This window comes from Zeus faber (assembly GCF_960531495.2).
Source record: "Zeus faber genome assembly, chromosome: 10".
NCBI classification, from domain to species: Eukaryota; Metazoa; Chordata; class Actinopteri; order Zeiformes; family Zeidae; genus Zeus; species Zeus faber.
This window is the reverse complement of record NC_137199.1, coordinates 1,040,129-1,112,217: the sequence shown is the minus strand read 5'-3', so window position 1 is coordinate 1,112,217 and position 72,089 is coordinate 1,040,129. Positions and strand designations below refer to the sequence as shown.

The window sequence follows — 72,089 nt, the reverse complement described above, 5'->3', positions numbered from 1 at the left end:
TAGACATGAGATTAAGGTTCTAGGTAATTTATGAGGATGGCACAATTAAATCTTTTGATAAGACATTCAACCTGCTTCAACACCAGTTTTTGAGGTATTTAAAACTCAGAACATCTAATGGTAAATAATTTTGGTGAAGGGCGTCACGCCTTTCACCAAAAGTTTGTTGTAAAATGCCAATAAAAATGAAAAACTATTAATGATTTTCAAATAATGCAGGCTACGGTAGGTTTTCAGCAGTGTTGAGGTACTTACTCAAAATTGTAACGCATTAGACATTACCCGTTCCTTCAAAAAAAGTAACTTAGTAATTTAGTAAAAAAGTAAGCCCTACTTTACTTAATTACTCCCTGTAGAAAGTAATTTGTTACACTACTCATTGCATTTTTTTGGCCTTACTCCACAACATCGCCTGAGATGCCACCCCAAGTAATTGGCAGTTAATAGAATATTAAACCTTACATATGCCCATATATCAGCACAAATCCCTACCATAATGAGGAGGACATACACAAGATCTTTCTTATATGCTCTTTAAAAATCAAAGTCAACAGCAAAGTTGGTGAAAACCAGCCCAAAGAGCGCTTCACAGAAAAATGTTGTGGCGAGAACAAGGCTCATTTGCATGCCTAGGAGAATCAAGACAGCACTGGCAGTAGGCTATAACTGCCTCAAAATAAACCGATGTCAATATATGAAACAATATAATAGACGTTGGTGTTCCTAACATCGCCTAGTACAAATATTAATCGCCTCAAAATAATATCAATGAGTAAAATAATATGAGACTGGCCTTCCTAACACCCATAGATGATAACAGATTTAATTAAAATGAAAAAAAAAATGGCATATGATAAGTAAGTTTAAATGGCATATAAACTGCATTTAACCAGCCAAACACACTTAAACAAACTCACTCAAGTTGCTCGCTTACCAAACCATGGCTTTATTTAGTTTATCACACGAGAGGGGAAAACGAAAAGCCAATCAATTTGGACGATCTAAACTAAAGCTGACCTTTCAACTCTAACCAGTGCCCCCCGACACCTCCCTCCTGGGTAGTTTGCAGTTGCAAACAAACTGCTGCGATGACAGAGTGACAGTGTCCAGAGTGAACAAATCGTCGGATGCACATGTAGAACTTATTTAGGCTAACGCAAGTAACGAGTAACGACATAATTGTTTGATTAATACTGTAACTGTAATGTGATTACTGCATTTAGGAACAGAAACTCGTTACATTATTGCATTACATACAGATGTGATGTGATTACCCCCAACACTGGTTGTCAGTAGGTAGCAGCACAATGTCCTGTCTCAAGTCTTTTACGCAGATATAGCCAAAATGACAGATTTTCAGAAGTGGAAAAGGTTAAATACAACCCTGAAAAACCTCATGCAATTCCACAGATTGTGAATTTCCCTTTTTCAAAATGGGATTCAACTGCATTTGAGAACATTGAGAAGTTTCAGCGTGGTGGTAAGGTTCTCAACACTACACTGCTCAGTAAGGCTGTGCTATGAACATTTTAAAATCATGAGAACCAACATTTTAATAATGCCAGGGTTGGAAAATGGTAAAGATAGGTTACATGTATTTGCATCAGATAGGTTAAAGGATCAATTTCTACCACTGAAGATAACCCTGTCTTTTGAAAAACATTTTTCTTTAATCGCTCTAAGATATTTTATTTTTCTGGCAAAAATGTTGTTTTACCTTCTGACGTCAATGAAGTGTAAATTATCCTTATTACTTATTTGAAACCCAATTTTCAGGAGCTGCACAAATCCATTACTGCTAAGCTTTAGGAATACCGATTCTTGTCTTGCATTAATGAAACTGAAGTTCTTATACTTGGAATTCAAAAAAAAAAAAAACAGAAAAATGGAGAGCTGAAATAATTTATACAAATTGTATTTTCTTTAATGGCAGGGAGCAACAGTGAAGCGGTTTGTTGTTCTGATCAGAACTCTGGGTACCTATAACTCGTTACTGCTGGTCTCCTGGCTTCCTGTTTTGGTAGGTTATTATCTACACCACAAATCCTATATAAATTATTTTGTCAATTATCACACCCACAAGTCCTGTCTCCTCTCCACTCAGGCACTACTGCAATTGCCCTACTTGGAAACCTTATCTGCATACAGTCTCAAGCTGCTGCGTTACACTGACACAACATCATTGGCTAGCCTTATTCGAGCTGACTGGACTTTCTACTCCTCTCATCCCACCCTCTTTCTCTCAACATACCTTGCACATGGCCTGCTAGTAGATTACTTTGAGAAAAAGCGCCGCTGTGCTGCAAGGAGCGAAGAGGAGTACAGTACAAATCTAGAGTTTCTTACTAGTCTGTGGGACTGGTACACTTCTTACCTGCTTCATCCAATTGCATCACTGCAGCAGGTGCCAACTGATCAGTCGGATTGGGATGATCCCAACATCCTCTTTGAGCATTTGCCTTTTCCTGATCTTTGGCTACGCCCCCTGGTAAATCCAGAATACATCAAAAACCTCCCAACATGGAAGTTCAGAACTGTCAATCAAAGCGGGAGCGAGACATGCAGAGAGGTGGACCAAGACGTGGATAAAACTGATTCAGACACGGACAGTGAAACTCAGAGCACTTTTCCATGGACGGATCAAACCAGGCGAACACATATGGTCTTAGCGGAAGATGCCTTCAGTAAAAAAGACAATTATTCGCCATTGAAGGAAAATGGAAACTCAGTTCAAGCCCAGTTTGGTACAGAGACAGACTTTGCAAGAGAAGATATAAATAAAGAATACGTTGGCAGTGGTGCCTGTGATACTATTTCAAGAGCCCCCCGCTGTTGCCAAGGATCATTAGGATCACAGAGTCTTTGCAAGGAAGATGGGCTCCAACGTACCCATGACACTCAACTTTATCAGCAATGTGATTGGTCTGTGTGGCCGTGGGGAATGATCCACTCTTTAGAGTGTGTGGTTTGTTTAGAGACCTTTGCATGTGAGGAGTTGTTAATTGGTCTGCCTTGTGGACACACCTTCCACCAGCAGTGCATTGTGGTCTGGCTGGAGGGCAGCAAACACTGCTGCCCAGTCTGTCGTTGGCCTAGCTACAAGAAGAAACTTCAGAACCAAACAGAGATGGGCTGCAGTCAAACTGGGGATGCTGAAAATGGACAAGACTGACAGAGTTGGTCTTTCTCAGGCATCACTTGCCTAATTCTTACTTATTCCTCTTTGCTTGTCTTAATTTCCTCTCGCCTTCATAATGCTCAGCATCGCTGTTGTACTGATTACTGAAAATTCTTATTTGTAAATGGTTCATGAATTGTTATTTATAATATCAGATCCCTGTTTTTAATACTTGTCACATATTTTGTTTTAGCATTTGTCAATAAGTTGTCAGTTAATTGTTGAGCTCAAAGGAGAATGTGTCATTAGCTTGCAACATCAATGTTCATATTGTGCATATTTATTAGTATTGATGAATATTAGTCTGTTGGGGGGGGGATACTTAAACTGAGAATGTCACATGAGTATTAGAAGTATTTTTTTAGAAAAGCACAAAGGACATTTAAATCCATTGCTCTTACTGAAAATCGCATTAAAAAAAAAAAAAAAAGTAATTCAAAAAAACAAAGTTCATGTCAAGGAGGTAATTAAAAAGGAGCTAAATGAAATATCTGTTGAAGGAGCAGATAACTGATTTATCTTATCCGAATGTTGTAACATGTTTGAATTATCTTTTGCTAAAAATGTAGCTCCAGATCCAAAATTATATCAGAAAGACCTGAATCCTTATCAACTGTAACAATCATGCATGTGCTCTTTTTGTAAACATCCCCTTAACCATAAGCCTGTTTAGGGGTGCAATTAAAGTTCATCATGGGTGAAAATTAAATAAAAATGGAAAACCTTCCCAGCAGCAGAAAAAAAAAATATGCATGAGTGACACGTTTGCGTTTAATTTTGTCTCACAGCAAATTGTCATTTTAAGTGTCTATGTTCAGGGCCCATATTTATTAAGTGTCTCAGAGTAGGGCTTTGTGATTAATCATATGCACATTATTGATTTATGCCTCTATGCAATCTCATTCCTATCAGATATCATAAGACAAACTTTAATCCGGGGGGGGGGGGGGGGGTTAACAGTGGATAGAAACAAATGTATAGGGGTTCCATGGCTTGTTGTAAAAGATATGAAACTGTTCAGCTGACACTTCAGGGCACGAATTTTGAGTTTTAGATTTGTTGAGTTCAGTAAACAAATTAAAATGCAAGTTAATCATGTGGATACGTGTTTTTAGACCTGCTTACTTCAATGCATGAAGCGTCATTTTACAGCTGTAGCAAACGCATCACGCTGGCAACTTTTTTTTTTTTTTTTTTTTTTTAACTAAGTTGACCCCAGAGTGCTGTGTGTCTTAAAAAAAAAAAAAAGTGAAAGAATTCTCATATCATATTGAGAAAATCATGATTATCATTTTATCCACAATCGTGTAGCCATCTCATAGTAGGAAATACATCTTAACTGCCAACAAATTCTCAGTGATGCTAATTTGGTCCTTCTTTTAGACATGGGCATAAAAGGATTTTTATCAGTGTGGCAGATTCGCCACCACACCCCACCCAAGTTGCGTGCTCAAGGACCTCCGGCACAGAGACAGACGCCGGGGGGTTGTGATGACCAGTTTATTGTAGCGATGAGGCTAGATGAAATTAGCCAGGACCAGCTGGAATAGGTCATGACAGAGGGCTCCCCTCTTGAATGAGTGTGTGGACAGGGTTTTTAAACCTGATGCTTGTTAGCCCAACCAACGAGCATCGGGTGTGGCTACTCAAGCCACCCCATACCCCCAACACCAAGCAGAGAACAAAAATGAAAATAAGTGCTTTAAACAGACTGACCCAGGGCTCCTATACCTTCAATTAATAAAACACTGGACTCTAAACCAGAGTTCCCATACCTCATACAAACAGCCTAAGCAGCACAGTCGACCGGCCTCCTTCCACCATGCCGCCGACAGACTGCCCCCTCCTCCCTTCCGGCGCATGGGGCCTCGGGCTGCCGTGCTGCTGGTGACGGCGTGGCCGGACTTGGCTGCTGCAGGGGCTGCTTGGAGGAGTGGCCTGGCTGCTGGGCTGCTGGATGGTCCCGGCAATGCTTGCTGGGCGGAGAAGCTAGCTGCCAGCGGTTACCTGTGGTGGTTGCTGCGCTGCCTCTCCGCCGAATCCCCAGGTGCTGCTGCCAGTCGGAAGAGGGTTGGTGCATGGCCGCCCGTTAGACACCAGGGCGTCTTCGGACGGCCCTTCTGTATCCCTTCCCTGTGCCTGAGACCTGCATCCTCCACCACTGTGGCAATTACGCCACCCAAGTTGCGTGCTCAGGGACACAGACAACGGGCCATTGTGATGACCAGTTTATTGTAGAGATGACGCCAGATGGAATTAGCCAGGACCAGCTGGAACATGTCATGACAGAGTGCTCCCCTCTTGACTGAGGGGGTGGACGGGGTTTTTAAACCTGATGCTCATTAGCCCATCCAACGAGCATTTGGTGTGGCTACTCAAGCCACCCCATCCACCACACTCAGCTTTCTTAATCTGGGAACTAGTAGTGTTGTGTCGTTCACAAATGATTTGTGAACAAACTGTTCATCAGTCAGTTCAGTTGAGCTCTCAGTCGAGGGGCCCAGCCCTTGTTAATGAAAAACTGACGTCAGTTTCGGAAGGCTTTCAATATAAGAGCTTCATCCAATCTGTTTTTTTTGCTCTTTGGTGTCGCATTAACAGACAGCGTGGGTTCCGCCAGGTTGCCCGACTGCGCATTGAGATGGAGCTCTCCAATACGGTCTGCACGCTCCACCCCTGGCATAGGCTGCAAGAGGGAATGAGAGAAGTCCCAACACACACTGGGGATCCGGCAAAATAATGTTTTAATTTATCTATCGTTTATATCTAGGCTTTAACCTCCGTGCGTAAGCGTAAAACGCCAAGTCCAATCCTGTTTTTCAGCATTGGGTCTTTGTTTACTCCCTAAATATGATTATGATTCATATGTTGTCCAGAATTATTTAGAGGCTCTGTATTCTTGTTTTCAGTCAGATTCAATAACATAATTGAGATGTACATGATTCCTAAAAATCATCCCAAAGCACAGATGTGTGATATGACTTGAATGTGCTGAAAGTTTAGAACATGAGCAGAAATCTTGCTGAAACACATTTGAGCTATTTAAGTCCAGGGGTTTATAAATGAATTAGAACAAATTAATTTATCATTGATGTGAATAGGTTCCACATGCACATTTAAAAAGGTTAAATCATGTGTGTTGCCTCAGCTGGGATAATATTAAATGAGCAAAGTTCATCGACAAGAAAATAAATATTTGAAAGCAATACACAATATCTGAGAGCCTGACTGCATTCAATTCCTGTTACGATCAAGGCTAGGAGGGATACAAATGCACGACACAGAGACGGTAGGCAGACAGGGGTAAACGAAGGAGGTTTATTTGGTGACAGTGGAGAAAACGAGGGGTCCCGTTGGGTTGGAACGGGTTTGAGCCGGTGGGACTATGGGACCAGGTAATGATAATGGTAAGAGGAAGATCAGGAAACTGAGGAATTAACTTCAAAAATACTTTTATTAGAACTTTAAACAAGTAATACAAAAGCCTGAAAAAAACTAACCTGTGGTGGTTGCTGCGGCTGCTTCTCCCCCGGTCCTCCGCTGGACACCCTGGATGCTGCTGCTGCCAGGACTGCTGCTGTGTCCCTTCCCTGTGCCGAAGAGTCCCTGTTCAGGCGCCAGTGTGGCTGTTTCGCCTACCACGCGTAATCCAAGTGGCATTTTCGGGAACCTCTGGCACAGAGATGCCGACAACGTGGTAGACACACCAGTTTATTGTAGACAGTGGGCTAGTTGGAATAAGCCCAAGAGCAGATGAACATGTATCGTGACAAGGGCTCCTCTCCTGTGTGTGTGTGGGGATGGGGGTTTTACCTGTTGCTCGGTAGAACAACCAATGAGCAACAGCCACTTTGATCCTGGGTCCCAATTACCTAGACCCAGGACAGATGTGGCTGCTCAAACCACACCATCCCCACACCACAGTGATTTCTTTTGGTCACCCTATTTTTCACTTATAAATTGCATAACCTCATAAAAATGTCAAATTTTCTTACTAGTTAGGTGTAAAATAAATAAAAAAACAACACTTGTGGTCTGTGAGAAACAATACGAATCATTTTAGCAAATTGTGTTATCCACTGTATACATCCACAGTAATTTAAAATGGCCTTTCTTTCTGTAGACTTGAAAATTTGCAAGCGCCACCAAGGCTGCATGACAAGACAATCATTTCCACTGCCCTGGCTGTCATGTCACAATAGTATGGAAGGATGATATGTGCAGGCATTTGCAATCCTGCAATGGGGCAGCACCTATCCCTGTGGTACCATCAAGCCACACTGCTGCAGCCCTGCCTGTATTAACGTCCAGCCACCAACTCATGTTGGGATACAGACAACAAAAGAAAGTAGAAGAACAACCGCTTTAAGCACACGATGAAGAACATCCGGAGTTGATATAGAATTTTTTGTTTGAGTTTGAATGTCAAGATGATGGTGATTTGTTCATGTTGGAAGTCAGAGATTAAGCTTTAAAAGATTAAAAGGCCATAAAATAATATTGTTGTGAATGTTTTATCTTTGGACCCCTACAATCACTGCTTGCAGCTGCACTGGAATTTGTAATGTTTTTACTCTGATGGTTTTTACATAACTGGGTGACACTTATCAATGTTATGGAAGTTTGTGGAGCTTCAGAGCTCATACTGTTGTGGAAAAATGACTTTAACGAACTTAGAGGAGGATCAGGGAACTGAGGAATTAACTTCAAAAAGACTTTTATTAGAGCAGAAGAGCTATTATTCTTGGCTCAGGCATCATCTACACATTGTCATATCATCCCATGCATTCTTTACCTTGTTTGGGCACATTTTTATCTTTTGCCTCTGTGAAATGTACACATACTGTATGTTCTGTACATGGCTGTAGTTTATCTTTCGCCTCTGTGAAATGTACACATATGTTCTGTACATGGCTGTATTTTATCTTTCACCTCTGTGAAATGTACGCACACATTCCTCTGTTTAAGGTTGGTCCCGGGAGTCCAACTACACTGGCGGCACAAAACGTCTAAGGTTTATATATATAGGTAAGAGTCACCCTTTGGTGACTCAGTACTTTTTCCACATGTATTTCATTCATATAGCATACTTGCAAAATAGTGATTATACTTTCTTTATATGTATAGTAGATAATAATTATATTTCCCTTGAACGTATAGTCAATTTCTCCCATATTAGTTGGCGCAGTGCATTCCACTGCTGCCTCACAGCAAGAAGGTCCTGGGTTCGATTCCCGCTTGGGGCACTGTTGGCACTGTGCTCCGGCGGGTTATCTCCCAAATAGGAGCCTTTATGTGTAGAGTTTGCATGTTCTCCCCGTGCTCACATGGTGTTTCCTCCACCTAACGTCCTTATGTCAGTAAGGACCACCCCCCCCCAAAAAAACTGCTGCTCCTGGCTGTGCCCCCGAAGGAAGGACAAGCCAGGATGGGTTAAACGCAGAGGCCTCATTTCACCGGCTACCATCCAAAGCGTGTGTACGTGCATGTGTTGTAGTGTGGTGGGCTGTGTGACGATTAAAGATTCTTCTTCATACCCCCCCTTTGATGCTTACTAAGTCCCAAAAATCAATTAGGGTAAGGTTGACAATCTAGAATCATCAAGGGCAACTTGCTGGACTGCTAGATAAATGATCAGTATTCACATTTGGTTATCAGAAAAACTAACTCCTATTCCTATATCAGGACTTTCAACCTGAATGTTTTCAGGGCTTTCAACCTGTGTCTCGCATGAAGCAAGAAAAGATTACGAAATGTGTATCAATTTTAAATGAAAAACAATATTTTTCAATAATGGTGATTATCACAGTTAACATAGTAACACACCTTAATGAATAAACATAGTTATAAGTGTGATGTAAGTAGTAGCCTGTTATTTAAGTAGAGCCTTGCATGTTTTGTTTCCTCTATAAGTTGTGGCATATACGTGAATTAATATTTGTTATAAAAGGTGATTATTCAAAACATCATATAATCACTAAAATAAATATGTGACATGAAAATAAAAACCTTAACCATTCAATTTCTTTCAACAAGCATTGACATGGATGTTCAAGGTGATCTTCATGTATTTGTGTGCTGTATGTTTGTGGGGGTTTTTGGCCATTATTGTAGTTGTTGCTTCTACTCCCGTTATCTTCTTCAGATTGTGTAATTTTATGAGTCCAATGTTCATTCTATTTCCTAGTGGTATCTTCCGCTCTGGTAAATTGTATACACCAAAGAGGGTGTGGCTCACATGGAGAGGTTACTAGCATGATCACATGTGAGCCTCCTCTGGGCCGTCCAATCATTATACGCACTCCTCAGAGGTCAAACTCTTACCAGCTCATATTCTTCCCTATCATCCTCACTGCTGTCGCGTCCAATACATACCTATTCTAGGGTGGGATAGGAATCAAATTCCTGCGACTTGTGGGCAGTTTTTTTGCAACGGTTGAGGTGGTACAAGGTTGTACTCCCTTCCAGTGCCAGTGGCAGTGGTAGTCATCTACCCAATTCAATTCAGCTTTTGCACAAATATAGTTTATTTTTGCCTTGAGTGTTTCATTCCATAACCCTAACCCTAACCCTAACCGTTGTTTGCAGCTGCTGTATGCATGCAGCTGCTGTATATGGATAAATATTATTTATTTCTGGATTAACGCTGAGCCATTGTCTGAGCTAATCTCTGTTGGAATTCTGAACCTCGGCATGACTTCTCTCATCAAAAATTTGATCACAGTAGACGCACTCTGATCTTGTGATGGGACTGCTTCTACCTTTTCCCATTTACCTTCTGTACATGGCTGTAGTGTATCTTTCCCCTCTGTGAAATGGACACACATGTTTCTCTGTTTTTGGTTGTTTCTGATAGTCCAACTTCACTGGCGGTACAAAACGTCAAAAGTTTATTTACGGTGGGGCAAAAAAGTATTTAGTCAGCCACCAATTGTGTAAGTTCTCCCACTAAAAAAGATGAGAGAGGCCTGTAATTTTCATCATAGGTACACTTTGACTATGAGAGACAGAATGGGGGGAAATAATCCAGGAAATCACATTGTAGGATTTTTAATGAATTAATTGGTAAATTCCTCGGTAAAATAAGTATTTGGTCACCTACAAACAAGCAAGATTTCTGGCTTTCACAGACCTGTAACTTTTTCTTTAAGAGGCTCCTCTGTCCTCCACTCGTTACCTGTATTAATGGCACCTGTTTGAACTCGTTATCAGTGTAAAAGACACTTGTCCACAACCTCAAACAGTCACACTCCAAACTCCACTATGGCCAAGACCAAAGAGCTGTCAAAGGACACCAGAAACAAAATTGTAGACCTGCACCAGGCTGGGAAGACTGAATCTGCAATAGGTAAGCAGCTTGTTGTGAAAAAATCAACTGTGGGAGCAATTATTAGAAAATGGAAGACATACAAGACCACTGATAATCTCCCTCGATCTGGGGCTCCACGCAAGATCTCACCCCGTGGGGTCAAAATGATAAAAAGAACGGTGAGCAAACATCCCAGAACCACACGGGAGGACCTAGTGAATGACCTGCAGAGAGCTGGGACCAAAGTAACAAAGGCTACCATCAGTAACACACTACGCCGCCAGGGACTCAAATCCTGCAGTCCCAGACGTGTCCCCCTGCTTAAGCCAGTACATGTCCAGGCCCGTCTGAAGTTTGCTAGAGAGCATTTGGATGATCCAGAAGAGGATTGGGAGAATGTCATATGGTCAGATGAAACCAAAATAGAACTTTTTGGTAAAAACTCAACTTGTCGTGTTTGGAGGAGAAGGAAAGCTGAGTTGCATCCAAAGAACACCATACCTACTGTGAAGCATGGGGGTGGAAACATCATGCTTTGGGGCTGTTTTTCTGCAAAGGGACCAGGACGACTGATCCGTGTAAAGGAAAGAATGAATGGGGCCATGTATCGTGAGATTTTGAGTGAAAACCTCCTTCCATCAGCAAGGGCATTGAAGATGAAACATGGCCGGGTCTTTCAGCATGACAATGATCCCAAACACACCGCCCAGGCAACGAAGGAGTGGCTTAGTAAGAAGCATTTCAAGGTCCTGGAGTGGCCTAGCCAGTCTCCAGATCTCAACCCCATAGACAATCTTTGGAGGGAGTTGAAAGTCCGTGTTGCCCAGCAACAGCCCCAAAACATAACTGCTCTAGAGGAGATCTGCATGGAGGAATGGGCCAAAATACCAGCAACAGTGTGTGAAAACCTTGTGAAGACTTACAGAAAACATTTGACCTCTGTCATTGCAAACAAAGGGTATCTAACAAAGTATTGAGATGAACTTTTGTTATTGAGCAAATACTTATTTTCCACCATAATTTGCAAATAAATTCTTTAAAAATCAGACAATGTGATTTTCCGGATTTTTTTTTCTCATTTTGTCTCTCATAGTTGGGGTATACCTATGATGCAAATAACAGGCCTCTCTCATCTTTTTTAAGTGGGAGAACTTGCACAATTGGTGGCTGACTAAATACTTTTTTGCCCCACTGTATATAGGTGAGAGTTTTCCACAATCATTTCATTCATATGGCATATACGCAAGATAGTGATTATACGTTCTATACATGTATACAAATATATATATATATGTGTATAATATGTATATATATAATGATAGTATATGTATATAAATATAATATACATGTATACATGATAATTATATTTCCTTTAAATGTATAGTCAATTTCTCCCATAATACTTATCCCCCGTAGTTTGGAATGATTGAAAAGGCACTCATACATATTGCACTCATTTTCTTTTGCGCACCCAACTGCTTCCTTTTCGCTGTGGTTGTCTCCTGGTGCTGGATAGACTTTAGCGTCCATGTTAAAAGCCACATATAACTCTAAAACGAGGAAGCTGTGACGCTATACACCCCTAAACTCCTCTCTCTTTCTCTTTCACAGTACTATAGCGACGAGTTTGTCCCTTTAACAAGAAGGCGTCACAGTCCAACCTTTCCGGTCACGTGACCCCCAGTGCCGTTCGAAACTGCGGGTTTTTTTTTTTTTACCATTGTTGCAGACTGTTGCGCCATCACGCACACACTGTTATAGAATAGCAAATAGACTTGCAGAAAATGTCTTGTCGGCACAGAAATGGACGCCTCAATGCTAAAAGCAGCGGAGACGAAAACAGGCGAGTTGGCAAATATTCTGGTAGATCCGTACGATTGGATGCAGAATTACCTCGAGATGAAGACTTCTGGTAATAATGTGTGTTCCGAGATTTTTTCCCGATTTTAGATTTTACCGGGTACTCGTAAACATATTTTATTCGGATACAACTTGCACTTTCATATTGGGGGCCACTGGACCAACATGATAGTTTTGAAAACGGTCTTAACTCGCGCCGGTGTAATCCCGCGAAAATTCGATTTACCCAGCTAGCTGAATCACTCTTTGGCGCCACTTTAAGTTCAGTTAAACTCAACGCGCTGATGAGGCATAACGTCACGAGACGACACCCTAACTCAGTTCTAAGCGATATCCCTTTTTAAATGGAACGAACCAGCGCCATGTTGGGTGGTTTGGGGAGGTTATTTGCCCGCCCGTCGCTCGCAAAACAATGCATCTGAGAGGAAGAGAAGATCCACAAAGCCATGTCGCTTGTAGCAGTATCGAGCGAGATAGCTAATTTCCTTAGACCAAGTTATATTAAGTTTAGTAGTAAATTGTTTGACGCGTGCTCGGCGGCAAGGATAGGTTACTAAACATTATACTTCGACCCCACTGTGTGTACTGTTAATAGCTTTTGTGCGGTAGTATATAGATTTTTTATTTAAAGCGATGGCTGTAGCACATTAGCGTGCTAGCCGGGCGTTATTACATTTATCCAAATAGGCAATGTAGCATACATTAGCTGTCGTTTTCGAAAGTCAAAGATAACCTGTCAAGAAAATCCCGGTGATTACAAGTTTTGTCCATATATATGTGTAAATGTTCTTTTAAACTGTTTCAGATGCGGAATACAAAGAAGACACATGGCCCTCACTAAGGGCATACCACAAAGGATTCATTTCTGTTTAGCACTGTTGCCTCACAGAAAGAAGGTCCTGGGTTCGAATCCCGGCCGGCAGTCCTTTCTGTGTGGAGATTGCATGTTCTCCCCGTGTTTTGTGTGGGTTTCCTCCTACCATCCTGACATGTATGTCAGGGGTTAATACTCCTGTTGGTGCCCCTGACCAAGGCTCTAGAAAAATAGCTGGAGTTGGGCGCTGTACTACAACTTCCCACTGCCCCTAGATATAGAATGGGTCAAATGCAGAGGACACCTAATTTTCCCCAGAGGGTTTATTAAAGTATACAAAAAAAAAAAAAAAAAAAATGGAACTCAGCCCAGTCACGTAAAGATTCACAACATGTGAATTGCTCTTGAGTTCTCTGCTATAGTTTCTAAGTTGATGCCTGACATTGGTCTAACCATCTTTAAGAGATTGGGGCCCTTTGACTTTGAAAGTACATTGTGTGTGTGTGTGTGTGTGTGTGTGTGTGTGTGTGTGTGTGTGTGTGTGTGTGTGTGTGTGTGTGTGTGTGTTTTTGAGCGTGTCTAATGTTTTGGTAATCTGTCTTGTGTAGGAACCATGTCCCGTCTCCATGGTCCCAGTGCAGGAAGAGGGGAGCAGATGGCCACCTGAGGGCAAAAAGAGAGACTGGCAGTTGCAATGAGAAACAACACAGACGCAATGAGAGCGCCGACAGACATTCTGACATCAGACATGCCAAGTAAGGCACAACTAATTCTCACAGACACCAGCCTACTAGTTTGTCTGTTATGGAGAGCGAAAGTGGATGTCAGAACCACTAAAATAAGACTGATGAAATTGCTGAATTACCCAATAGATTTGTCATTAATGAAATGCATTTGCTCAGTTGCAAAGATAAAGTGAGTGGCTATACTAGACTGGATAATCCAATCCAATATCGAGTTCTACTAAGTGCCATTTTAACAATAGATTAGGCACATAAGACAGTTAAATATGGGGATTTTTTGTTTCATTAAATTCTGAAACAGTAAAATTAATACATCTACAATAAAACACTGTTTTTATTGTTTTGTTTGGAAAAAAGTTTGCTCTGAGCTGTGGCTCACGATGCTCAGTGCAATTCTATGGGTCACTTTAGGAGAGCTTGAAATTGTATTAAAAGATTCTTCGGGGTATGAACGTTTCGACACCGCCCCCCCCCACCGACCTTGATGTTCAAAACGACTTGCTACTTTGTGCTGCTCGTAATCTCAATCTGTTTTTTTATATCCATAACTACTCTACTTATATTTGAACTTATGGAAAAATGTATTTGGAAATAGCCTTGGACAAAAGTGCCAGCTAAATGACGTAATGTAGCTGAAATGTTGTATATTTCAAAGTTAATAAAAACACGTTATGGAAGGAATTGTCACAATTCAAATACATACAGTGGGGAGAACAAGTATTTGATACACTACCGATTTTGCAGGTTTTCCCACTTACACAGCATGTAGAGGTCTGTCATTTTTATCATAGGTACACTTCAACTGTGAGAGACTGAATCTAAAAACAATAATAATCCAGAAAATCTCATTGTATGATTTTTAAGTAATGTGAAGGAAATTCTTCCGCAATGATCGGTGAGGTTAACCCGCTACAAGAAGACAAAACTGAGAATATCCAAGATTATTTATTCTGCAGAATAAAGAGAAAGATTCAGTACTGCTCCAAAGCAGCGCTCGGATCAATCTAATATCACAGAGAAAGACAGGAGGCTTTATACAGAAGAAACAGGGTGTGGTTTGGGTTAGAGGTCTCAGACGAGTCTGCCTCCCCCCTAACTGTCTTCCTGGGTGCCCCCCCCTTCCTAGAATGTAAATAACAGGTACTTGCAACCATGACCTGGCAGAATGGGGGTTGCATGACAATGCAGTTCCCCAGGAGTGTCCCTCATCTCTATAGAAGGTAAACAGGCCAAGTGTGATCGGTTTCTTTCATATTAGAATTGACATTGTAGGAGCAAAAACATTTCTCTTTACATAACTCTGGGGGGGTTCCTGGGGGGACAGACACAAATGTTTTCAAACCCCCTTTTCGAGGTAGAGGCCTTTGTCCTCATTCAAAATAGTTGATCGTAATCATTTTTCCCTCACAGTAATTAATTTGCATTTTATCGCATGAAATAAGTATTTGATACATCAGAAAAACAGAACCTAGTATTTGGTACAGAAACCTTTGTTTGCAATTACAGAGATCAGACGTTTCCTGTAGTTCTTAAGCAGTTTGTACACACTACAGCAGGGATTTTGGCCCACTCCTCCATACAGATCTTCTCCAGATCCTTCAGGTTTCGGGGCTGTCGCTTGGCAACACAGACTTTCAGCTCTCTCCAAAGATTTTCTATTGGGTTCAGGTCTGGAGACTGGCTAGGCCACTCCAGTACCTTGAGATGCTTCACTCCTTCGTTGCCCTGGCTGTGTGTTTCGGGTCATTGTCATGCTGGGAACCAGCCACGCCCCATCTTCAATGCTCTTATTGAGGGAAGGGGGTTGTTGGCCAAGATCTCGTGATACATGGCCCCATCTATTCTCCCCTCAATACGGTGCAGTCGTCCTGTCCCCTTTGCAGAAAAGCGTCCCCAAGGAATGTTTCCACCTCCATGCTTCACGGTTGGGATGGTGTTCTTGGGGTTGTACTCGTCTTCTTCTTCCTCCAAACATGGCGAGTGGAGTTTAAACCAAAAAGCTCTATTTTGGTCTCATCAGACCACATGACCTTCTCCCATTCCTCTTCTGGATCATCCAGATGGTCATGGGCAAACTTCAGACGGGCCTGGACATGCGCTGGCTTGAGCAGAGGGACCCTGCGTGCGCTGCAGGATTTTAATCCATGACGGCATTAGTGTGTTACTTAAGGTTTTCTTTGATACTGTGGTCCCAGCTCTCCCCAGGTCATTGTCCAGGTCCTGCCGTGTAGTTCTGGGCTGATCCCTCACCTTTCTTATGATCATTGAGGCTCCACGAGGTGAGATCTTGCATGGAGCCCCAGACCGAGGAAGATTGACTGTCATCTTGAACTTCTTCCATTTTCTAATAATTGCACCAACAGTTGTTGCCTTTTCACCAAGCTGCTTGCCTATTGTCCTTAGCCCATCCCAGCCTTGTGCAGGTCTACAATTTTGTCCCTGATGTCATTAGACAGCTATCTGGTCTTGCCCATTGTGTAGAAGTTGCAGTCTGATTGATTGAGTGTGGACAGATGTCTTTTATACAGGTAACAAGTTCAAAGAGGTACAATTAATACAGGTTATGAGTGGAGAATGGGAGGGCTTCTTAAAGAAAAACGAACAGGTCTGTGAGAGCCGGAATTATTACTGGTTGGTAGGTGATCAAATACATATTTCATGCGATAAAATGCAAATTAATTAAAAAAAAAATCATACAATGTGATTTTCTGGATTTTTGTTTTTTTACATTCCGTCTTTCACAGTGAAGTGTACATATGATAAAAATGACAGACTCTACATGCTTTGTAAGTAGGAAAACCTGCAAAATCGGCAGTGTATCAAATATTTGTTCTCCCCACTGTATACAGGTACTCCTTACTTAACAACCGACCTGTTTAACGGCCGTTCAAACATTCGACCAGCTCTCCGACCAGTCGGTATTGTACGTATGTATTGTATTATACAATTGTTGCGTACAAACAGTTGCCTGTGAGCTTCAATGCGCACGTGAGTAAACGCATGTGCAGTGTTCTGTTTCCACCGTCACAGCAATATTTAAATATCACTAATTCAGCAAATATATTTATTTTTGGTTGTGTGTTTTGCTATTTGTTGTCCCTATTTTATTAGGTTAAAGTGGTTGCCGAAGGGGGCAACCGGAGGCCACAAAATGCTTGCCAATTTACTCAATCTAGTTGCAATCGTATAATTGATGTGCAAATATAATCGTAAATGAGGCCGGCACTGCCACCGGGCTTCTGGCGGCGTCTGTAGTTAGCCCCCAGAACTACTGCAGAAGCATGAATAGCTCACCACCGCAGTGGAGACCGCAGAGGAAATACAGGTGTAGTTTATGCAGAACCTTGTCTCGGCCTTTACTTTCACTTTCTATGTTTGAAAGGCTGAGAAACAGAAGGGCAGCTGCTGCCATCTCTCCATCCTTCACAAGACTGCTGTTTTCAAAGCCATCTACTGTTGTGTCGCTGTTTTTAGTAATGTCTCCTGGTAAACTCGAGTTCTACAGATATTCTCCTTTTTGTAACTCGCAAGCGAGCACAGTTGCTGTATGGTTAGCGGCAGCTAGGCTTGGGCGATATCCGAAATTTTATATTGTGATTCAGTCCCACCCAAAATACGGGGGGGGTTCTCAAATGTTACAATACATCTTGAGGAATATAACATGGGATTGAGGAATGTAAGATGCATTTTGTATTCTGTATTTCATATCATATTTAGCTTTTATGTTATCAATTAATTGACAATTGTTAAGGTTAACAACAGTCAATTAAGGAAATTCCTTAAAATTTGCGTCTCTTCTCATCCCTCTCCCCATTATGTCAAAATACTGGAATTGCAGTGAAATTTGATCCCACTATCCACGCATTTAGGAACAGCTGAAATTTTATGTAATTCGCTTACTCCCTCTGATATTAGTAGATTATACATTTGGACACAGTGAAGGAGATCTTCGAAACTGTGATATTCGATACTGTGAAAATATTGCATATGGTGGCAAATACTGCCATATTCGATATTATCAAGTATCGGCCCAAGGCTAGTGCCAGCACAATGCAGATTATTTTCATCCTTTGACAGCCCCACTAAAAAATGTATACCGATGATTGCGGAGTCCAGCTCCACTGCCAGCTCTGAACTATGTACTGAAGTTTTGCCAATGCAGTATTGTGTTTACCAGTACCTAACTTTTAGTTTCCGCCTCTTGTGTTGTTTCCCAACTTTCTAGTTTTACCACACCAGAGAGTGAGGGTCCAGTCTCTCGATGTGGCAGACAGGTGGACTGGGGCAGCCAGGTGGAGAATGATGAACTGACGAGAGACGTACATAGAGACATGCATCGGTCAGAAAACACACACATACTTTATCCGTTTCAATTGTTTTTCTGTTCCACAGAAATCACTTGCTTTGTGATCTCTTCCCACTGTGAATAAAGTGTTATGGTAGGTTGTAAAGTAGAACCTAATTTATCTGAAACTAAGTCGTTCGGGAGACTGAAATGTCCTGTTATCAAAAATGAATACAAATGCATGAAAGCGATTAGTAAATAAATTTGAATGGTTAATTTAAATTCCAGCAGCAATAAATTGAAATTATGTATTATCTACATGTATATACGTATGTTATCGACTCATGGTGGGCCGGATCCCCTTTTGTAATTGCTCAGGAACAATTCTCTTTAAGTTTTCAGGCTTAAACTTTTTGAAACAGAACCACAGGAAAAATTACGATCATGGTTTCTGTCTTGTTTGAACTGGTATGCCACAAACATCTCGTGGTTAAATTTCCATCCAAATCGATCCACATAAGGAGCAGAAATTAGTGAAAAACCAACTAAATTTGACCCACAGTAGCCGGACATCATTCATGCCAACAAAATCAAAAACTAATGAAACAAGATGAGATTTAGAGTAAGACGCATGTGTGACATCATGATACTGTGTACTATAAATGTGCAGGCTGATTCAGAATGTACATTGGCACCAGTGTCCAGTGTGCGGTGTAGACTCTCTCGTTCTGTAGTGGTTAGAGATTACGAACGAAGCGTATGTGTATTTATGTACCTTCTTATATGGTAGATGTCTAGGGATTTGTTCCATTGATTTTTTTATTATTTTTTATCTCTTTGGTCCCTCATTCGACAGTAAAAGAGTCCACTGTGTGTCTTGGAATGTGCTAGAGCTAAATAGATTGAGCAAAATGATAGCAAGCTGCATTGTGTTGCACATCTAACTATATAATTGGTGCAAATAAGACAGATTCCGCTGTAGTTCGTTTTCTGCCTTTCGCACAGATTGATTAATAAATCTCCACAGCCATTGGTTACTTCCAGTGATGTGGACGAAAGTCATTGTGACTTGGACTCGAGTCACTGTTTTGATGACTTGCATCTTGACATGGCAGAAAATAAATTACTTGAGATTGGACTTGGAATTTAAAGACTCATGACTTGAATTAAGACATGACTGAATGACTTGTTTGTGTTCACTTTAATTCACTGAACCTTGAACTAAAACGCGATCGGCATCCAAAAAGCTACTTTGTTTGGGCTCTGTCCCCCTCACTTCATGTTGTGGTGGCTCAGTAGCAGACGGACAGATGTTGTAGTAATCCATGAATGGTGCCACCGTGCAAGATTTCCTTATCAAACACAAGTTGATGTTTAGAAGGTTGAAAGTTGTAAACAAGGGACAGTGTTTTTTTTTTTTCTCTTCCGTGTTTAGCGCCGTGATTGTTCTGCGAATCGCCACGCTCCTCCATGTTCGTTTACATTTGCTCCCACGTGCAGATAAAGTAAAGCACGGAGACTCCAAGTGATTCAGTTCTGCTGCTGATTTGCGACATCGTGATAGAAACTATGAGCCAGACGAAATCGGTCAGTGTTTGACTTTTTTGACCACATCTGGATCGGCAGTTATGCAGCCGATGTGTTCCGATTTTTAAATAAGTATGATAAATAAAAAACATTATTTATCCTGTGCTCATATGTTTTACACTACTTTGAAGATACTCACCAAAATAAGCGCACAAATCCAACTCGGCATTATAAATCCATCCATGTTTGTTTACACTCGCGTTTAGACAGGACACAGCTCTCCGAGCAGTAAGGTAAGGTTCATGGGGAAAGTCGGAGAATTAATTAGTTTTGGAAGTGATCAGTTCCAGTGTCACTGGAACCTGGCAATCTTTGTATCTTTTCCATTTTTTATTCTATAAAAGTTCTTTGTGTGTTTTATTTTTATGTATTTGTTTGGTTATAAGTTAAATGTTCTCAAATATAGCTTGAGGTGTTTTGTCTTTTTTTGTTTTTTTTCCCCCAACAACAAGCACTTGTTCCCTTCCAGCTGGTTACACACACACGCACACCATATGATCAGATCAAATCATTATGGTGGCCGTGACTGTGCCAAGACTCATCACGTTCAGATTCAAAAATTAAATCAAATCAATTAGTGTGAATGTGTTCATAACTTTTTGAGATATTCTGCAAACAGGCAGACAGATGGACCGTGACGCAATGTAACAAAGTTTGATGTTTAGTTTCGCTGTCAGTATTTCACAATGTAAAAGTGAATATGTAAAAATGGGAATATTATTTTTGATCGAGAAGAAATTAAGAAATATAAGCTTTTATAAAGTCATGATTTCTTTTTTTACATCATTAATTTCACTTATTCAATGACACTTCAATTATAATACAAATTCATTGTCATACTTAACATAACAGGTTAGATAGGCCAATAATATCATTGTTAGACAGGTAATAATACCTTGTCTTTCTCTTTATAAAGACCGAATACTGCAGGTAAGACTGCAGTATCTTTGGGAGAAAAAATGACTTGACTTAACTAAAGACTCTTGACTTTAAAACCTCGAGACTTGAAATCAGCTGTGACTTGACTTGCCCAAGAAAAAGACTTCGGACTTGCTTGAGACTTGGACAAAATGACTTGAGAGTTACTTGTGACTTGGATAAGAGGGACTTGGTCACATGTCTGCTTATTTTCAATGCAAAGCTCTTTTCACTGAACCATGATCACAATTCTATTCAAGAAATAAAGTGTGATTCTCTTTTTATCTACAATCGTGCAGCCCCTTGTTCACGGGTGGTACATTCAATTAATCAATTTTTTTGGAAGTTAAAGGGCTGGAGAGCCATGTACCACCGGGTGATCTGGGCATTTGTGTCCTTTATGTGGTGGAGCCACTGCAGCGGGGCGTGGTCTGAACAGAGGGTGAAGCTCGTCCCAGGAGGTAGTAGCGGAGCGAACCGACTGCCCATTTGATAGCGAGACACTTTCTCCACTGTGTTGTACCTCGATTCTTGCTCTGAGAGCTTGCGGCTGAGGTACAGCACCGAATTAATCTAGTGTCGTGAAAAAACGAGCTGTACCTAACCGGTCGAGAAGTTCATCGACCCGGGGCATCGGGTATGCCGTGTTCACCCTTCGGAAGTCCACGCAGAACCGGACTGACCCATCAGGCTTACTCACCACCACGATGGGACTAGACCACTCGTGGACTCCTCTATTACGCCCATGTCCAGCATGGCCTCTAATTCTGCCTGCACAATCTTGCGTTTGTGTTCGGGCAGGCGATACGGCCAAGAACACACCTTCACGCCCCTTCCCTCCATTCTTTTAAAAGGTTTAGGTGATAAGTCCTTGTTGCCCCCTTGCCTGTCAGACCGTTCGACCTCGCTACCCGCTGTGTGACCACAAAAGGCCCTTGCCACTTGGCAGGCAATTTAGAGCTGGACGTAGGGAGCAATGCTAGCACCTTGTCTCCCGGTGCAAATTGACTGCGTCGAGCTGCCCAGTCGTATAAGAGGCGCTGACCTTCCTGAGCCTGGAGCAAATTATTCCATGATAAGGGCCGAATCAGCACGTGTAACTTTGCTCTCGGGTCCATAACATACTGTATTTCATTCTTACTGGTGTTAGGACCTTCCTCCCAGTTTTCTTTAATTAGGTCTAGCACCCCCCGGGGTCTCCTGCAGAAGAGGAGTTCAAAGGGAGAAAATCCCGTGGAGGCCTGGGGAACCTCCCACACTGCAAACAACAGGGGGTCCAGCCACTTGTCCCAATTACGGCTATCGTTGTTAACAAACTTTTCAATGTTTTTCAGCGTTTTAGTAAACCACTCCACCAGGCCGTCAGTCTGGGGATGGTAAACACTGATCCGAATTGAGCGGAAGCCCAGTAACTCGTAAAGTTCCCGGAGTGTATGTGACATAAAGGTAGTACCCTGGTGGGTCAGGATTTCCTTTGTCATCCGCAGCTGGTGCTTTACCACACCCCTTTGTCCGCCACAAGCTATAACTAACTTTAATTGAGCATACATTCGTAAGAATCTTGTCAAGTGTAATAGGGAGCCAGAAATGTTCAATTCCAATATGATAGCCGATATATTCTTTTGCGCTATGTAGTCGCCATTGTTTTGTAACTGACCTGACATAGGTGATGGTCAAAGGAAACCATCTTCTACTCTATGCTTACTTGCAAAAAAAAAGGCGGAAAATGCTTCACAATAAAAAAGATTACATATCAAAGGAGTATTGTGCTGTATAACACTGAAATACAATATCATGTTTAGTTACAGGAGGAGGATACTGGCTGCAGAGTTCACTCAGAGAGAGAGAATGACCTCTTCTGAAAGGTAAAATATGCAGTCAGCCTCCGCAATTTCTCCTTTTTTTTTCTTTTTTGTTAAAGTATTTTAAATTCAGGTGAAGCGTGAACCTCATAAATATTGTATTTTGACTACTGTTTCCCTGTTTAAATGGTTACTAGTTTGCTCCGAAAGCATCCAGGTTGTTCCGCATTGATGTATTGACAGTATGAGCAGTATGGGGAAAGGACAATGGAAGAGACGGTCCAATTTTATTTGTTATAGATATTAATACAAAGAAATTGGAAAAATTGTGGATTAAAAAAATAAATAACAAAGCTGTTTCTCCTGATTATCAAATATTTACAGGAATTCAATTTGGTTTCTAATATTACTTTTGTTTGGTGGTTGTCTGCCCGGATTTCAGAATTCTAGAACTAACATGTTCCCTGTTCTGTTCCAGTTCCAGAGAGTCGCCAATTCCTACAGGTGGAGAGATGGAGACGGACGAGGCTGTTTTGCTACGGAGGCAGAAACAGATAAACTATGGCAAGAACACTCTGGCCTACGATAGATACATGAAAGAAGTCCCAAAGTGAGTCCGTACCTCCTAAATATATACATTTACAATAAGCTACTGCTTAAAACCATTTACCTGGGAGGTTCCAAAAATGCATTGGCATGAATATATATATATTTATTTATTTATGGGGTGATTTTGTAGAGTGTGTTGGAGAAATTCTCCGTGTGGTCGGTGAAGTTAATCTGCCCGTCACAAGGAAACAAAACTGAGACTATTAAAGATTTTTATTCTGCAGAATAAAGAGAGAGATTCAGTACTGCTCCAAAGCAGTGTTCTGACCAGTTCTGACTTGAATAGGCCTTTATAGTCTATGAGAGGTTGTGTCCCATTCTGAGGCTAGACATGTGATTTGCTGGTGTCTTCAGTAACAGCTGAGAACATGTTTTAACAAGGAAAAGCATTGAACACTTTCGGTGCAGAGAAGGCATACATTGAGTCTTTACACGAATGGTCCTTTTACGAGAAAACGACTAAAACACAGTGGTATACCGGAATGTAAGATCTGCTGAGAAAGAGTCAGGCGTCACCAAACGAACATATGCCCCAGCATTTAGACATCACATGGTAGTAGAATTACATCATTCATTAACATTGATCATTATTTTTCCCTCACAAGTGCATCTGCATAGAAAATAATATCTTTATTCTTGGCACATTTAGGCTATATTCAGTAAACTGACAGGAAGGTTTATTTTTCCGCTCATTGATAAAAATAGATATTACTCTTTCTTATATGGAAAGATCAACAATTACAAAGGGAAACTATTTAAATAAATAATGGAAACATATTATTAAAAATAATAATTTTGAAACTAAGCCAAACTTTCGAGCTTTTGCTGCGTGTTGGGAGGACTGAAATATGCAAAAGTTAGGAACCGATAAACAGAATGGAAATGCATGTCTCCCATCAAATACACGGTTCTTGTATATTTAGAACCGGTTCCAACTTGGAACTGAGTTCCATACCCAGTCAACCCTTCCATACCCACCCAACCCTACCTTTACTGTCCTTGAGCAAGACACTTAACCTCCTAACTGCTCTCGCTGAGCTGGCGTGCGCCTTAAACGGCTGCCGCAGCCATCAGTATTTGTATGTGTGTATATGAATGGGTTAATGTGAGGTATGCACTCTAAAGCGCTTTGAGTCGTATGGCTAGAAAAGCTCGATATTAATGCACCCCTTTTACCAAGAACCCTTAAATCTGAGTAAAATACATTACATCAGACAGACTTCTATTGTAGATTAGTCATGGAAAATGACAGCTGTGTGAGTTTTCGTTTTGTATCATGCAGCAAACAAGTTGTAGCATGATGTGTTTGAGTTAATTTGCCTTACTTGACATCGCACATCCTGCGATGTCCCTATTAGGCATGCATACATTGCGATGACTATGTTGAAACGATATATCGCGCAGCGCTGCTTGGAACCCCCCTGGAAATACTATTTAAAAAAAAAAAAATAGAAAATAAAAACAACGGTGGGGGCGGTGGGCAAGTAATGTAATCGGTGTATGCCTGAACACCGTGTAATGCTGATAATAGCGGCAATCCTAATTCAGACCCTTTAGTCAGTACTTTGTTGAAGCACCTTTTGCAATGATGACAGCTTAGAGTCTTCTTGGGAATGATGCTACAAGCTTGGAACCCCTGTATTTAGGGAGTTTCTTCCATTCTTCTCTGCAGATCCTCTTAAGCTTTGTCAATTTGGATGGGGAGTATCGGTGCTCCGCCATTTTCAGGTCTCTCCACAGATGTGCAATTGGGTTCGAGTCCGGGCTCTAACTTGGGGACATTCACATTCCACTCCTGTGTTTTCTTGGCGGTTTGCTTACGGTCTTAGGGTTGTTGTCCTGTTGGAAGGTGAACCTTCACCCAAGTCTGAGATTATCAGCTCTTGTCAGCAGGTTTTTTTTCAAGGAGCTCTCAGTACTTTGCTGTGTCCATCGATCCTGACTAGTCTCCCCGTCCCTGCTGCAGAAAAACATCCTCACAGCATGATGCTGCCTCCACCATGCTACACTGAAGGGATGGTATCCGAAAGGTCATTAGCCAGGCTTAAGTTGACCCCCCACTGGGCCAAAAATCTGCATTCTTATTTATTTATTTATTTATTTATGTATTTTTAAAGTTGTTTTGTTTAAATCAACATTGACAGCCAGATTCATTTTCTATTTATACATTTTTTTACTATTTAAAATGGGTGAAATTGTATTTCATTGTAGCACGCAGCGCATTGATTCCCTCGCTCGCTCCCTGACCCGTCTATATGATCAGTATCTACTGGACCTGAGAGTGAGACCTTGAAATCCTCTGTATGACATACTCCACGATTCTTTTCGTCGAGAGCCAAACAGCAGGGGTGCTCGTCAATGACACATTATGGTCGCTAAGCCAATCAGATAAAATTTTCACTACAGATAACATCTGGTTCATACAAACTGTCAGTTACTTAGTAATATGTGAAAAGTATATGAAAAGTAATGAAGGGCAAATGGGGTTAGTTCATAAAGAACCTAAAAGAAAATTTGATCAGGCGTTTTTTTTTTTTTAAACAAAAATAAGAATAATATAAAAAAAAATCGCCCCGAATCTCTTCACCTGTCATTCCAATCATGCATTAAAACCTTTGAAAATAATATATCATTGATCAAAACCGCAAGTGTGTTTTGGGTCCTCTGTTATTTTACTTAGTTTCCTTATATAAAAAAGAAAGCACAGTGGGTAACAGGGACACGCTTAGCACCACCCCCCCCCCCTTGGCCCGTACTTGAGAGCTGCCTGGTTTCCTCCGTACTGTACATACTGCTTGGCATTCAGGCCAAACAGTCCATACTTGTTTTCATCGAACCAGAGAATCTTGTTCCTCGTGGTCTCAGAATCGTTTTTACATGCCTTTGGCAAACTTCAAGCGGGCTGTCATTTTCCTTTTAGTGAGGAGTGACTTCCATCTGGACACTCTACCATAAAGGCCTGATAGCTGAGTGTTGTACAGATGGTTGTTCTTCTCCACAAAAGAACCGTCTTTCCATCAGTCATAATCAGGTTCTTGGTCACCTCCCTGACCAAGACCCTTCGTGCCTGATTGTTCAGTTTGGCCAGATCTGCGAAGACTGTTGGTGGTCCCAAACTTCTTCCATTTAGGAATGATGCATGACACTGTGTTCTTGGGGACCTTCAATGTTGCAGAATTATTTTTATATATCTGACCCCACCGCATACTCAAGGGTCACATTTTGAATCAAGCAAATATTTTGGAAGCTATGGCTTATTAAAGATTAAGGTGTGGCAAACAGAAGTTCAGAGAAATCAGTTTTAGAAAGCTTTTACAGCAGAAAATACACACGTAGAAACACAATTACTGCTTTAAATGGCTACATTTGGATAGTGCTCTACTCCTTCAATGAGATAACGTTGAATGTGTTTAACTGAAATAATGTTTGAATAAGTCATTTATAAAGTTCAAGTTAATCCTTTGATTTAGAGGTCAATTCAGGTTTTTGTTTTTTTCACGCCAAGTTCATGCTCACTTTACCAGCATGACCGCTCTATTATGTAACTTCTTAATTGGGGCAGTAACTCAGGAGGTAGAGCGGGTTGCCAATAATCCGAAGGTTGCTGATACGATCCCCGGCTCCTTCTGGTAGCATGCTGAAGTGTTCTTGAGTAAGACGTAACCCCTAATTACTCCTGATGGCTAGGTCTATTGGTGTATGAATAGTTGTAATTTGTTTTGGACAAAAGCGTCTGCTAAATAATGATGTAAAGATGAACATTCACATTTCCTGCCTTTATTGTTTTATAACAATGATCGTTTTTAAAAAGTGGCCCATTTCAGATTGCTCACATGACCACCCACTGTTCTGAACCCTCATCTGGGCAAGGGAAAAATTCCTAGAACACCATTTGGGGGGGGGAGCCTTGAGAAGGGACCACCAAAATCCCCCTCACAGGTTGACCAGGCTCCAATGGATGCAGAGTGGGCAACAATAACAATATAATATGACAAATCATAGGATATTGTACGTCTATACAATTTAATGTCTAAGATAAACAGTAAGAGTCTTATTTGCTAGTGCAGAGGGCTGCAGGTAGACACCTCCATGGATGTGGTCCTCATCAGGCCCGATCCAGGTAGCTTGCAGCAGCCTGATCTATCTAGCGATCTTGCAGTAGGTTATCATCAACAGTATCAAAAGCAATGCTCAGGTGAGTAATAGTACTAATGATGAGCTGTGTGTATCCATTGCTAATAAAAGATCATTAACCACTTTTGTAAGGGCTGTCTCTGAATCCGGACTGAAATTATCGAAATGGACCACTGGAGGATGTGATCAGTAATCTGTTGGATTAATTTTTTTTTAATTTTATTTTTTTTTTAAGAATTTTTGAGATGTTTATGGATGTGGTGAGGGAGTTCATACAGGCGGTTGGTGTAAGGGAAGAAGATGCACAGAACACAAGGTATTGGAGGCAGATGATCCGCTGTGGCGACCCCTAACGGGACCAGCCGAAAGGAGCGGAAGAAGAATTTTGGAGATGAATTGGAGATTTGAAACTTTTTAAGTAAGGGTCTTATCATGGCTGTCTTAAAAGCCAAAGGTACGGTGCCAGAGGAGAGAGATGAGTTAATAATGTTAAGAATAGAGGGTCCAGGAATTGGAAGCAGTTCTTTAACAAGTTTTCCAGGGAGTGGGTCTAGTAAGTATTTTTTTGCTGCACTTACCAACTGTGATAAGTATCAAGAGATACTGCATCAAGGTGTGAGAGGTAAAATACACCATCTGCCCAAGTGCCTGTTCCACTCGCACTAATTCAATTGTGGTTGAGACAGAGTGCTTCTAATCTCGTCTCTAATAAGGTCAATTTCCGGAGTAAAGAATTGCATGAAGTCATTAGCTGTAAAGGGGGAGCTGTTGAGAATAGGCTGTTTTGGGGTTAGCATAGCTATCGTATCAAATGAAGTTTGAGGATTATTTTTATTAAGACCGATTAATCTGGAGAAATACTTTGTGTTGGCTAACAAAATAGACCGTTTGCTCTTCAAACTATCCGCCCATGCCTGACGGAACACTTCCAGCTTAGTTGCACGCCATTTACGCTCAAGTTTACTGCAGGATTTTTTTAAGTGCTCGGGTCTCATCTGTAAACCAAGGTGTTGGTTTCTTCACACATAGTTTTATTTTTGTGTGTTGCCACTGTATCTAAAGCATTGCGGAGGGCCACATTAAATGTATTGGCTGCATGAAGACAAACGTATCAATTGTCTGAAACAACCTGCTAAGGGGTTCGCATGGGAAGTTCACATGGATATTAGTCTATAGTCTATAACAAAGTTAGAGAATTCATCTAAGAAGCACGAGTAGGGGCCAGGAGGGCAGTAGATCACTGCTAGGTAGATAGGCAGTGGTATTGAGGACAAGAGCCTAAAATGTTTTTAAGTCAATGTTCAATTTCGGATTGAGGCTAAGATTAGATTTAGAGAAAAGGGCAACGCCACCACCTTTCTTAGATGAACACGCAACATGGCAGCTGACATTGTGTGGTGGAGAAGCTTTGTTTAGTGGTAAGAAATTGTTTGGTTTTAACCAAGTCTCACATAGATCCATCACATCTGAGAGTTTTGTCTCTGATCAAATCATTAACTAACAATGACTAACAATGACTAACAACAACTAACTTTAGAGGGTAGTGATCTGGTATCCATTAGACCAATTATCATTAAAGTAGGCTGATCGATTCCCTTCACCCCGTTTTCTGCCTGGTATTTAGTAAGTTTCATTGTTTAGAGTCTGATTTGTAATTTGAGGAACTATAGGCGTGGAAGGGAATTTATACTGTGGGTATCTGGTAAGAACTGACGAATAATCTACAAACACTGTGATGAGCAGAGAAAACTGCTTGAAGTATAACCAACAGAGTTTATACAGAGATGAGAGGAAGGATGATTAAATGAGTCATACAGTACTCCACCTGCCAGATCTGTCCTCTCTAGTACACTAGGCAGGTTACTACTGTCCTGCATAATACTAGCTAAACTGGCAGACTATATACCCTCTGAGGGTGTAGCATATGCAGACTTACAATTAGCCTGCCCTACCTCGGCTCGAGTCCATACCCTTAAAAGTGGTACTACCAGGCTCTCTACTTACCTGTGTCCCACCCTGCTCTAGAGTGAGGTCATGCTTGACTCAAAACATTATCTGTATGACCCACTCCAGACATTTAGTACATTTGGTGGCTTTTGACTTTTTTTACACATCAAAGTGAAGAATCTGAGATTCCAAACAAGGTATCACTTGTTCAAATCAAGAAAATATTTTAAAGCTATGACTTGTTAATGACAAGGGTGTGGCAAACTGTGTTTCTGAGATAATCACAGCCAAAGTTTTCCCCCACACTTCATTCATCCGGCTCCCAGAATGCAAATGGTTGGCAAAAGTGGAATTATTTAGGAGTTAAGTGTAAACAACACAACAAAATGTAGAGTCTATCAATAATATGAGTCTCTGTATATCAGACTTGGTGTGTCATTTAATATATAAATGTGCGTATGCCAAATTGCTTCAAAGTTGTTGGAGTTATTATGTGGGCTAACCCCAACCCTACCCCAGTTTCACTCTTGAGAGCATGTTTGGAGCATCTTTTCCTTTTCTTTTCACCCCTGAATGCATTTGCAGGTAAACTTGAGAATCTTGTCCATTGCTACTTGTTCATAATCTGCATCACCAACCTCAACGGACTTCATCATGTCATCAACTTCTTCCGGATGTGTCATCGGTCCTCTCCGGTGGTTCTTGAAAATATTCTGTTTCATCGTCACATTCAGGTTAAAATCCGCTGTACGAAATGTTCTCCAAGTCCTGGATAGCACCGTTATCAGATTTATCACTGTCGCTCGACACTGCATCAGTGTCGGAGAACTGACTATCAAGATTCAAGATTCAAGATTTTTATTTGTCACATACATATACATACTTCCATACATATATGCAGTGAAATGTAATGCAACGCACCCGGTGATTGCACACAATAAGTCCTAGGAAAAAGTACAAAAATAAAATAAAATAAAAAGTAGAAAATTCCTTTCTAATAGACCGACTAACTGACTCCTAAAACGTAATACAGTAAGTGGAATACTTATAGAATAAGATAAAAAATATATAGAATAAAATACAATAAAAAATAAATTGAAATAAAATAAATTGAAATAAAATGGAATAGGTTTCCATAATATCCAATAATATCATTGCGGAAAATAAAGTCCAGTACGCGCTTCTTATACTGACTTGGATCTATCCCACTGGTCTGATTGAGGTCTGTGATATGATTTAGATCCGCCACCTGCTTCTCGTAATCCATAATAACATGGAGATGAAAGTTTTCACGGACAAGCTGAAGGATCCTCATCTTGTTTACAGAAGTGGCGTCAGCTTGACTTTTTTGTTGGTATACGTTGGTATACGACCCCTCCACAATAATGTCTCTGTGGGTGTGGTAAAGTACAGTCAAATCAAAACGGTTTCACATTGTGAGTTCACATGGAATATGGAGGAATGGTCTTCACCTGGACGTTTGCGTAAAGGGAAACGATCGATTGGCGTTATTCAGCGTCTCAGTAAGTGAACTGTGTTTCCCCATGTAATCTCACGGGAGTATTTAACTCCCCGGTTTAACATTTTTCTACTATTTATAAATCAAACTCTGTTTTGAAAACACATTGAGATTTAAAAAAACAAAACACAAAAGGAACACTAATCAGGAAAAAGCGAATTTTCCTTCTAGAAAGGTTTTTTCCATTTATTTGGCTGTTCCTGGCTATTTTAGAAATGCGCGACAATGCGGGTTTTGCTGCGGTAGGTCACATATTCCTAGAAAGAGTGTCCCCAACCTGTTGAGGACAGACGGCCTTCACCCTAATAGGGTGAAGGCCATCCTCACGGAACATGTATTCTAGTACAAGTTTCTTACTCACCTAAATCTACTGCACTAGACGAATTAAGTTCTGCAATATGATCGAGAGCTTCTGCTACCCTCTTCTCGTAATCCATAACAACATGGTGATATGTTTTTCACAGAGAAGTGAAACCTCTTGCTTCTGGTGTTCCATTTTATCCATTTGTTTATGGAAGTGAAGTCAGCACTTCTTCAGCTTCTGTGAGGTGATGTCAGCGCAACATTATTATTATAATTTCTTTTTTTTTTATTGCCACTGAAGTCCACCAAAAAAATATTGAAGAATCCCTGATGTAGTCATGATCCGAGTGGGCTAGAAACAATTTATAGCGTTATTTTATCAAAACTTTTACATTCTGGCTTGACATCACATGTAATATGGACGGATGATCTTGATCGGCATGTTTGTATCAAAGGGAACCTTAAGATCGCCGTTTACGCTTATTTGTTGAGTGACTTTTTCCCTGTCAAGTGCTGGTGGATCAAGTAGCCTCACCCTTTGAATATTTAGAAATCAAACTCAGTTTTGAAAATAAGTTGACAGATAGAAAACAACTTCAGGAACATAAATCTACTAAATCTGCTATAATCTAATTTTTGACCGAGAAAGGAATTTTCAATGTTTTTCACGTGTATCCAAAAGTAGGCGACCCCCGAAATGTGCAAGGTCAGCATGTGATGGGACACATATCCTTTCCCAGGTCTGTCCCTCGACACAATCTTGTGTCATAGGTCTATAAACAATTCTCAAGACCTCATGGCTTAGTTTTTGCTCTGGCACGCACTGTCAATGGTTATATAAGAGGGGTGCAGTAGCTCAGGAGGTAGATCGGGTCGTTTAGTAAGTAGAAGGTTGCTCGTTCGATCTCAGGCTCCTCTTGGTAGCATGCTGATGTGTCCGTGAGCAAGACACTTAACCCCATAACTGCTCCCCGGGCACCTCTACATGGCAGCCCACTGCTCCAAGATACGTAAATACTAGGATGGGTAAATGCAGAGAAATTGCAAATTTCCCCGTTGTGGGACTGATAAAGGTTTATAAATAAAATAAATAAAAAATCAGCAGGTATGTACCTTCCAAATCATGTCCAATCAATTGGACTCAATCAAGTTGTAGGAACATCTCAAGCATAATCTTTAGAACCAGGATGCTCCTGACCTCTATTGCGGGTGTCATAGAACACGGTCAGTTTTTTTTGTTTTTAATAAATTTACTAAAAATTCTAAATCTTTTTTTGCTTTTTCAGTGTAGGGTATTTGTGTGTAGGGTTGAGGGGGGAAGAGGGGAAAAGTATTTAATCTATTTGAGAATAAGGCTGTAATATAACAATGTGGGAAAAAGTGATGGGGTCTGAAAACTTTCTGAATGCACTCTAACTGTAGTTGTCTCACCTGAATGTGGGCAGAAAATGTCATGCTGTACCAAAACTCTTGGCCAGTTAGCTTACAGAGTAACTACATTACAACCTCATTTTATTACTTGTTTCTCTACTTGCACTTGTATGTTTATTCTTAACTACAATTTCCATTTCTGTACTCATGATCTTCTCAGACACCTGCGTCAGTCTGGCCTTCATCCCAAGACTCCTAATAAATTCAAGAAATACAGTCGTCGCTCCTGGGACCAGCAGATTAAACTCTGGAAAGTCAAGCTGCATGCTTGGGACCCCCCCACACTGGAGGGGCAAGAGAAAGATCTCAATGACATGTAAGAAAATACTATTGACAAGATTCACATACTGACTATTATTAATCATAAAATAATGCACCAACATGTGTGCATGCAGAAATGCTAGGGATGCATCTAGACTGGTATTTCATATTTGGCCAATGCTAGGCTAAATATAATTTGGAGAAAAATCCTGATTACAAAAATCTCAGGTAAAGCAAAAGGTAAGAAATGAAACAGGGCATCATGCAATCAATCAGTGAAATTTACCGGAATACCTTCTGCGATCCCTTTGTCCTGCCGCCGCTGTGTTTACTAATACGCTGACTATAAAAGTCTGTCCCTTCTACCTCCTGCGGGAATTCAGCTCCGCTATAATCACGGCAGTCTACATACCCCGACAGGCGGATAAAACGTACGCTTTAGAGGACCTTTATGGAGTAATTAATGGACTGGAGAACGCTCACCCTGAGGCAGCTTCTATTGTTGTTGGCACTTCAATAGGGCTAATATAAGGAAAGTCTTGGCTAAATATCACCAGCATATAAACTTTCCTACCCGGGGTTGATCAGACTCTCGACCATTGTTATTCACAACTACAGGACAGCTGTAAACCCCTAACCCGCCCCGCCTTTGGCAAGGCGGGTCACACCTCCATTCTTTTCCTACCAACCTACAGACAACAATTAAAGCAAGGAAAACCGGTTTGTCGGACAGTCCCACGCTGGAGTGAGGAAACTAAACCACTAAAGGGCAGATGTTCTGTGTTGCAGTTGATGGGGACTTCCATGCATACACAGACTCGGTCTCAGCCTACATCTCCAAGTGTATTGATGACGTTGTCTCGAGAGTCAAGGTCAGGACTTTCCCCAACCAGAAGCCCTGGGTTAATGGTGAAGCTCAGAGCACGGTCCTCCGCCTATAGCTCTGGGGACCTGGAGGCCTTGAGGAAGTCCAGATATAACCTTCGGAAAGCCATCAGAGATGCCAAAAGAGCCTACAGGGACAAGCTGGAGTCGGACTACCACAGTTCCGACCCCAGACGTATGTGGTGTGGACTGCACACCATCACAGACTACAAAGGGAGAAACAGGAGTGATGCCCAGCCAGTCCCCTCTCTTTCCGACGAGCTCAACACCTTCTACGCACGGTTTGAGGTGAGCAACACCATCCCAGCTGATTGGCTAGCTGAGGACCAGGATGACTGCACTCTGTTCCTCTCTACGGCTGACATGAGGAGAGCTCTTAAAAGAGTAAACCCTCAGAAGTCTCCAGGGCTTGACGGCATTCTAGACCGTGTCCTCAGAGTGTGCGTCGACCAGCTGGCGGGGGTATTCACCTCCATATTCAACCTCTCCCTGATCCAGTTTACAGTCCCCACCTGCTTCAAACAGACAAGCATTGTCCCGGTACCGAAAAAAAACAACCCATCACCTGCCTGAATGACTATCGCCCCGTTGCACTGACCTCTACCATCATGAAGTGCTTTGAGCGGCTTGTCAGAACCCACATCTGCTCCTCCCTTCCTGACAGCCTGGACCCCCTTCAATTTGCATATCGCCCGAACTACGGATGACGCCATCGCCCACCACCCTCTCCCAAGGGCAACAGATACGTGAGGATGCTGTCGATAACAGCTCAGCATTCGACACAATTGTACCCGCTAAGCTTGTTCCCAAGCTCAGGATCCTGGGTCTGGGTCTTAACACTTCCTCTGTAACTGGATTCTGGACTTCCTGACGGGCAGACCCCAGGTAGTGAGAATGGGAAACTTCTCCTCTGCACCAGAGCCCTGCAGGGCTGTGTACTCAGTCCCGTCCTGTACGCCCTGTTCACACATGAATGTGTGGCCATGCGCAGCACCAGCACCATCCTTAAGTTTGCGGACGACACCACCATCCTGGGTCTCATCTCCAACAACGATAAGTCCTTCTACAGAGAGGAGGTCAGCATCTTGGCAACATGGTGCCAGGATAACAACCTCTCTCTAAATGTCTGCAAGACAAAAGAGATGATCATGGACTACAGGAAACGACAGTAGGGGAGGCACGCCCCCCATCCACATCGACGGAGCTGAAGTGAAGAGAGTCTCCTGCTTCAAGTTCCTCGGTGTGTTCATCAGTGATGACCTCTCCTGGTCCAGGCAGTCGGACGAGACTCAAGAAGTTTGGCATGTCTCAGGACTCTCACCAGCTTCTACCGATGCACCATTGAGAGCATTCTCACTGGCTGCATCACCGCCTGGTACGGCAGCTGCTCCGCTGCTGATCGCAAGGCGCTCCAGAGGGTGGTGAAGATAGCGGAGCGCATCATTGGTTGCCACCTTCCCTCCGTGCAAGGCATCTACCGCACATGATGCCTTTGGAAAGCATGGAACATCCTAAAGGACTACAGCCACCCAGGCTACAGACTGTTCACGCTGCTGCCATCTGGTAAACGTTATCGGAGCATCCGGGCACGGACAACCAGTCTCACAAATAGTTTTTACCCTCAGACCATCAGGCTTCTCAACCTGCAACTAAAGTCACCTATGTAAATTAAATGTACATCCCCACAACTACATGTACATGTCCACCGGTACTCCTTCACTTTATATTTATATCTTTATCTTTTGCAATAGACTAACCTTTTTCTGTTTACTGCTACAATGTCCAATTTTTATTTTCCATTTTTCTTATTTTCTTATTTTAATTTTATGTACATACACTGTGACCTCTTGCCCTTATTTGTAACTTGACTCTAACTTTCTATATTCGACTCTTATTTTATTAAAAATTTTTTTTTTATTATTTCCTCCTTATCTTTGCCTTGTTGTTTTATCTTTTAATGCCCACTACATAGTTATTGCCTGTCATGCCCTAAGAATTTCATTGTACCGAATGACCTTGTGTTGTACTGTACACTTACTAATAAAACACTTTGCACTTGGAAATTGAAAGTGTTTACACATCCTCTTGCGGTAGCTACAGTTGCAGAGAGATGACGGTGTCCTCTTTGCAATGTAATTTAGAGTGGTGGATGTGATAAGGAAAAACTTGAGTTACATTTTTTTTCATTGTGATTTCTCCTCAGTGAGGAGCTGGAGCTTGATGATGTGATGGACATTGAGCTGGACTTTCCAACCCTTCCAGATTCCCAGAGTAGATCTGCCTGTACCACCAGATCAATAACTTCACTAGAGGTGAGGTTATCCATCCTGGAATTGATCAACAGTGTACACATTTATGAACTATCAACAATAATTGGTGTGGCAAAGGAGCCTCAGAGCTGGCTGTCTAGTTTGATATTGCTTATTTTTTTGTTTAGTTTGTTTATTTTCAACAACTACTGTACTACTAACACTGCTTGTCTCTCTCCCTCTCCTCACATCCCAGGACGATGACTGTTCAAGTACACCAAACAAAGTCATGAAGACAGAGCCCTCATTGGAACCACATACAGCGTAGCAGTGCTAGATATACCATCAAGATAAATGATCCAAGTCACTGTCTGTCTTCTTTTTCATCGTTTGTACTGCCATTTTATCCACAATGGTTTATTTAAAAAAATTAAACATAGAATGGATACATAGAACAATGTAGTGTGTATATATAGTACAATATAGTTCCTATATTGATTAAGCTACCGTATAACAGAATAAGTATATTACTGCAATTGAGGACAAAATCAAACATGGACAGTTCCATCGGTGAACCTAGAGCAGCATTACCATGGCCTCTCTAGCAGACAGGGAAGCCTCAATGACCATGAAAATGCAGTGGAAGAGAGCTAATCTGTACAAGAGAAGTGAAAAGGATCAAACAATGTTGATGTGAGTTTTCTTGTCTCAGCACTCTGAAGATAAAACCTTTCTGTATATACCTCAGTTTCCTTCATTCATGGTCTAGGACTACATAGCTTACTTTTACTCACCATCGGGGGAACAAAATACAGTATATTTGGAAGCTCTTAAAAGGATGAAATGTTGAACATGGAATTGGAGTTTGAATAATCTTTTCCTTAATAACTTTTCCGGAAAAGAAATATATATTACATAAAAAAAGTCTTGGGCTGTCTAATACCTATTTGGTCATTTCTGGAAAGGGCTAGTCTGATGAGGGGCAACTGCTTTTTAACATGTGCATTATAGTTATCAGCCCAATTGATATGAATGTTGTTTTTTTTTTTTGTGGTAGCTTAGCTTTATGATTGGTTTGGTTTCAAATGCTGTTAATATGTATCTTGCGGATTTTTCTCTTTTTAGAAACCTTTTTTTGGATGTTGTGATTTTGCAATTTTATTTTTAAATAAAATGTAGCCTGAAGCCCAAATGAATATTTTATGACTTTATATTTTATGTATATGTATTTTATTTTATGAATATTTTATGAAATGAAAAACTAAAATGAATTATTAAGCCTTGTCTTAATGAGGGTCCGTCCGACAGAATGTGGGACTCACAAAACTTTGCACACGTTAGTCCTGGTCCCCCCATCTATATTACAGTATATGGGCGTGGCAATATGGCAACATACTTGGCAAAAATGTAAAAAAATCAAACCTATTAATTTTTTACCATGAAAACTCACGAAATTCGGTCCACTGGTGTAACATCACGAGACTTAAAAAAAAAAAAAAAAAAAAAAAGATATTACCGCCATGACCGACAGCCAACAGGAAGTCAGCCATATTGGATTAAATGTAATTTTACTCACTTTCGGTCATTTTCCTGCTTTGTACTTTCACAAACTCCTCCGAGGAAATTTATCCGATCGGCTTCCAACTTGGCGAGTCGCCATGATTAAAAGTTATTAAAATATTTTGTTTTTATCACATGATGTGGGTGTGGCAAAGCGTTGAATTTCATGTTCCAAAAAAAGCTGTTTTTGTGATATTTTAGGCACTTTTTATGCTTTGTACTTTATCAAACTCCTCCTAGGCAATTTATTGGATCAAACCGATTCACTTTTTTCGGTACACATGTTCAGTACACATATGTAACCTCACTAGACTTATATATAGCCGCCATGACGGAAACTCAACAGGAAGTCTGCCATATTGAATTTTGCTCACTTTTTGGTCATTTTTATGCTTTGTACTTTCGCGAACTCCTCCAAGGTGATAAATTCAATCAAAATAAAACTTGCCGAGTGTTTAGAAGACACCTTCATGATTAAAATATTTTGTTTTCGTCACATGATGTGGGTGTGGCGAAGCACTGAATTTCATGTTCTAAAAAAAGCTTTGATTTTGTTAGGCACTTTTTATGCTTTGTACTTTCGCGAACTAGGCAGTTTATTGGATCAACTTCAAATTTGGCGAGTGTCTACAAGACACTTTGGGGATTAAAAGTCATTAAGATTTAGTTTTCGTCACACCATGTGGGCGTGGCAATGCGTTGAATTTTATGTAAAAAAAACCCACTTTTTTTGGGGCCTTAAGAAACTCAAAATCACAAAACTTTGCACACTCGTCAGTCCCAGTGTGTCCTTTGATATTCTATGGGTCCCGTACATGGGTGTGTCAAAATGGCCGCCTACGCCTATAGAAAAAAAAAATCAAACCTATTCCATTTATTCCACAAAAAGTCACAAATTCTGTACACATATGCAAACATCACTAAAATTAAAAAATATATATATTGCCGCCATGACTGAAAGACAACAGGAAGTCGGCCATATTGGATTAAAAGTGCAATTCTAGTCACTTTTTTGTGATTTTCATGCTTTGTACTTTTGCAAACTCCAAGGCGACATATCCAATCGACTTCAAACTTGATGAGTGTCTACAAGACACCTTCTTGACTCCTCCTAGGGCAGGGGTGTCAAACTCAAATATACAGTGGGCCAAATTTAAAACTTGGACAAAGCCGCAGCCCAACATTGATATTTATTGAAAAAATTGACCTAAACAAGTTCAAACAATATTGAACAAGCAAAGCTTGATATAACTTAATATTGTACACATGTGTAGTTTATTGATGGGTGTGATGTGTTGATGAATGAAGGAGTGACCGCTGACGCTGACTTGATAAAAATAATAGTTTTAATACACAAATCAGCATCAATATACAAACTACAATACTATACAAAGTCTCGACAGAGAGAAGAGTAATTGAGCATACAATGTTAATTGGCTTAATAGAAATTACTTAATAACAAACAAAATTTGTTATAATATACCCTTCTGACCATGCTTAGTCGTAGCAATACACCAAATGTGTGGAGTGTGAGAGCGAAAAACCCATCTGGCAGCTTCCTTTCTTAGTACATCCATCAATCAATCAAGACAGGAAAATTCTCTGCCCCAGGCAACCACCTAAGGTACTCCAAACCAATTAACAGAAAAAGACGAAGGGTTTAGAAAACTGTATAGGAAGTTACATATAAATGCATACATTTAGAACCTCAGAAATAAATCAAAAAATTTGTTCAAAGTCAGGCTGGTCGACCCATCGGACCTTCCAGTGGACCTTTCCCTGCCTAGCACCAATGTCCCTCAAAAACCGCAAAAAAGAAAATACCTGAGGTCCCAATGTGTTCACTTCATCCTACTTCAGACAACTCAAAGAAAACAATAGCAAATCAAAGTAATATGTCTTGCTAAAAATATCTAGTGTAGAGTACAGGATATTCATCAATAATACAGGTTACATTGTAATAAAAAAAACTCCAATATTATTAAAACATTAAGGACACATATGTATGTATTGAACTGTTGCTTTTTTAACACCGTCAACTTTTAATGATATTTCACTCGACACTCCTGATCATGATGTCCTCATTCAGGGTCCACCGTCCATTTTCATCCTCCATTTGCGAGTGTCCATGTTTGAGTGTTCAATCCATTATGCTGTTAGAATCTCTGGACACAGCCATCCTCTGACTGGTCCTGAAAGAAAGAATCACCAGACAGTATCTTGTACAAACATCAAATACAGTATAGTAATTTCACTTTTGCATTAAACTTTAACATTATTCCAATATATGATTAACATTTTCCTTTTCCCCCCTTTGTCCATGCATTTTCTCAGTCAAAAATAGCCTTGAGTAAATGACGGAATAAGATATTCAGAATAGATCTTTCTATAATAGTGTTAGCTCCTAACTACACACCTCTACCCAATTCAGTCCTGTATGCTGACAGATTTTAACAATTAACAAACAAAACAAAACAGCGATTTTTTAGCACACCATTCATTTTTTAACAAACTCCTTGGCTTTGCGGATGATAAACAGCTCCTAAACGTTGCTTAATTCCCAATTTTTGCTGAATTAATGTTATTGTTCTATCCACAAACTCTTTGCCATTATCTGAGGATATGCGATCTGGAAGTCCCCCCCTGCTTATGACCTCACGACACAAGAACTTGGCAACTGACTGAGCATCTTTACGCTTGGTTGGACATGCCTCAGGCCACCGTGATAATCTATCCACAATGACTAACATGTATCTTTTACCTCCTATCTGTCTTATCATGTCAACAAAATCCACAACCAACTCACGCATATGACCTGTCGGAGTTGGAATGTGACCAGGCGGACCCAACACACCCCTCAGAACATTATTTTTAAGACAGATTGTGCATCTACCTATGACATAATCAATTTGCTCAAGCAAGTACCGTGCCCGAAAACCATACTCTTTCGTGATTTTTCTCCTAACCTCCCCCCTTGGAACATGGGCTAACCCATGTGCTTCCTGAATCACCAGACCTAGTAGGTCAGGGGGTGCTACCATCAGTCCTTCATGATTTCTCCACAGACCAGTAGAATCTTGTGTGGCCCCTTGGCCCAACCATAATTGTTTATCTATGGCTGACGGCGCTTCTTGCATCGTGATCACATCTCTGAGCGTGATTTTATCTTCCAAATCCACTTCATGAGTGACCAGAAGAACCTTGCCTGCTTTATTTGCTCCTGTAACTGCTTTAGCAGCCTCATCAGCTGCTTTGTTACCTTGTGTGACCCTTGACGTGTCCATTTTGTGTGCTGCACACTTAGCTACAGCTATTTCCTTTGGTTTCATCATTGCATGCAACAATTTCATTATCTGGGCATAATGCTGTATCAGAGAACCATTGGTTTTCTTAAATCCTCGATTTTCCACACTGATCCAAATAAATGACACACATTATGTGCATATGCAGAATCTGTATATATTGTCACTCGCTTGCCTTCGGCCAATAGACAAGCTTCAGTCAGGCCCACAAGTTCAGCAAGCTGTGCAGAAGCAGGTTGTGGTATTACTTCTGCTTTCTCAACAACAAATTCAGTTCCCTGGGCTTTGACTACTGCGTAACCAGCGCTCAATGTGTCTCCTATTCGATAGCAGGACCCATCAGTCCTGTACTCCACATCTGACACATGCAGTGGGAAAGCTTGCAAGTCTGATCTGAGATTTGCATATCTCTCTACTTCCTGAACACAATCATGTGGCTCTCCATCCTCTGGTGTTGGTAAATTCTCAGCTGGATTTACCGTGACGCACATTACTAAGGTGACATCTTCCTGCTCTAAGAGCCTATGATAGTCTCTTAACCTAGACATAGTCAATGTACATTTACCGAAGTTCAAAAGATTTCTAAGACTATGATGGGCAAGAATTGTCACTGGGTAACCCATAGTTACTGATGATGCTTTATCATACATGAGATAAACTCTGGCATCTCTCTGACTGTTCTAGGCTTTGGTGCTGTGCGAATGGCTTCCAAATGACTCTCAGGATGCGTCTGTGTCATTGGGTTATTGTTTGACCCAAATAAACGACTTTTTCTTGACAATATTGTAGCTTCTTCTGAGAGGCCTTGTGTCCTTTGTCTGCCAATAGCTGTAACAGTTTGACTGAGTCCTCATAGCACGTTTCCTTATCTGGTGAACAGATGACGATGTCGTCCACATACTGAATGACAGTACTTTTCAAGATCTGATCAATCCCAGCCAAGTCATCCTGCAACACTTTATTGAAAATGTGAGGGCTATGTTTGAATCCTTGAGGGAGCCTCTTGTACTTGAAGGTTTGTCCTTTGTATGTGAATCCAAACAATCCTTGACTTTCTTCGCTCAGTGGAACACTGAAAAATGCTCCACACAAATCCAACACTGTGAAGTGTGTAGCCTCTGGAGGAATTTGGGCTAACAAGGTATGTGGATCTGGTACATCTGCTGGGAAATTCTGCACCACTTCATTTATCACTCTTAAATCATGTACCAAGCGATAGGACTCATCTGGTTTCTTTAAAGGCAATATTGGCATATTGCTCTGAGGATCCAAACATATTTCCACTACACCTGCTTTTAACAGTCCTTCAATTTGTGGTTCAATCCCTTTGATTGCCTCCTCGTTCCGATGTCAGTACTATGTTGTGACCACAAACATTCTGGAATTTGTTGCAGCATCTCCTCTCTCATGCTGTCTGAGTCCAATTTAGCGCTGAACATTGACTCATGTGTCATCTGTATCACTTGTGGTTGTCCTTGTCCTTGAGCTGAAATCATGATTTTCATGAACTTCTGTTCTTCACTTATCCAGATAGCAAGATTCTCCTTTATTGGTGCAAAAATGGCTTCCTCAGCTTCTGCCATCATTTCTCCTATTTGCTTCTGCTCACATCCTTCGGCCACCATTAAAGTCACATGTGGCACACTTTTCACAATGTCACACTCTTTCTCAAGATATTCATTGGTGTTTATCTTCATCGCTGCTCCTTGTGGTCCCACAATTATGCAGCATGAGTTCAGCTGAACATGCTTCGGTTGACTACTCAACCATTCTTCTGGATCCAATTGGTCAGTTTTCTTGAAATATTTCAGCGTGCAGTGATGTGGGTACTCAGGGGGCTTAGCATCAGGCATATTTGCCACAATGAACTTCTACCACATCTTGGCTGGCTCTAATAGCTCTGGACTAAGATTTCAATCCAATATACTGAAGAAGTCTCGGTCTCTGGTGCCATAGATAACTGGTGGTAGACATCAGGTGACACATCCACCAGACAGCCGTCTGGTGTACACCGTATTGTACAATTTAGTTTGCACATGGCATCTGTTCCCAAGAGTGCAATGGGCGTATGTTCTGACACCAAAATAGGTAGTGTGATTTTCCGATTTCTAAAGCCGAGTTCAATTGGTTTTGTGAGAGAAATCATCTGTTTCACACCCTCAAACCCGATTGTCTGTACCAATTGGTCAGACATGGGGAGATGTATATCATCTTCAGGCCGAACACAGTTGAAAGCTGCTCCGCAATCAAGGCTTATCATTTATTTTCACCTCTATTTTTGGATCTTGCTCCGGCCCTGATACTACCAGCTGACACCTCCCTTTCGAGTCTTCTGGGCACCCCTAGAAACCAGGTTCCGGACCCCTGTAAGGGTTCGCCGGTCCCCAGGGTGGCTGTGAAGCCTCCTCTGAACCTGTAGCAGTCACGTACAAAATGACCTAGTTGTCCACAATTATGACACACTCCTTGAGACTGTTGGAAATTTCCTCCTCTTCCTCTTCCTAAATTTCCTTGACCTCTTCCTCTCCATGTTTGTGGTTGGTCAAAAACTGGCTGTGGAAAGGAGACAGTGGGGACCACAGGTGGTAGAACCTGAATCTGTTCATGCTGTGGTTGTGGTGGTAAATGATTTGGTTGTGACTGGCTCTGCATAACCATAGCTTGTTTCCTTTCCTTCTTCTTGTTATCCACCAACTGTATTTGGTTGAGTTTTCTGAGAGTCTCCTGGTCCTGTTCCTTCTTCTTTGTACTGTTGGAGATCGGGTAGATTTTTATGGTTATTTTAGCCTTGCCCGTCTCTATTATTTGTTCGTCCTCATCTTTGAAGAGAAAGTTGCCCTCCTGTGTAATCACTGGGAGCTGGGGATAAACATCAGTGAACTTCACCTCCTTCTCATAAGGCGGGGGCTTCTTTACAGATACTGTATGTGAGAAGGGTGGGTAATCTTCTCCATCAATTTTTCTGTTTCCTTTTCATTTTTCTTTATTTCTTGTCTACTTTGTTCCCTTTTTTCCTTTGCAGCTTCAAACCATGTCTGTCCCTCCTTTGCAAACAGTTGCAGAGTGCCAAGTTCTGTTTGTCTTTTCTCCGTGCGTCTCTTTCCTTTCTTGCCTTTCTTTTGGTTTACTTTATATGTGGACACAAGCACCTGCATTGTTTTAATCACATCCGGGTTAAGAGTTCCTTCAACTGGCCATGGTTGTTCAATGTCAGGCCAACGCTTGCTCCATTTTCCTGATATTTTTGCAATATCTTTAATAAGGGGATTGTTCTTTTGCACTACATCAATAGGAGTAATTCCTTTTGTAATTTTAGTATCCATTTTTGACATCCTAATGACCCTCTTATTTTTCTTTTATTGTAAATCAAATTGAATTATTTAAAAATTTGTTTATAAAGCCCCATGTAATCACACTCATCAAAAACAGCTGAATTTGCCAACCCCAAAGGAGACCAATTTCTTCCATCTGATCACACTCATTTATGTCAAATTATCAAAATTATATCAGTGTTCATTTTCAAAACAGCATATATAAACCAGAGCCAGATAATGAAACCAATATTCACAGAACTCAACAGTATTTAAATCAAATCAGCTTTTCCCCATGTGATCAATCAATCAATCAATAATACTCCATTAATTAGGCAAATGCCTTAATTAGTCAGTCCGCTGCCAAGTCTCTCACAACCCATATGTGAAAACAAACTAAACACATATATTATAACTAAATGTACAGACATATACAGTAGGTAAATGCAGGCGAGGTTTGTTGAAAGAGTTTGTGGATTAAACCCTACTGGCCTTTAATTGGTTTAGATGGATTCAGGATTCCAGAACGTTGTCATCCGCAAGCCTCTTTGAAGATCTCCCAGATGTCTTGTCATCTGCCCTATGGATGATTTAGTTCACACTCATTCCGTCTTCTCTGTCTTTCCCCCACCTTTCACTCAGCATAGTAAAAGAGAGGAAGAAAGAAAAAAGAAAAAGAACAACAGAAGAGTTCAGTGTCTTAGGCTAACTCTAAATTATTATACACACTGTAATACAATTCAGTGTGACATACATTTTCATCTTTTTTATTTTGCGTGCACTTGAAATAAAGCAATGGTTACTTTTAATCATGCAATGCATTTAAAGTCCAAAGAGTATATTAGTCAATCTGATATCAGTTTTAGTTAGTTATTTTTTTTCTATGTATCTATTTATTTTTATTTTATTTTATTATTTTTATTCTATTTATCTATTTATTTTTATTTTATTTTATTATTTTGTATTCTAACTACTGAGAGAAAAGAGTAGAGCAGGGGCTCAATCACAGCCCCTCTTGTCAGGAGGAGTTCCACTAAGTTCCACTCTTGTGTGAGGCACCACCCCTTGCTCCACCTCTTAAATTTAGCAAAGACTTCCAGTATGGACTCGTCGTCAGTGAGTGAACATCCTGTTTTGGCTCCTGTAGGAACAGCCCAGTTCAATGCAGTTACGCACAGTCGTAAATCAAAGCTGTTTTCTCTCAGCAGCCGAAACCCAAAACCTCTTTTCTTGCATCAAGAACCAGCGTCTTCACCCCAACAAGATCATCTGCTCCTTCAACCAGACAGGACTCACAGAAATCACCGCCACACACACCCCAAGCACAAAAAGAAAAAGAAAAAACCCACAATTCACAAATCCTACTTCCAATTCAGAGCAGGAGATTTTCTTTTCTTTCCTGAATGTGTACATGCATGTGTAGGCAGACTGTGGCTCTAGTCCTTCAGAAGGTCTGTCTTTTACATATGTAAACAGATATTCTGCCTCCCACCTGTCCAGAAAGCTCCTATTTTCTGCCTTTCTTTTTGCTATTTTTGGGATGGGTAGCACGGTGCCAGTAGCAGCATGAGGTCACTATGACTACTGTCAACAGAGGAGAGGGTGTTTATGGGTCTTGTACTGATTGACACGCCAAAACACGAGCAGAGCATTCTGGGATTTGTAGTATTAGCGGTACATGCGGTGTATAATACCGGCGGGCCAGCTCTAGAGGTAATTTGGTATTGCCTCGCGGGCCAAATATAATTACACTGCGGGCCATATTTGGCCAGAGTTTGACACCTATGTCCTAGGGGATTTATCGGATCAACTTCAAACTTGACGAGTGTCTACAAGACACCTTGGGGATTAAAAGTTATTAAAAGATTTAGTTTTCTCCACACAGTGTGGCCGTGGCGGTGCAAATGTCAAATGTCAAGGTCATTTGCATTTGCACTGAGCTATCGTATCCACAACTTCTGGAAATGGTTAAGCTATAATATTTCTAATAGATATTATATTATCTATTAAATATGTATATATTTATTTACCTATACACACTCACATGCACGCACACACACACACACACACACACACACACACACACACACACACACACACACACACACACATAGTACAGACGACAGGCAATGATTAAGCTAATATATTACTGTGGTGTGGTTTGAGCAGCAACAGCTCTTCTGCTTCTAGCTAATTAGGGCTGAGGATCAGTGTGGCTGTATAACTGTTGCTCGTTGATTGGTCTAATGAGTAACAGGTGAAACCCACATCTACACACACACACACACACACAGGTAGTGATGGCAAAACGATGCTTTCTGAACCTTTGAAATTTTGAATCATTGGATTGAAAATGGGTTTCGCTTCTCGAAGCTTCGTTCACAGCGCTTGCCAGTGGTATGGGTGTGTGGGTGTGGCTTTAAAGGTTCCAGTCCGACACTGAATCCTGCTCGTGTGTAGCATTTAACTGAGCTATTTGGAGCTAACGCCGAGTATTATCTTAATGACAGGAGTAGCTCCCGTCATTTTGCTCGTCGCAGAAAAGACACCTGTCCCCTCGAGAGCCGGATATTTAAAGGAATATTTCAAACGATTTGAGTTCCAAGAGAACATTTTACAGCCTATTTTGGACACATGGTGTACTATTTATAATGTCCCGTCATTTATGTACTCAACTGTCCTGGCTATTGCGATGGGCACCAGGGCTTGTGGTTTGGATCCGCTTATGTTGCCTTGTGGCTCGGAGCTGCTGGTGATGGCAATGTCCATCATCACACAGCCTGACATTTCGCTTGGACAGAATCGTAACAAATAACCCTCATCACATTCTACCTCCATTTATACAGCTGCTACGTTCACCACCCTCTAGTCCTTACCTTCCACTATGCTCTACTCAACTGCACCTTGCTCTGGCCATGCACTTTCAAACTTCATGTTCAACAGTCGTTTGTATACAGGCATAACATTTAAGCAAACAATTATAAATATGTGGGAATCATAAATATAAAATCCTTAGCACCCATTGAGGTCGTAATTGACTGTTCACACATTGCATTACAACTATCGAACCTCCCAGAACACATTTTATTTTAATGCATTGCGCTTTGCCTTGTCATTGTCTTCCTTTCTAAAGTTCAGCCACATTGTTAATTGTTAAATCTTCAATTATAACAGGCTGTCACTGTTTTGAGAACACTCAACATTGACCGCGTGGATGCGCAGCAGTGTGATCCTGGACAGATGGCCACCCAGCTTGAGCTGATCCTAGCATGTTGCCAGCTGTTCTGTTGCTCGAGGTGTCCGAGTGGACACTTTATTTACGCCTGGTTTTATTCAATGTGTTTATAATATGAAATTAGAAAGAATGAAATGGCCATCAATTTCATTTTTTGGGGGGTTGGGGGGGTATGTTAATCGACTAACCGATATGATAGTCTAAAGACCAATCAATAGAAAAAGTTGTTTAACCTAAACACCCAGCAGTAAGGTTTTTGGATGCTTTAAATTGCAGTACACATGTTCTAGAAAATTATTAGTTTCTAAGTTATGGAGCCATTTCAAAATGTTATTGTTACATTAGTGTCTTGTGCTTTTCTCATTAATCTATTGTGCCGACACACTTTTAGATGCCTTGTGGAAAGTGCTACCGTCATTCTCAAACGGCCAAGAAGAGGATGGAGGAGCAACGCTCTGTGCCCATTGAACCTCAGCAATGCACTGCCACTTCTGCACGTATGTAGCAAACCACTCATTACATGACTGTAAACTGCCTCCCTCATGGTTTTTTTTGTATTAAGCAGGACGTTTTTGTAATTGTGTTTACATAATTTGGGTTTTACAAAGGTTCAATGGTATTTATACTGGGTATTTGTCTGTTAATCAACAGGCCGTGGTACAGGTGGCATAATGTGCGCCCGTGACCAATTTCGACCGTGACCGGATGAAGCCACAAGCTGGCCATTCCAGCAGTGTCTTCAGATAAGAAGGTGTTACAGAAATTAAAGGGTCACTTTAATCTGCAGTTTGTCAGTCGGTGGTCTTAAATAAAGAGGCAGACAGACCTTAGTTTTGTACAAGGGTCGGATCAGAGATGTGCTAAGTAGCAGCTCTCTGAGTCGAACAGTTTATTTTGGGAAGTCAGAAACAATATATAGTCAGTTTGGCGTTACTGGTCATTGGTGAACTATGTGACAAATGTTGTTCTTGCTCTCCGCAGCTGTGTCAAGGTGAGGCCTGAACACTGATAGCTGGGTCTGGACTCCAAGGCTGGGATGTCTGGAATTATGTGAATTATGGAAAATATGTGACTGGGGTTATATGAGTTTGTGTTCGTCATTATGTGTGTGCATATATGTTTATGTGATACATAGATTTATATATATTGTGACATTATTTTGTTACATTCCACCCTTTTAATCACATTAAGAGATAGGGATAATAAAAATTAACATTATAATACGTAAACATTAAGACATCGTTATATCATATTTATTCAAAATTAATCACATCATAATAAATGCTTAAAATAATTATGTAATAAACTCTTAAAATGAATGACATTACAATATTATTGTAATTATAATATAACACTCTGTAAAGCATCAGTGGTGCTAATTCATGAAGATTCAAAACACGATGTCACAACCTGTGCGGGATACAAAATCAGGTATAAAATATCAAGTATAAAATAATAAATAACATGCGGGAATTGTCATTAGAGCTGTCACAAACCTAACAAACTGTATATATATATTTATTTATATAATATTTCTGAGCAAACCAGAAAAACATCAACACTACAAATTCACGAAGATTCAATGTAGTGCGTCATGTGTGGTTTTAAACCTAATCCTAATTTTAACAGGGAGCCAATGTCGAGATCTAAGAACAGGTCTGATGTGTTCAATCTTTTATTTAATTGTATTAGTTAGTTAGTATATTATGAAATTAGAAAGAATGAAATGGACATCAATTTCATGTTTTGGGGGGTTGGGGGAGTATGTTAATCTACTAACCGATATGATAGTCTAAAGACCAATCAATAGAAAAAGTTGTTTAACCTAAACACCCAGCAGTAAGGTTTTTGGATGCTTTAAATTGCAGTACACATGTTCTAGAAAATTACTAGTTTCTAAATTATGGAGCCATTTCAAAATGTTATTGTCAAATTAGTGTCTTGTGCTGTTCTCATTAATCTATTGTGCCGACACACTTTTAGATGTCTTGTGGAAAGTGCTACCGTCATTCTCAAACGGCCAAGAAGAGGATGGAGGGGCAACGCTCTGTGCCCATTTAACCTCAGCAATGCACTGCCACTTCTGCACGTATGTAGCAAACCACTCATTACATGACTGTAAACTGCCTCCCTCATGTTTTTTTTGTATTAAGCATGACGTTTTTGTAATTGTGTTTACATAATTTGGTTCACACAAAGGTTCAATGGTATTTATACTGGGTACAGGTCTGATGTGTTCAATCTTTTATTTAATTGTATTAGTTTATTATTATTATTATTATTATTAATTTATTTTTTGTCCCAGTGAGAACGCGTTCTGCCGCATTTTGGATTTACTGTAGCTGCTGCACAGCTGATTTCGGGAGGCCGGTGAATAGGCCATTATAGTTGTCCTATCTACTTGTGATGAATGCATCAATTAATTTTTCAGCGTCTGCTTTTGACAGGAAGCCTTTGTTGTGTTTTTTTAAATGGTAGTAGTAATAGTAGTCATCGTTAAAAGATCACTGACTGTGGACCTGAGAGTTCTAGCTGGTTTGTGTATAATTAGCATTTATTTTATATACTGAGGTGCAAGGCCATTTATAGCTTTATTTACAAGTAGCAGAATTTTTTTAATCAATCTAAGAACAGGTGTGATGTGTTCAAACGTTTATTTTCTGTGATATCAGAGGGGGTGAGTAGTGTGGCTTGATTAAGTGGGGAGAAGCATTGGATTTTTATGTTTGGCATGTCAAGCAATGTGAAACACATGATAACGCAAAAATCTTTGTGGTGTCATTTGTGTTGTTTTGCCAGTTTGTAGGATCAGTTCTAATTTAGAAGAGAAATATGCCACTGGGCAGAGTCTTCCCCCATGGGGTTGACACAGCACCGATAGCATATATCCACCCTTTTGATTCACAAACTGAGTAAACAGGAGTCTATAGTCAGGGATCCATTGAAACAGGTTGTCAGGTAGTTTGCGTATCATTGCTTGAACCACACATTTTTGTCATCGTTTTCCTGTGTGTGTGCGTGTGTGTGTATGGATGTATACATGTCACCTGATCAGGGCGTTCAGAGCCATGGTTTGGGTCATTCCCTGGGGTCCTCTCCTCCCAGTGTCAACTCTGATATTGTCCTGATTTCCCTGTTTGACCCCAGTTGGCCTGTGGTCGTCTCTGTCGTGACATGAAACAGTTGCGGGCCCAGTGTCCTTCCTGGCCGCAGCGATTGCAGGTGTTGGGACCTCCTCGGCCTTGGCGATTGATACGGCTCCCACGGAATCCTCTGCCTCATGTAAACCGGCAAGAGGTGTTTTGCTGATTGTCATCTGGGTCTGGGACTCACGTTGCTTCTTTTGATCTTGTTTGTGGTCTTTGTCCCTTTGGTGTGTCTCTTAGGCATGATCAGCGTGGAGGATGGTGTCAGCGCAGGTCGCCGTCTTCCAGGTGACAAATGAACGTTTCAACATGTCACCAAGTGTGGACACAAGTCTGATGAAGAATGCAGACCGTAGACGAGTCTCATATGGTGTCAGGGGAGGTGCCCCCATGTTTTCAGGTTTCACCAGTCCACTGTGGTTGTGGGAAACAACTTTCAGGCATCCAGCGTAGGCTTGTGGTGTCTCGTCTGGGTTCTTTTTTTTTTTTTTTTTAAAGTTCATGGTGGTTCTTTTCTTGCTGTTTTTTTAGGCGGGTTGGGTGGAAGTGGAGGTAGCCGTATCTGCAGGGCGGCAGCTGCTTGCGGGGCATCGTTTTCGTCGCTCTCCACGTCGACCACTGGTATGTCTGCGTTGATGATGTTAGGCTCGTCGTCAAGGATGAGGTTGGGTAAATTTGGAGGTTGATGCTGTACAGGAGGATGGGAGAAAAGCTCCAGATCCAGGGGAGTTCTGTCTGGTAACATAGGATACAAAGAATAACATTGATTAGCATTATACGATGGTGGCGCTGATGGCTTTCCCTGTCTCTTTCCCTGATCCGCGTCTCTCTGTCCCTTTCACTCTCCCTGCTTCATATTGTGAACGATCGTTCTGGCTCAGGGCCAGGGAATGAGGAAGAGGAGACAGGTGAAGGCGAAATAGTGCCCGTTGGCGTGTTTATTAACAAGTCTCTTAAATCAAAGGTGGCTCGTGGCCCGAAAAAGAAACTCAGGGCTCGCAGGCCAATATATATAAGTAGTTCTGGTTTCCGTGGATCCCCGCTTCCTGGATCTCCAGCTGTCCGTGTCGGATCGTGCCTCTCAGCCTGACTTGCCTTCACGCCCATTCTACTCCGGACACACACACACACACACACACACACACACACACACACACACACACACACACACACACACACACACACACACACAGACACACAATGTTCCTGTTTTGGGGATCAGGCGAATCAGCGGAGTCCCTCCGCTGATTAGGCTGATCCCCAGCAGCTGAGCGGCCCCGGGATGGGAGACTGCACTGCCTGTCTGCAGCGGCAGCTTGGCCCTGCCCCCTTGGTCAGGGTCCCCCCACCGTCGCACTGAGGCCGGGCGCTGTCCGGCCGACAGCCAATCCCCCCCCCCCTTCCCCACCCGGAGCGGGAGAGGAAGTTCGCTACGACCATCTGGGCACCCGGCCTGTGGATCACCCAGAAGTTGAAGGGTTGTAGGGCCAGATACCACCGGGTGATCTGTGCGTTTCAAGATTCAAGATTCAAGATTCAAGAGGTTTATTCGTCGCATACATATACATACTTTCATACATATATGCAGTGAAATGTAATGCAACGCACCCAGTGATAACACACAATATGTCCTAGGAAAAATGTATTTCTAACAGACCAACTAACTGACTCCTAAAACGTAATACAGTAAGTTGAATACTTATAGAATAAAGATAAAATATATAGAATAAAATACAATAAAATAAAATGAGATAAAATGGAATAGATAGAAGGAATATGCTTATGTATATGGAATAGGCAATTATGTATATACAGATATGTGCATTAAAGTGGCATGTGAATAAAGTGAGATAGTGCTTGGGATAATACAGCACAGTATACAACAGTACGGTGCAGCAATACGGCATCACGAACAACCCTGAACAGTGACACAGTATGCGGTTCAGTATGCTACATATAGTACAGTAGGTAGTGGAGCCTATGTGTATGGCTCAATGAGGACCCCTGGAGAGGTCAGCATTGACAGTTCTAATGGCTTGCGGGAAAAAACTCAGTCTCAGTCTCTCTGTTCTCGCTGTGTGACTGCGGAGGCGCTTGCCTGACCGCAGCAGCTGGAACAGTCCGTTGTTGGGGTGATGAGGATCCTTCATGATCCTGCGGGCTCTGCTACTACACCTCCTGGTGTATAACTCCTGCAAGGGGAGGGGGGGGGGGTAGTTCCAGTGGTACGTTCAGCTGAACGCACCACCCTCTGCAGGGCCCGCCTGTCCTCAGCTGTACAGTTCCCAAACCAGGCAGTGATGTTGCCTGTCAGGATGCTCTCCACTGCTCCAGAGTAGAAGGACTTGAGGAGGCTCACCGAGACCTGGAATTTCCTCAGCTGCCTGAGGTGGTAAAGATGCTGCCTCGCTTTCCTCACCAGAGTGTCTGTTTGTAAAGTCCATGTTAAGTCCTCTGTGATGTGGACTCCCAGGTATTTGAAGCTGCTCACCCTGTCAACAGAAATCCTGTTAATCACCAAGGGCACGTGCGTCCTCGATTGCGATCCTCGCCTAAAGTCCACAATCAGTTCCTTAGTTTTGCTAATGTTCAGGTGGAGGCTGTTGTCCTGGTACCAGAGTGACAGGTCAGCCACCTCCTCGCGGTAGGCCTTCTCGTTGCAGTCGGTGAACAGGCCCACGACAACGGTGTCGTCAGCAAACTTGATGATGGTGTTGGAGCTGGACCTGGCCACACAGTCATGTGTGTACAGTAGGGGGCTGAGGACGCAACCCTGGGGGGATCCTGTGTTCAGGGTGAGGACGCTTGACGTGTGCTTCCCCACCCTGACCAGCTGGGGGTGGGCTGTGAGGAAGTCCAGGATCCAGGCGCACAGCGGAGCATTCAGTCCGAGCTCCTTCAGCTTGACAGCCAGTCTGGTGGGGACTATGGTGTTGAAGGCTGAACTGTAATCGATGAACAGCATTCTCACATAGGCCCCCTTCTGGCCATCCAGATGCGTGAGCATGGTGTGCAGTACCTGGGAAACCGCGTCATCCGTGGATCTGTTCTGCCGGTACGCGAACTGCAACAGGTCCAAGGTGTGGTGGAGGGAGGTCGCAGATGTAATCCTTAATCAACCTCTCGAAACACTTCATGATCACTGAGGTGAGGGCCATCGGACGGTAGTCATTCAGGCAGGAGAAGCGATCTTCAGGACTGGGACGATGGTGGACCTCTTGAAGCAGGACGGGACCACTGATTCAGCCAGGGATATTTTGAATATTGTGGTGAACACCGGGGCTAGCTGGTTAGCACAGGTCTTCAGTACTCGCCCAGATATGGCGTCTGGGCCCGCAGCTTTCCTGGTGTTCACCCGCATCAGAGCCCTCCTGACCTTGTGCACGGACACTGAGAGTGTGCGCTCATCCCCAGTGGTCCAATTAGCCGGCGAGCTAGCGGTGTTGTTGCCAGACTCGAACCGCACATAAAAGGAGTTCAGTTGGTTGGCTAGGGAGGCGTCCACACTCGTGGTTGGGGAGGGGCTGCTCTTGTAGTTTGTGATGGTCCGCAGCCCCTCCCACAAGCGTCTCGTGTCCCCCCGCTCCATCTGTAGCTCCACGGTCTCTCTGTTTAGCATCCTTCACCGCCCTCCGCAGATTGTAAAACGCCGCTTTGTAATTGTCCATATTTCTGGATACAAGACTCAAGACATAATCCTTTCTTTCTTTCTTTCTTTCTTTCTTTCTTTCTTTCTTTCTTTCTTTCTTTCTTTCAAATCCCCTGTATCCCCATCTGAATCCCCATGTAAGCGGCTGTGCGAGCATTCAGAGCGCAGCGGATGGTTTTATCAACCCACGGTTTCTGGTTTGGAAATATCCGAACTTTCACCGTGGGAATGATATTATCTGCTAGCGTAGTCACAAAACTTACTGCCACCTCCGTAAACTCGCTGACGTCACTTGAACGTGATTGGAACATGTCCCAGTCTACGTCAGTCAGAGCGTCCTGAAGCACAGCCTCTGATTGGTGCAGCCTCTGATTGGTGCAGCGTTGGTGTCATTAATGCAGTGGAGTGGGCATGGTCTGAATAAAGGGTGAAGCCCCTACCCAGGAGGTGATAACGGTGCTGTACCTCATCTCCCGCTCTACCAGCTTGCGGCTGAGGTACAGAACCAGCCGGACCACACCCTCGACCTCCTGGGACAGAATGGCTCCAAGCCCCCTGTCCAACGTGTCCGTCTGCAGACAAAAAGGAAGAGCAAAGTTAGGGGTATGCAGTACAGGCTCCCCACAGAGAGCTGCCTTTAATTTAACAAATTCCTGTTGGCATGACTCTGACCACTGGACCCGATCTGAAGCACCTTTATGAGTCAAGTCAGTCAAGGGGCTGGACAATGCTGCAAATTCCGGCACAAACCTCCTATAGTATCCGGCCAGCCCCAAAAACTGCTTGACCTCCTTCTTAGTCTTAGGTCTGGGCGTGCTTGCGACTGTAGCGGTCTTATCTACCTGCGGTCGGAGCAGGTAGATAAGACCCTCCCTCCCTAAGGTACCTCCCTCCACCCAACCGCGCACTTCTTTGGGTTGGTGGTGAGCCCCGGGTGCCTCAGGGACGCCAGCACTGCGTCCACATGCTGCATATGCCACTCCCACGCATCGCTATGAATAATGACATTGAATTGAATGACACATAAACAAAGTGCCATAGTCGGTCAGGATTTCCTTCGAAATCCCGACCCGGGAGATGACCTGAAACAGAGCCTGCACTGCATTTTTGTAGTCCACTAGGACTACCACAAATCGATAGCCCCGAGCACTACGGTCAAATGGCCCGATGAGATCCATAGCGATTCTCTCGAATGGAATCTAGAATAGCTGGTGGATTCACCCGCTGACACTCGGGACAGGCAGCACAGCGCTGCTGCATGTCCGCCCAGATGCCTGGGCAGTAGAAACAGGCCATTATCCACTCGAGTGTTTTTTCGTGTCCTAGGTGACCGGCTATCGGGTTATAATGAGCCGCCTGGAAGACTAAATCCCGACATCTTTTAGGGACTCACAATTGGGTAACTTCTTCTCCTGACTGAGTGTCACGGTTCACTCAATAAAATCTATCCCCAATTACTGCAAAATATGGGTGAATGAGCGCAGCCTCTGGACGCACTAACACGCCATCGATCTTATCTACCCGCTCAAAGGCCCTGCGAAGCGCATATTCCCACGATTGTTCCAGAGGAAAGTCCTCCATGTGATGGACTGAGGGTTCCGGGGAAGTTCCCACCTGGGTCTCCCCCTCCTCTGCTCTGGTGACCTCCGCCAGTGCGACCGCCGCGTCGGCGTGCGCCGGGCAACACTCACATATGCCTACTGACCGTGAGCACACCCCCCCTGTTTCTTTCATTAGAACATCGAAACTTGGCCAATTTGTACCCAAAATCAGGGGGTACAAGCGGGAACTAACCGCAGCCTTTACCATATGCTTTTTTTAAGCATCCTTGCTTAAATGATCTGAAAAAATGTATTTTAGAAATGATGTAAGAGTGTGAAAATGCTTCTCATTAAAATAAAGTCAATCAAAATCAAAATTTGTTATCTGCACCTATAGATTGTAAAAATATTACAAATAATATTCTTGATTAATCCAATGTTTCATTAATTTCCATGTTTCTGCTCAGAATGCAGGTATTTATTTATTATTTTGGCAATGCAATTATTGCACTGATAATTTCATATACAACAGCCACTAATTTCTTTATCATCACTATACTGTATGTAAACCTACTATCATTTTTATGGAAAAGCATTTGAGCTGAATTTGCAAAATTTCATTGAATTTAAAGTGAGGAATTCTTCAATAAAAGTTTCTCAAGTCAAAAAAGACGATCCATAGAAGTCAGGATAAAGTAAAATATTGGGGGGGTCTGTCATGCAGAAAAATAAGTCATCAATTCACTCAACATTCACCCCAGTCTTATCTGCTACAAGCGGCTCTGTCATAGGTTCTGGTGGTGGGCAGGTATCCCTGCCTTGATGTGGTCCTCCTGAGGCCTCAACACCAGAGATATACATCTAATACAAACACATTTAACAATTAATTTCTCCGAAACATTAGGTTAACAAACCCTGATCATCCAGAAACATCCAAATTCCACAAGTACTCGCTTTACTATAAAAGTAGATTACAATGTGTCACAGACCCCATTAGGAAGACAGCCATGTCTTTGTTAACAGAAAATCCTACTCATCATCATTACCTGTGTTTGTTTTTTAGTGAATGTGGAGTGCTTTGTGAAGCAATTTTATCCCCAATGAGTCTTGTAGACACTTGCCAACTTTGAAGTCTATCCGAAAAATCCCCTAGGAGAAGCTCGCAAAAGTACAAAGCACAAAAAGTGGCTAAAATATTACGAAAACACAGCTTTTTTTGTAACATGAAATTCAATGGTTGGTCACGACCACATCGTGTTACAAAAAAGATATATTTTAATAACTTTTAATCGTGAAGGTGTCGTGAAGACACTCGCCAAGTTTGAAGCCGATCGAATAAATGGCCTCGGAGGAGTTTGCGAAAGTACAAAGCATGAAAATTACCGTAAAGTGACAAAAATTACACATTTAATCCAAGATGTTACACAAGTGTCCCGAATTTTGTGAATTTCATGGTAAAAAGTGAATAGGTTTGATGTTTTGAAATTTTCAACAGGGCGTGTCCGGCCATTTTGCCACGTCCATGCACGGAACCCATAGAATATCAATTGCAAAAAGACAATGCGGATCTAAAAACCTCCGAAGTGTCTCACAGCGGAGATGGAAGTTGTAAAAAAAGAAAATAAAATAATGAAAGAGACCATCCTGGATATTAAATCCAGAAGTATGCGGGACAACCTCATATTTTCTGGGATCCCAGAGAACAACACAGAGTCCCCAGAAAATAGGGTGAAAGACTTTCTCTGCACCGCCCTGAAACTCCCGACGTACACCGTGTAGCAGATCACTTTTCACCAAGATCATCGACTGGGACACCGCGTGGGGAACCATCCCCGCTCCATCATTGCTAAGTTTGAACACTTCAAGCACAAGGAGCTGGTTAAAAGCAAAGGACAGGAGCTGAAAGGAACCACGCTGGGCATGAATGATCAATTCCCCCGGGAGAGCAATGACCGATGGAAAGTGCTGTATCCTGTCCTGAAGGAGAACTGGCAGAAGGGTAAACGCGCATCGATGGTTGTTGATAAATTATATATAGACGGTCTGTTATACCGAGACTCCTCCACCAAACGCTGGTTATTCTGATCATAATGTATTTATTCTTGTAATTCTGGTTATTAAATACTGCAAGATGTAGGAATAGGCATGCCATCTATGTCAGGATTTAAAATATCCCTCACTCCCATCTCACCTTCCGAATTCCCCGTCCATATTTCTCTCATTATCTCACCTCCCTAATTCCTCTCTCCTTACTTCTCCTATCACTCTCACTCTATAATGTCTTTCACTTTATGTATGTCTAATCCGGCAATGTTCTGTGTTTATCTTTGTCTACTTGTCGTTTGTTTGTGTAGTTATGTATCCCTACAAACTTCCTACAATACTATGGCAGTGAAAAGGAATGTAAAGGAGAAAATCCCAGACTTATCTATGGGAAAGCATGGGAACAGTAGTACAGCTATTGCCTTGGATGCACTGTGCCATCACCCCCTGACTAGCTTCAATGACACCCATTAAGTTTGTTAGTTGAATAGTTAGAGGCTTGGGCTCACCTGCTAAACGTCGCAAAATCCTAACTCACCTCACCAAGATGAACCCCAGCTTCTATCTACTGCAAGAAACCCACCTCACTGCATCTGAGCATCTCAAACTCAAAGCTAAATGGGTTAATCAGATGTTTTCTGAATCATACAACTCAAAAAAAAGAGGTGTATATATATTGATCAATAAAAGTATCCCATATCAAAATAAAACCACAATATCAGACCCAGAAGGGCGTTACATAATGATTAATGGGATTTTAGGTAACATCAAATTAACCATAGCTAATATTTATGGCCGCAATGAGGTTGACCCAAATTTCTTTCACAATATATTTTCAAAACTCTGAGTCAATTATTATATTGGGAGGAGACTTCAACACATACTTGATCCAAATTTAGACTGTTCTCAAGCCAGAAATATTCCCAAATCCTGGTGTTCATCGGACACTATAAAACAATATATGAGTGATCTTGCTCTTGGGGATTGTTGGCGATCAAATAACCCACATTCTAGAGAATACACATATTATTCACCACCCCACCAAAGTTTCTCTAGAATCGACCTTTTCTTGACAAGTAACTCCGCACTGTCCAAAATCACTAATCCAGAAATCCACCCTATTGTAATTTCTGATCACGGCCGATTAGTTTCAACCTGATAAATGAAACAAAGCGGAACCCTTCCGCCAGGTGGTGGTTTAACACCTCACCTTTGACAGATAAACAAGTTAACCATTTCTTTTCAAGAGAATGGTCTGCCTTCATTGAACTGAATGACTCCCCAGAAATATCACCATACTTACTTTGGGAAACAGCTAAGGCAGTTCTAAGTGGTAGTATTATTTCATTCTCCGCTCACAAGAAAAAGAAAGGACAAGAATGCCAAAATAAACTCAAACAGCGACTAAAGGAGTTGCACTCCCAACAAGCCCACTCATCTTCTAAGCTAATATGAAATGAGATCAGGCCAATTACATCTCAACTTGATACTATCATCCATCAAAAAACACAATTCCTTATGAAACGAACAAGAGCAAATTATTTTGAATTCAATGACAAATCAGGTAAATATCTTGCCAATCAATTGAAACGTGATAGAGAAAAATCACTTATTACAGCCATCAAAGATGCACAGGGTAGAATAACATACTCTCAGCAAGACATTAATAACATATTTAGAGACTTAACCTATATCACTTGTATAATGAATCGAATATATCAAACATTCACTCATTCCATGATGATATTGACCTTCCTAAACTTTCGACGGAGCAGGCTACCACCTTAGATCAACCACTTACTTACTTAAAGAACTCAGGATAGCGCTCTTCTCTATGCCCAACAATAAATCACCTGGATCAGATGGCTACCCAGTGGAATTTTATAAACACTTCTGGTCACTTATCTCCCCATTATTCATCAGAATGGTTACAGAGGTCAAGTCAACCTCCTGCATGCCTCCGCACATGAATGCTGCTCTCATTTCGGTTTTGCTCAAACCCAATAAGGACCTTATAAAGGCCTTATTAATTGCGACCTTAAGATTATAAGTAAAACACTAACCAACAGAATTGAAAAAGTAATTCCATTTGTAATTCACCCAGACCAAACAGGCTTTCAGCAATATGTGTTGTTTATTCAGTCTGATGAGCATATCTAAAAGGAATAACTTTAATACTATCATTGCCTCTTTGGATGACGAAAAAGCATTTGATAGAGTTAATTGGACATATCTCCTTTCAATCCTCAACAAATGGATCAATAGATCAGAATCCTCTACAACACTCCATCTGCTTCTGTCATCACCAATGGTTACACCTCACAGCGTTTCACTCTACAATGCGGCACAAGACAAGGATGTCCGCTCTCCCCTTTACTATTCGCCATCTTTATTGAACCCCTCGCGGCGGCTATCCGTCAAAACAGTGATATTGTAGGCATACAAACAGGAAACTCTGTTCACAAAATCAGTTTGTATGCAGACGATATCCTACTGTACATACCAAACCCAATATCATCACTACCGGAGGTGTTCAATCTTATAACTAAATTCTCAGCTATCTCAGACTATTTAATAAATTGGACTAAAACCACAGTCTTACCACTCATTGGGGGGGACTGTAATGCTGCAACCCAGAAACTTCACTTTACCATCACAACGGGCAATATTAGATACCTTGGTATCTCTCCCCCAACCTATCCGATTTGGTTACCCTTAACTTCACTCTATTGCTCAGATCCATTAAAGAAGACCTCACTCGATGGAACAACCTACCCATCTCACTAATTGGTAGGATAGAAGAAACAGAAAGAAGAAGAAACAGTCTTTAATCATCACACGACACTCCACAACACATGCTTGCACACACACACACGCACATGCTTGATGGTGGCCGGTGAAATGGCTCCTCTGCTTTTGACCCATCCTGGCTTGTCCTTCCTCCGGGGGCACAGCCAGGAGCAGTGGGCAGCATACGTGGACGCGCCCGGGGACCAGGTGATAAGTGTCCATCGCTGGTCAGACGATGATGGGTGCATGTTTTTGGTGGGGGTCCTTACTGACGTGAGGTGGAGGAAACCCCATGTGAACACGGGGAGAACATGCAAACTCCACACAGAAAGGCTCCTGTTTTTTGGAAGATAACCCGCCGGAGCACGGTGCCAACAGCGCCCCAGGCGGGAATCGAACCCAGGACCTTCTTGCTGTGAGGCAGCAGTGCAATGCACCACTTGCCACTTGAAAAGCAGCAGTGAAAATGAATATACTTCCAAAAAAAAACTTTCAATGACCCAGTGCAACCAACAGTACATTGGTTTAATACTCTCGACTCAAGAGTCAACAAATTTTATCGGAAATACAAGAAACCGAGAATTAAACTTGCAACACTACAGAAAAACAAAGACTGTGGAGGCCTAGCAGCCCCAAAGTTTAGATACTACTATCTAGCAAACCATCTTCAATTTATAGTTAAATGGTTACAACCAGAGCAACAATTGGCCCATGGATGGCGAGACATTGAACAATCTGAATGTCAGGGGTTATCATTATCCGATCTCCCATTCCTTACTGAATCTATAAGGAAACATAATTGCTTTAAAAACCTACTTATCGCAACAACTCTGTCAGCCTGGTGGAAATTTCTCAAAGTCAGTGGTCACACTCTATCTCCAAACAAATTCACACTAATCTGGCACAACCCAGATTTCTTGGTTAAAAACAAACCAATAATCTTAAGGTCTTGGAAAAGACAAGGAATTACTCATCTGGAACACATTTTTGAAAACAATTTGCTTATATCCTTCCCAACTTTAACTCAGAGGTATAATATCGGTGGCCACGGCTCCCTTCAATTCCTTCAATTACAGCAGTCTCTAAAAGTTAAAATCAAATTGACGAACAACATCCTACAACCACCTGAAATGATTGAACATCTCACTCATATCGGTCACTTGAAAAATCCCTTTTCCAGAATATACAAACTTTTATTAAAAATAGACGACACCTTATCTTTACCTACAATTATATGGGAAAGAGACCTTGCTGTTCCCACCGATATCAACCTGTGGAAGCTTATTTGCAACAACACCTTTTCTATTACCCGCAACTCCAAAATGCAACTCATCCAATATAAGATTTTGCACAGAGCCCATATCACGGAGCACAAAATGTTCAAAATGGGTTTTGTGGATGAAGGCATTTGCTCCCACTGTTCCCATGATACCAGAGATGACTACTTTCATGCCTTCTGGCTCTGCCCACCTATCCGAGCATTCTGGACCAACATCACCAAGAAGCTATCAACCCTTCTGGATCGCAGCATTCCATTCTCCCCGTCTATATGTCTTCGCGGTGGCCTCTCCTCAGTCGACCAACACTGAAACACCACCAACCCATTTTGATCGCCTTAACAATGGCCAAGAAAACTATATTTCTCAATTGGGAAAAATAGAAATAATTTCACCACATCCCAATGGCTGCAGTTATTAATAGATTACATCTCAATGGAAAAACTATTGGCAATATCCCAAAACAATATTGATCCATTTAATGAAATATGGGCTACTTTTATCACTGACATAACTCCATCATTTAATACTTGAGTCTTCCTAAGTCGGTGCAATGTTGTTGCGCATTGGGGCATGTGGGGGCCCTCCTGGTCTGCCGGGGCTCTGCGGTTGGGTGGCTGCCTGGGCAGCTCTGGGGACATCTGTGGTGTGTGGGCCTGTGTTCTTGGGGGATCCCTGGGCCCCACGGGGGAGTTGGGTGGTCTGGGTGGTGGCACCCCCGGCCAGCTGCGCCCCTGGATCGATCAGGTCACGACTCGCATACCTCTCCCAGTGCCAAAACTCATACTCAGCATATACACCACACAATAGACCGAGGGCTTGCGCACCCCCAACCCCGCAATTTTAACTGCAGTTACCAACAGCACACATTGAGCACTGGGTTTTTTTTGTTTTTTTTTCCCGGTGTGGCCGGTCGCTGGCTGGACGGTGTGGGGGCGTGGTTGGCCGGGGGGCGGTCAGGTGGGCCCCCCCCCCCCCCGGCCTGGCTGGAGTCCTCACGGCTTGCGCCAGGTGGCTTGGGGTGTGCTGCGACTTGGCAGGGCTGCGGAGAGCGCCGCCGGGTGTGGGTGGCGGCTGTAGGCCTTCTGCTTCTGCGGCGGGACTTCTCTGCGGCTCTCCTCGGGGCTAGGCGTGGGGGTTTCTCCACGGCCCTCTGGATTCTCTGGGGGCCCGGGGGTCTTCTGTGGCTGCAGGGCGGAGTGCCCGGGGATCTCCTGCAGCCGGGGGTTGTCCATGGGGAGTTCGGGGGGGCTTTGGGGCCCCTTGTGCTGCTAAGAGACGCCCCGACATAATACCGACCTTCAACACCAGTACCAATGGGGATAATTCGTGTACACTCACGAATCGTACACACACACGCACGCGCGCACGCACCCACGCACGCACACCTGCTTGGAGTGCAGCAACCTGGGGTGCTTTCCTCTCCTTTCCTCCCTCATTTACTGCCATAACTATGACAGGAAGAGGCCACGTGACCAGTGGTAGTTCCAGTACTAGACCTAATTCAGTTTTTCAATACATGTTGTCGTCCAATGTTCATGTTTTTGTGTAAATGTTGTTTGTTTCTATGTTTATTTGTCTCACCGTGGTGATTCTCCCCCTCTTGGAGTAGTGATCAGTTGTTTATAGACATAAACATGATGAATAGTTCTCCAAAGAGGGGGGAGCCCTTGGCTTATCGCTGTAGGTTGGCTGCTACCAGGTACGGAAGGTGGGCGCACTGGGGCGTGCCATCTTGCCTGTCACGCTCCTGCCAAAGCATGCTTCTCGTCCGTCCCAAAATTTTAATCCAACTCACATTAGCTTCAAACACACACACACTGGCACACCAATCCTACTCCGAACAACACTCCATCGGACCAGGGTATGTGGGACAGGAGGGGTGCGAGTGATTTGGGTTCGACTTGCCTGAAGGACTCGCACCCCCAACCCCGCAATTTTAACTGCAATTACAAACAGCATATATTGAGCACTGGGGTTTTTTTTTTTTTTTTTTCCTGGGGTAGCCGGTCGCTGGTGGGTGCCTTCCAGGGGCCCCTAGGAGGATCTGCTTGCTGTTGTGGGTGTGGGTCGGGGTGGGGGTTGGGCGGCTGATGGCTTTTTGCTTTTGCGGAGGGCCTGTATACCTGCCGGCCTGACGGAATCGCTGGGGGGGGCACTGTAACATTGAGGTGCCCCGCGCTGGGCACACACTGCTACGTGTATGGGCACTTGGCACTCACGCCGGGCGGGGCGTCTGGTCGGCTTGTGTGGGGCGTGGGCGGGCATGGGGGTCCTGCCGGCTCGCCCGTGGGGTGGGTGGTTCGGCGGGGTGTCGGTCTGTCGCGTGCCTTGCGCCCATGGCCCGGGTTCTGTATCGGCGGCTTAGCCTTGTGTCTGCACCCGGGGGTTGGTTGTATGTGTACGCCCCTGGGGTGCGGGGTCTCCTCGTGCTCCTCAGGGCTAGGCATGGGGGTTGCTCCACGGCCCTCTGGCTTCTCTGGGGGCTCGGGGTTGTTCTGTGGCCGCAGGGCCGGGTACCCGGGGCTTACCTTTGGCCATAGGGTGTCCACAGGGCTGCGGAGTTCGGGGGGGCTTCGGGGCCCCTTCCGCTGCTTGGAGGCGCCACAACATATTACTGACCTTCTACACCAGTACCAATGGGGAGAAGTCATGCACACACACACACACACACACACACACACACACACACACACACACACACACACACACACACACACACACACACACACACACACACACACACACACCTGCTTCAAGTGCACCCCAGCCCCCTCCTGGTTGCATTGCTCTCCTTTCCGCCCTCATGGCCACATAACCAGTTGTAGTTCGAGTTTTCCTGTACCTAATTCATGTTGTCATCCAATGTTCATGTTTTTGTGTAAATGTTGTTGGTTTCTATGTTTATTTGTCTCACCGTGGTGATTCTCCCCCTCTTGGAGTAGTGATCCGTTTTTTATAGACCCAAACATGATAAATAGTTCTCCAAAGAGCAGGGTTGGTGGTGGCTCTCCAAAACCAGAAACTGTGCTCTTGTTATTCTACTGGTCATCCACAAGACAGAGTTATTGCAGCAGTTGTTGATGATTAAAAAATTAATAAAGAGTTGCATTAGAGGTTGAGAACTTAAACTCCACTTGCAGACTAACTCTGTCCTGAATGCAATGGCATTCAAATACTCTGTGTTGTATGCCCAGCATGCTGACAGCACAGGTAAAAAAAAAAAAAAAAAGGAATATCAATTGCCACACTGGGACTGACGAGTGTGCAGAGTTTTGTGAATTTCCAAGTATCTTTTGGAACATGAAATTTTACATGTAGCCACGCCCACACCATATGCGAAAAAATATATATATTTTAATAACTTTTAATTGTGAAGGTGTCTTGTAGACACTCGTCAAATGTGAAGTCGATCCGTCATGGCGGAAATATATATTATATATATATAATATATATATATTATATGCATAAATATGACTAAAAGGAGAATTCAAAATGGCCAACTTCCTGTTGGGTTTCAGTCATGGCGGAAATATATATATTTTTAAAGTCTAGTGAGGTAACATATGTGTACCGAATTTTGGGAGTTTTCGTGGAAAAAAGTGAATAGGTAAGATAATTATTATTTTATTTTCTAGGGGGTCATAGGTGGCCATTTTGACACGCCCATGCATGGGACCCATAGAATATTAAATGACATTCTGGGACTGATGAGTGTGCAAAGTTTTGCAATATTTTTGAGTTTCTTAAGGCCCCAAAAGTCACGTAAACTGTTTTTTTGAACATGAAATTCAGCGCGTTGCCACGCCCGCATCGTGACGAAAAAAAAGTTTTAATAATTTTTAATCCCCAATGAGTCTTGATCCAAAAAATCCCCTAGGAGAAGTTTGCAAAAGTACAAAACATAAAAAGTGCCTAAAATATAATGAAAACACAGCTTTTTTTGGAACATGAAATTCAATGCTTTTGCAATATTTCAAAGCCCACGTCCTGTGACAAAAAAAATATATTTCTAATAAGTTTTGATTGTAAAGGTGTCTTGTAGACGCTCGCCAAGTTTGAAGCCGATCAGAAAAATGGTCTTGGAGGAGTTGGCAAAAGTACAAAGCATGAAAATGACCGGAAAGTGACAAAAATTACATATTTAATCCAAGATGTTACACAAGTGTCCCGAATTCTGTGAGTTACATGGTAAAAAGTGAATAGGTTTGATTTTCTGAAATCTTAAAGAGGACGTGGTCGGCCATTTTGCCACGGCCATGCACGGGACCCATATAATATTGATGGGAATCTTCGACTGAGTTTTATTCCTGCCATTAGTGATGACTGGAATGTGAGGACGATCACAGGGTGTGACAGGACTGTTCCACCATAAAGTGCTGACCGGGAGACCTATGCGGTTACGTCTATCTTCTGTCGACAAAAGCCACATATGAATTACATCACGTAAACCAGTAATGATCACATTGTCCAGTTTGGTATTTATCACTTTTAGATTTGACTTTATTAATGGATTGTGTAGATGGGATTATGTTCAGGCAACATTTGAGAAATGCATTCTAGGAATATTAAAAACCTTGCATGATTTACACACTGTCGGTTATTTTGTAGCCTAATCGATATTCTATGAACATTATCTCCTACAAATTAGACATTGTGATAATATTATTCTGTTGTTACACGTGTGTGCATACATTCATTTTTGTACTGAGCCTGTAGTCGGATATTCAGCATATATACCAAACAATGTTGTAAAAATGTGTATCTCTCACCCAAGTGTTTAAGTCTATGTGCCCAGGTCAAAGCAGCCCTACCCGTCCCACTTGAAGGACCTCTACACGGCCGCTGACCAGGTGAATGGGTGGTGATTCACGACTTACAGAGGAAAAGCTGGAACTCTGCCAGATTCCTGGGACCTCTGCAGCAGGGTAAGGGTCTGCACCACTGCAGCAGCAGTTAAGGTGGCAGAACGACCAATATGGGTACACGCATCTCATCGCAAGAAAGTTCCTACTCCCCTCGAGGTACTCGTTGAGGAGACAACGTGAGTATACGCCAAACGCTGCTCACCCTGCAACTGCGATGGAACCACTTCAACCACACCTACATAGGCTACTTGGTTTACTGCCATTCCCCTTACCACAGCTGAAGAAATGTGTGTTTTGGAAGCAGTTATTGAAGGGGCTTTCTACACCAACATTGGCGCCCTAGTCTGCTCCACCGCTGGACTTCTGCTCCACATTTGATTACACCTGGCCACTCCCCACCTTGTTAAATGGTCATCATTTTCTTTCGCCCCTCCATCAAAAGGACTATGATAAAACAATATCTCTGTAATATAATTGTATTGTACTCAATTTATACGTCATTTTCTGATCCCGTTGCCTCAGTTATATGATATTTAAGCATTATTGGATTTTCCTTTTGTATTGTTCCACTGGGAACAACAGGAGGTAATGTGAGAGAAAAATGATGATCAATGTGAATGAATGATGTAATTCTACCACCAAGTCTAAATGCTGAGGCATATGTTTTTTTGGTGACGCCCGATTCACAGGAGATCTTACATTCCTGTATACCACTGTCACAAATGTTTTAGTCATTATCTGTTTTTCAAGATCGTAAAAGGACCATTTGTGTAAACACTCAACGTAAGCTTTCCTGGCCCTGAGAGTGTTCTACGTTTTTCTTTGTTAAACAATGTTCTCAGCTATTACTGAAGACAACAGCGAATCACATGGCAAGTCTCAGAATGGGACAGAACCTCTCATGACTATAAAAGCCTCGTCAAGTAAAGTAGAAGTAGACTGATCAGAACACTGCTTTGAAGCATGACTGAATCTTTCTCTATATTCTGCAGAATAAATATCTTTAATACTCTCAGTTTTGTTTTCCTGTAGCGGGCAGAATAACCTCAGCCAACCACGCAGGAGAATTTCTCCAACAAACCCTAATAAACAGAGCAATAACAATAGGATCATCATCTTACATTCTGTAGATGAGGACCCTAAATATACAACAACACTTCGGCCACATACATCTGGCATTCCAGCAGCATTGCGCGAATGAGAGTCAACCACTGCATACTGTCCATAATGACAAATGATTGCACGCGTATTACTATTTAACATCAGCAAACATGTATCATATTTTGCCAACATATTTTCCAATCCGTGTTGTTAAGTGATGTACCTGAAATCCTTGAAAGAGTCTCCATCAACCACATTGACATCACCATTTATATAGTCATCACCATACTCAAACTCAAAGTCCTCTCCATAAAATGTGTGTTGTTTAGGTAATTCAGGGACACACAACAAAACTTGCCCCCTTCTAATCTTGCCAGTATCTCGCAAATACGTATGCAACTGGTCACCTGACAACAGAACCGTGTCCAGATCTTCTATTAAACACTTTGAAGCGTATATTTTGCGAGGCTTGCCAAACCTATTGCCATGCACTGTACACCCACATATGTAAAAATATCTTTCCCCCTTACACTGTTTACAACGCTGATAATTAAGTACTCCTCAGGCTCACCTACAACTTGAATGTTTTCAGGATTTACACTTTCATTTGCCACTTTGACAGAAAAAGCTTCTACAACATCATCTGTTGCACTAGGACACTCAAAAGCACCACCTGACAGAACTGACATCACCTGTTACCCTGATCGAACTGACATCACTTGTTCCCATGACAGAACTGCTACCCTCAATCTCTGCTCCAACATCAGAAAACACTGTAGCACTGTCCATATCAGGATGATAAGGAGCAGCGTCACTCTGACCTTTGACGAATGTTTGAGAGCGCTGCTTCTCCTTCACAAGAACTTGCACATCACTGGCGGGTGATGGCTTTGAAGACACCTCCAAAACGGTTGGTGCTGCCTTCCCCTGACAAAAAGCAATAGAATGAAATGCATGGACAAAATAAAAGTAAAATGAAGTACTACTATCAAAAATGTCATTGCTGCCCGTCTCCTCAAACTGTCCAAAAACATTTCCAAATAACTGTAATATTGCACATAAAAAAAAGAAAAAAAACAAACAACGCAAACCTGCTCCTTTCTCGGTGTCCTCTTGGAGGCAGTAGCTTTCTGCCGGTGTCCCACCGTGGCTTTCTCATGTAAGCAAAGCAAAATTAACTTGTTGATATAAAAACAATATAAAAAACTCCACACTGGACAGGGCGAGAAAGATGTGATGGAACAAGTTGATTGATCGCATCCAAAATGAGGTAGTGGGATGGACCATTCCAGCGACGCTACTGGTGTTGTGACCACCTGTGAAATCATAGAGCAAAATGACGATTTAAGACTTTGTCTTGACAAAAGGCAAACTACACACATAATAAACATATCAAAATTGTTAAAAAAAAAATAGGTACATAGTTATCCTCAATGTGTATCTGCCAAGATTCAAGATTCAAGAGGTTTATTAGTCACATACATAAACATACTTTCATACATATATGCAGTGAAATGTTAATGCAACGCACCCGGTGATTACACACAATATGTCCTAGACTGAACACAGTAGCTACCTAAGCAAATTTCTTTCTTCTAGACCAACTAACTGATTCCTAAAACGTAATACAGTATGTCGAATACTAAAATAAAAATATATAGAATAAAATAAAATAAAATAGAATAGATCAAGGGAATAGGCTTATGTATATGGGATAGACTTATGTATATGGGATAGGCGACTATGTAAATACAGATATGTGCATTAAAGTGGCATGTGAATAAAGTGAGGTAGTGTTTGTGAGATAATACAGCACAGTAAACAACAGTACGGCGCAGCAATACGGTAACACCGAACAACCCAGAACAGTGACACAGTATGCGGTACAGTATCCTACATATTTCATGTTCCAAAAAAAGCTGTGTTTTTGTAATATTTTAGCCACTTTTTATGCTTTGTACTTTCGTGAGCTTCTTCTACAGGATTTTTTGGATCAACTTCAAAGTTTGTGAGTGTCTACAGGATTCATTGGGGATTAAAAGTTATTAAAACATTTTTTTTTCCTCACGATGCAGATGTGGCATCATGTTTCATGTTCAAATAAACAGTTTTTTGGGGCCTTAAAAAACTCAAAGATATTGCAAAACTTTGCACACTCATCAGTCCCAGTGTGTCATTTGATATTCTATGGGTCCCATGCATGGGCGTGTCAAAATGGCCGCCTATGCCCCCCTAGAAAATAAAGTAATAATTTTCTTACCTATTCACTTTTTTCCACAAAAACTCCCGAAATTCGATACACATATGTAACCTCACTAGACTTAAAAAATATATATATATTTGCGCCATGACTGAAACCCAACAGGAAGTCGGCCATTTTGAATTTTCCTGACTTTTTAGTCATATTTATGCTTTGTACTTTCGCGAAACTCCTCCTTGGCGATTTATCGCATCGACTTCAAACTTGACGAGTGTCTACAAGACACCTTCACAGCTAAAACTTATTAAAATATATATATTTTTGGCACACGGTGTGGGCGTGGCAACATGTACAATTTAATGTTCCAAAAGATACTTTGCACACTCGTCAGTCCCAGTGTGTCGTTTGATATTCTATGGGTCCCATGCATGGGCGTGTCAAAATGGCCGCCTTTGCCCCCCTAGAAAATAAAATAAAAATTTTCTTACTTATTCACTTTTTTCCACATAAACTCCCAAAATTTGGTACACATTTGTAACCTCACTAGACTTTGAAAAATATATATATTTCCGCCATGACAGAAACTGTTGTGTTCAAAATTTCCAAATCTGGAATGATGCGATGAAACTGGAACTTTGAGCTATGGAGAGTGTATTGGACGGTTTGAGAAACCACCCAAAAATAAAAAACTTTATACGGCGACGTAGTGAGTCCTAAGCTGCGTGTCTCATCTAGCAGACATTTCACCCAGGAGTCCGCCAAAACTTTGTTTCCTCGTCACTTTGTTACAAACGACACACCCACCTTTGCAGGGCGCTCCCTCCTTTGTTTTTTCCCATTCCCCGAGTATCTAGTTTCAGACTCCCCGCTGTGTGTGCGCCAGATTAACCTTTTCAGTGCCAGTTTCTAACTGGTTGCGTAGTTACACCCAGTGTCTTTAGACATGTTTTAATTTTGGCTCTGACTGATCAATGAAACTGTATTTCATAATTACCCACAATATGAATGATAGTAATGTACATAAATTAATTAATTTTATGTATACTGTAGTATACACACATATAGTTTTTCTATCGAGGATTAGTTCAATCTGTAATGTTATAGTTATAGTAGTATAGTTATATGTAATATGTTATAGTTATAGTATATGTATAAATATATATATTTTTTTCTCACAACACCCAACAGGAAGTTGGCCATTTTGAATTTTCCTGACTTTATAGTCATATTTATGCTTTGTACTTTGGCGAAACTCCTCCTTGGCAATTTATCGGATCGGCTTCAAACTTGACGAGTGTCTACAAGACACCTTCACAGCTTAAAGTTATTAAAATATATATATATTTTTGGCACACGGTGTGGGTGTGGCAAGACGTTAAATTTCGTGTTCCAAAAGATACTTGGAAATTCACGAAACTTTGCGCACTCGTCAGTCCCAGTGTGGCAATTGATATTCTATGGGTTCCGTGGGCAAAATGGGCGTGGCAAAATGGCCGGACACGCACTGTTGAAAATTTCAAAACATCAAACCCATTCACTTTTTAACATGAAATTGGGTATACTCATGTAACATCACCAGAAAATTATATTGCCGCCATGACCGACACCCAACCAACAAGAAGTCGGCCATATTGGATTTAATCTTCAACCTCAACGAGTGTCTACAAGTCACCTTCATGGTTGAAAGTTATTAAAATATTTTGTTTTCGTCACATGATGTGGGCGTGGCAAAGTGTTGAATTTCATATTCTAAAAAAAGCTGTGTTTTGATGATATTTTAGCCACTTTTTATGCTTTATATTTCGCAAACTCCTAGGGGATTCATCGGATCGACTTCAAAGTTGGCGAGTGTCTACAAGACACCTTGGGGATAAAAAATTTATGGGGCCTTTTGGGCCTTAAGAAACGTAAAATCACGAAACTTTGCACACTCCTCAGGCCCGGTGTCATTTCATATGGGTGTTTCAAAATGGCCCCCTATGCCTCCTAGAAAAAATAAAGAAGATCAAACCTACTCACTTTTTTCCACAAAAACTCACGAGATTGGGTACACATATGTAACATGTATCACTGAACTTAAAAAAAATATATATTGCCGCCATGACCAAAACACAACAACACAACAGGAATGCCATGTCAGCATGTGCCAATTGCCATGTGCCAATGTCAGCCATATTGGATTAAAGTCCAAAGACTAAATTCACTTTTTGGTCAATTTCAAGCTTTGTACTT

General features: G+C 42.0%; 2 protein-coding genes across 3 annotated transcripts in view; both read left to right on the top strand.

Annotated features, from left to right (window-relative positions):
- rnf103 (ring finger protein 103) overlaps nucleotides 1–3,929 on the top strand; it is a 44,673-nt gene extending 40,744 nt beyond the window's left edge. The window contains exons 6-7 of the mRNA XM_080007704.1: nucleotides 1,934–2,020; nucleotides 2,105–3,929. Of these exons, the coding sequence (XP_079863830.1) occupies nucleotides 1,934–2,020; nucleotides 2,105–3,172 (1,155 nt within the window). The 3' untranslated portion in view covers nucleotides 3,173–3,929. The remainder of the gene's footprint in view (nucleotides 1–1,933; nucleotides 2,021–2,104) is intronic.
- Nucleotides 3,930–12,212: 8,283 nt separating this feature from the next.
- On the top strand, nucleotides 12,213–37,026 carry slbp (stem-loop histone mRNA binding protein). Of its 2 annotated transcripts, none has more exons than XM_080007619.1 (8): nucleotides 12,213–12,330; nucleotides 13,770–13,916; nucleotides 18,130–18,243; nucleotides 22,503–22,559; nucleotides 22,975–23,106; nucleotides 32,600–32,755; nucleotides 35,789–35,897; nucleotides 36,091–37,026. In XM_080007619.1, the coding sequence occupies exons 1-8, from the start codon at nucleotides 12,272–12,274 to the stop codon at nucleotides 36,160–36,162; spliced, it is 846 nt and encodes a 281-aa protein (XP_079863745.1). In that variant the 5' UTR covers nucleotides 12,213–12,271; the 3' UTR covers nucleotides 36,163–37,026. The 2 variants fall into 2 exon arrangements, with proteins under 2 accessions (XP_079863745.1, XP_079863744.1); XM_080007618.1 differs by having other exon boundaries at nucleotides 22,497–22,559.
- Nucleotides 37,027–72,089: the final 35,063 nt, after the last annotated feature.

Bases quoted from the DNA above. Each gene is read 5' to 3' on its own strand.
- slbp (XM_080007618.1), top strand. From the start codon at position 12,272: ATGTCTTGTCGGCACAGAAATGGACGCCTCAATGCTAAAAGCAGCGGA. The intron at 23,107-32,599 runs GTGAGTCCGTAC...TGATCTTCTCAG, and splicing joins TACATGAAAGAAGTCCCAAA to ACACCTGCGTCAGTCTGGCC. The intron at 32,756-35,788 runs GTAAGAAAATAC...ATTTCTCCTCAG, and splicing joins GAGAAAGATCTCAATGACAT to TGAGGAGCTGGAGCTTGATG.